The following is a 72,089-nucleotide window of genomic DNA, read 5'->3' as shown; positions in this document are numbered from 1 at the left end:
CAAAAAGTAAATACGCTGCAACTAATAAGCATGCGTTAATACATACGCTAAACCATTGTCTCGTAGTATCTGCAGGAAAAAGAGAGACATAGTTATGGGAACAAACGCCCCCCAAATGAAATTGGTGGGGTAAACCAGTGTTGCGTTGTTATGTTGTTTTTTCATACATAATGCTCCTCTATGGTGCGTGAATCTTAGTAGTACTCAGTGTTTCGCCGTGCATGTTTAAAAACGAAAAACATAATGCTGCTGGTTCAAGTGTCGCATTTGCGTAACCTTTGAAAACATACACCACATGACTTTAAAAACATACATGACACACAACGCATCCAGTATGTACTGAGATCGTAATCACATACTTATATGTAAGGAAAATTGTGCCCCATGGTCTTGAAGGGGTGAGGGTTCTTGTATTCTAAATCTGAAAAAAAGGTATTCCATTTGTTTTTTTAGATTTTCCTTCTACACCCTGCGTGCCATAGGTGCCTAGCGCACACCAGCATTCAATTTTAATGTTTGGCATTACTCATTTTCGCCTGGACCCCTGCTTGCCACTGGTGTCTCCCCTTAGATGCACATAAGGCAAACAGTTACATCTATATGTTGTTATCCTGATTTAAATATTATGTTATGATGGTGTGGTCTGATTTTGGAATGGATACACTATTGTTGTTATTTATTTGGGATAGCCTCCTTAAATTACATTGTCTGTATTATAATTCAAAATGAAAAAATACCACATTTCACTAAATGTTTTTCTTATTTGTTTGTTTTTGGGTACAGAAGCGACATCGCCCACAGTACTGACAGATAGAAGGCCAGCACAAAGTAACAGGACCACCACAACACATGTGTTCTCCTCTCTTCTGCTTGTGCCACTAAGTGCCAACTGACAGAGCTTGAAGATGGCCCCAAAGAAAGGTGCTGCCAAGAAAGTCGCCAGTGAGGAGAAGAAGCAGATCGCCACCACTAGCTTGCTGCTCTCCTCTTTTTTTTAATATATTTTTTTATTTTAACAGTAAGACAAGAGCAGGCAATACAGATATCAGGTGTTTCGCAGTAAAATACAGAACAGGGCCAGGCGGGGGAAATATACAAACAATAATCACTGTAAGAAGTAAAAGGCCCATCACGGGTACACATAACGGAAATAGGAAATAAGCAATCTATTAAGCAATCAAAGCAATCCCACCCGCGTGACCTCGTCCACAATGTTACAGGATAATTAAGCCAGCGAAGACACCCGGACAATAAAGGATTCGTGAAAAATAAACAGCCCATCTCTCGTAGAAGGAAAAAAAAAGGACAAAAGGGGCATAGAACAAAAGAAGGCAAAATAAAAAACCCCACCCCTAACCCCCCACCCTGCACCCCTGCAATGGCTACGGCCTAACCCCACTAGCAGCGTGCCTGTCGCCCCAGAACTACCCTAAAGGAAGGGAAAAGAGAAAGCGGAGGAGGAGAAAGCAAACACACTCCCGGTCTCCCGTACCCCCCGCCAACAACGACCACCCCGAGACATGGTAAAATCAATATTTAGCAATTATACAACCCAGTCAGGGGAGGATAAACAACAACCACCCAATTCTCGTCACAATATAGGCACAACCCCGGCATCGCTAAAAGCTATTTTATCGGAACCCAGCGATAAAGTTCAGCCCTGGCCAGTACGGTCCGTCATAAGAGTCTTTGCCACTCGAGCCGCCATTTTGAAGGAAAAGGCAAAGCGTCCACAAAAGTTCTTGTCAGCACAGGAGGATCGAATACAGGATAAAAGTTCACGGCTCGAACGAGGAAAGGTGTCCAAAAACAGCGAGTATCCTAAACCATCACCAAGGAACTCGTAGCCACATGGAAGACTGTCTATAGATGCGTTAGGCGGCAGCAGGATCAGGCAAGAGACGCTAGCGAGAAGCACGGGCTGGCTTGTTGGTAATAGGGGACCGTCAAGGTTCATGAACTCTGGGTTATGCACGGGGACCTCGACCTCTGATGTGCAATGCACCGCTGGTACCATCTCTAGCTGGAAACCAATCGAGGTGTCGTCCTCAGGTTCCAGGATACCGTCCACTTTCACCATCAGTGTCCGGAACACAGCGACTGTGTGCGAATGGAGCGCCCCAATGGCGGCCACAACGGCCTGCAGCGATGGCGCGCCTTCCGTCCGCTCCATCCCCTCTCAATAGGCGACAGAGCCGGACTTGAACCCCGGAGGCCGGCTGCTCCGGAGTCGCAGGCCACGCAAATCTGATATCAAGTAATGGGCGCTCCTCATCTTACAGAACACACCTTCGCCGTCAGAGAGGGCCCCAGCCCGTCGACCCCGGGAGGGCAGCAAGGTCTCCGGGCACCGGACCCCCACTACAGCAGCCGGCGTGGCACGCTGGTGTGTCCTCGGTGTAGATCGTTCAAAGGATCGTCACAAAAAATCAACAATTCAGGCACTCTTCGGGGAGACCGGGTTCAGTCCAGGTCTCACGGCCGATGTTGTTCAACTCTGACCCGGATAGTCTAGAAATCGAGGCCCCGGCTTCCACACGTTGTTAGGCCGAGAATGGAAACACGGCGTATCTTCGTCAGCCGATGAGGTAGAAATCTTGGGATTGCACCTTTAGAAGCAGTAGACCTTCATAAACAAGGAAATCAGGTGTAAGGTCAGAAATGAAGACAGGATAATCGAGCTGCTGGCGGAGGTCAGCGGAGCCGGGAGTTTACGCGGCCATCTTGATTCGTAGCGTAGCTCCTCCCGCTCTCCTCTTTTTTCAGGAAACTTCCTGTGCCTGCTACACTGTCTTATAGTCAGCAAGCAGGTAGCTGGACTCCCACATCAACGATGGCACCACCCCAACTTAAGCCAAGCCCTTGTATATCAGCAAGTCAGCCACTGCAATAATGGCGATGAGCAGTGAGACTGAACTGGATTCGCCTCAGCCACAAACTAGTACCCAATCATCGCAGGACACTGAGCAAAGTGGACAACAGGAGCCGCAGCCAGCAAAGGATCGTCATAAAGTACGAGCAGAACATGAGTTTGAGCTTCCAGCTGAGACCCATGAACCTCTTTTGGAACTATTGTTGTGTTCCAATGGCACAACAATAGAAAAAAATGCAAGCTACTATTATAGGCATTTTTAAGCAGAGGGAGCCCTATGAGCACAACCATGCAGTGGCACCTTTGTACAATGGGAAGCCGGCTAAAATGTTAGCACTGGACCTCATCTCTTCTTCTTTTGTGGTAGGAGCAGGATTTTTAGAAATTGTGGTGGCCATCTGCCCAAAATTGAAGGCTCCCAGCCAGACCTACTTTGCCAGAGTTGCTGCTACAGCACCCCATCATAATGTAATGCATTTGGTTGGAAAAGCTTTAGAACAGAGGGCTGTGCACACAATCCACCTGACAACAGACTTGTGAACCAGGTGTCAAACAACTGATTTCATGTGTATCACTACACACTGGATCTCTTTTGTGGGGGTCGGGCAACAGCTATTTGCGGGTCTCAGCACTGACAAATCCTCTGCGATGCAACAGTAGCGATGTTCACCATGAGGAAATCTCATAAAACTGCAAACATCTTGGGCGACTTTAACAGCAAGGTTTTTGAATGGATCCGGCCCGGAGGTCTCAGAATTGGATTTGTTGCCACAATGTCAGTAATGTAGTCAAGGCCATGTCAGATGGTGGCTGTTTCAGAGTCATGTGTTTGGCACATTGCAATAACCTAATTGTGCAGGGCGTTGTCAAAAAAGAAGACACAGCAACAAACTGACCATCTGCAGAAGAATCTTCACTCATTTCAGTCATTCTCTTAAAGCCTCAAAGCAGCTGAGGATCATTCAGTGTGCTAATCGAGTCCCAGTTAAAGCCGTCATACAGGAGGTACCAACTTGTTGGAACTCAACCTATTACATGTTACAACATCTGTTTGAACAGTACAGACTGCTAAACAACTATGTCCTTCAAAGAGGAGAGGATGCAACTGGGAAAAGCATGACCATGGAGGTAGATCAATGGGCCCTAGTCAAATGCCAGACAGAGATGGTTCTTTCTTTTGAAAGTTTTCACATGGAAAATCAGCAAGGAGGGCAGTATGAGGAGCCAAGATATCCTATTGTTGCATCTTCTACAGGCCCTGTTAAAAAGCTGTTGCAAAGGTCCTTTGCTGTGAACAGAGAAGCACATGAGTTACTTGAGAGCTTAATCCTTTGCTTGTCTGTTAATCCAAGGATGTAAAGAGAGATTGTGTCATCACAATAGTACTAATCTGTGACACAATATCTGATCCATGGTATAAAAAAATACTGTCCACTTTTATCCCTCTTTCAGAAGTGGGTGTTTCATTATGCAAGGCATGGGTTGTTGATTAAACAAGATACCCGAAAGAAGAATGGCTGGTAGTTGGAGTCCCAGACAGACGTTCTTGCATACAGGCTTCAACCTCCAGAGAGGGTTGTGATGTTGTCTCACAGCAGCCAACACCCGCAACAAGAACTTAGGCAACAATAACAACAGCACCAGAAGAATCACACCCGACCTTTATAATTGCTTGGTTTCAAGTGGTAGGGCATACGTCAAGTGCAGAGGCAAAGGCAAAATAGGTCGAGCAAGTGGCATCATCAATAACCATCAAGAGGATCATCCAAGGCATTCTGAATGACCCAAAAGAGGTCTGTTGATATGGGAAGATCTGTCAATGGCCGGTAATAAAATATCTGTCTTGTCCGGTGGTCAGTGTGCTGCTGAGCATGTGTTCAGTGCAACTGGCAGAGTTGTCACAGTTATAAGGACCAGTCTCTCGGCTCAAACATAGGGAGATTGACCATGATTAAAAATGAATCAACACTTCATCGCAAACAATTATACTGGTCCTGGTTCCTGGTGGGGGAGGAGGATGAGGGTGACTGACCTGGCTCAAGTGACATGGCTGACCATCTTATCAGAGAACTATCTAAGTTTGAAGAAAAACTCGACTCCCTGACTGAGCAGGCCACCATAGGACCATCAGATTATTGTCAGATTATTGTCGAACTGCTTTGTCAAATAAAAAGAAATGGATATAGATAAAAAAAATTGTATATTTGGGGTCTGAATTGTGCAGCCCCCACCATTTATTCACATGTATGGCCAGATTGAAGTTGGTAGTGAAGAAGCCTGCCAAGTTCCTTCAAGGAAATTAGAGACAATGCCTGCCTAATTCTTAAGCATATCTTTCTTTTTTACATACCCTAGCAGGGCTGCCCTGGTAAAGATCATTGGATCATTTAATATACAAGTGTGCCAATGTATTGTTCCATGGGAAAAGAGGAGATACAATTTGACAATTGTGTACCACCTTGCTTGGATTGAAACGGGCTACTATTGCACTAATGAGTGATATATTATTGCTTGAGTCTGAGTGTTGATTGATGATTCAAGTGGTGGCAAAATATGTGCATGTTCAACTAATTTATAAACTTGATTTCAATGATTTGCAATATTTGGGGCCGATGGGTGAGGATGCATGAAGGTGATTAGGACTTTCACACTTAGCTAGATATACTTCTGTGGTCCACTCATTGAGGTACTTTGTTCTGGTTCTTCAGAGACCAGGCCAGTCAGTTTAGTTAACAAATATAAATCTACACAAAACGCTCAAATTCTTTTGCCCTTCTTGTTCATCAACAGCGGTGTACTACAGGTCTATCTATTTCAATCTCATTCGGGTCTGGAGTCTGACCGATTTGGTACTCCGAGTCAGGACTCCGAGCGGAACTACCTCAACAGTCAGAAGAGGGAGGTTATCTATTTAACAGGGAAACCAACATTAATTTATTTGAAAAGTTTTATAAAATGCAAACATGACCCAACAGGGTATCAGAGTGCTATACAGCATCGCCTGCTTGTTAGGCTAGAGCGGTAAGGGTTAATTGAAATCAATGTAACAACAAAAAAGACAGATTACAGACAAAGGCAGATCAAAATCAGTGTGTAGCGCAAAAGGTAGCTTGTAACGAAGGACAGGTAGAACATACGTTTTGAGCAGTATTTCAAATTGTATCTGAGGTTACTGAGCTATTGATTCACAAGTAACCCTGGGTGTAGTTCGCGTAGTAGCGCTACGCGTAGCTACGCGAAGTGTACTTTGCACTACACGAGCTACGCGTAGCTACGCGAACTGCATAGTGCACTGTGCAAAATGCTGTTCGCACTGATTGCACAGTGCCGGATGCTTGTCCGAACTGTGAAATCAGTGAAAACCGCATCTTGTAGAGTGCAAGCGGCCGTTTTCTACCGCTCGAGTAGATTTCTACTCGAGCAACAGCTTTCTCAATGTGGACTGGTAGTTTACGCGACCACACGCAATGAGAAACCTGAACTCCCCATGTTGAGAATCTCGCCGGAGGTTTATTATCCACGCTCGCGATCTGCAACTTGATGTTGCTGATCGCGAACGAGGAAAAAGTCTCGTCAGGATGTCATTTTGCTCGCTCGCGGTCACCAACTTGACGTTGAGGACAGCGAGCAAGCAAAAAATTACCACTATGCTATGCTACGCATGTTTGCACTGTGCTCGCGAAGTAGCACAAACTTGGCAAACTACCCTAGCGTAGCGTAGTACTTCGCCCAGGGTTACTCACAAGTCTATGCATCATCGAGCCTAAGATTACTAATACTGACTCGGTGGGTACCAGAGCAATGTACAACGACGTCTGCTGGTTGAACTTTAGCAGGCTGAAATCCATAGAAAACTATGCAAAAACATTAAAAGCACAACAACCAAATGGATATGAACATCAGCATATTGAACACTAAGCAGATTGCATAGAGTTAGGAGAGGACAAGGATGAAGGGCCATTTCAAAGGTTTAAGAAGTTACAGAACTATTGTTTCCATTAGCTATTCATGAGCAGGCATTTGACTTATTTTTTAAGAGAGGAGGACAAAGGGATAGTTCTGATTTCTGGCAGGAGAGCAGTCCATATTCTTGGCACAAGACCAGTGAAATTACAGTTGTAAGTTCTCTTCTTTTTGAACGTAGGGTATTTCAGCAGTACATTGTTTGTACTTCTTAGAGCCCGATTCCCACCCAATAGCTCTAGTTTATTGGCTAGGTAAGCGGGCATGTTATGGTTTAAAGCATTGTGAATCAAGCAAGCTATCTTATATTTGATTCTTGAGTCAATTGACAGCCAATTAAGTTGGCGTAGATCAGGTGTGATGAGGTCATGCTTTATTGAGCCAATGATGAGTCTGGCAGCGGAGTTCAGAGTGGCTCTTAAAGGTGCCAAGTTGGATTTGGGGAGTCCAGCCAAGGTAGCAATTCTGTATTCTAAGTGGGAAATTACCAGGGACTGGACAGCTTGTTGCAGGTCAGAGGATGGCAGGAACTTTTTCATTTTCCTTAGTGTGCAGAGTTGGTAAATGGCTCCTCTTGTTGTAGCACTGATGAGATCCTGCATATTTAGGCCTAGTGATCTAGTATAGTTAACTACATGTGGGGTGTAGTTAAGGGCTGTAAGCTGTTTGAGCCAGTCCGGAATGGGTGCCATATGATTCTGTGTGGTTAACAAGAGGAATTCTGTTTTGAGTGAATTTAGCAAAAGGTGGTTGTGCGATAACCATTGTTGGGTTTTAAAGAGTGCAAGGTTGAAAGTAGCAATGTATTCGGGAGAGTACATTTTCATATACAGGCGGGTATCATCCAAATACATATGGTAATGAATGTTAGATTGTTTCAGGATTTCGGTGAGGGGCTACAGATAAAGGTTGAAGAGAGTAGGCGATTGAGCGGATCCTACTAGGACTCCAATTAAGACAGGAAAACTGTTGGAAAGGTCATTGTTTACTTTGAATTTTTAGGTTCTCCCTTTTAAGAAAGGAGATAAGCCAATTTAATTCTGTACCTGATAACCCCATCCTTGTTTCAAGTAGGTCAATTCACTTGTTGAGTTTGATGGTATCAAATGCTGAGGAGAGATCCAATAGTATAAGCAGGCACGGTTCATTCTGGTCTAGAAGTCTTAGGGCAGCCTCTACAATGTGAGTTACTGCACTTTCTGTTCTGTGACTCCATCTGAAGCCAGGCTGGAATTGGTTGTGGAGTTGAAAATGATCAATGTGATTACAGAGTTGAGAATTAACATATTTCTTGAGAGGTTTGGATAGAGTCAGGATAGTAGAAATAGGTCTGTAATTGTTAGGCTCAGATAAATCTGCCTTAGGGTTCTTTGGTATAGTGATGACTTGCCCCATCTTGAGGCAATCTGGAATGAGGACTTGCGGGAGGGATTCATGTACAATCTTTGACCAGAGTAGGAAAATGGATCAGGTAAGCTCTTCAAAGACTTTGGTGGGCAGAGGATCATTGAGGTGATTTGATGGTTTTAAAGTGGTTAATATGCTAAGCAACTCAAGAACATCCGGAAGTCTGAAGATATTCCACAAAGCATCATTTTTTGGAGTAATGGCCGCCAGAGAAATCATAGGAGAGCTCAACCCTGGTAAACCAGAGATTGGGGAGTAGAGAGCTTGATTCAGTAAGTTTGGTAAGAAGAGTTGCAGATCTAATTTGATCTTTCTTGTTTTTTCAATGAAATGGGTTGAGAACTCCTCACTGCTTGGGCACGAGGGCCTCATTTATGAGAAGTGTTGCATTGCTGTGTGAAAAATACAGCAAAATTAGTTGTATGGTGGGCCAACCACCCTGAGAACAAAGACAGTGACTGAGTCAGATGCAGCGTACACTCAACTCTGCTTTGCCTCCCCCTTTTGCAGCCTGCGTTTCTGGCAAACACTCATATGTAGAGGGTGGCAGGCCATAAGCCAGAGCAAGCCTGAGCAGTACTCAGAAAAGTCTGCATCCCCAGGGAAGTGCAGCGGGAGCAGGGGAGGGGGCGTTCCAGCGTGCCGCTGCTTCATAGCCTCACCCGGTCCCGAGTCAAAAACACACCACCAGCTCTTGCCAAGTCACAGAGCAAAGGAGGCGTTCTGAATCACTCACCCTGTCCGCAACCAAAAGCGTCTCCAGCGGCATCTAATCCTACATCCGACAGCGTCCGCATCCGGATTTTGTTTTGAGAGCTGCATAGACCCCCACCTGCACCAGCAGTCGTGGGCAGCGAAGATAGCCACAGCGAGGACGTCTTCATGGCAACAGGCACCCACTCGACCTCAGCAAGGGATCCATAAATGTTTTCGCGAGAGAGTGATTAAAGCAGCAGTTTGGCTGGTGTGGGTTAGCACAGGATGTTCGCAGATTTTGATCCTGAAATCCCAGAGCTAAGCCTTGTAGCTCTGTCTAGGCGGCCATCTTCTTCAGGACCGTAATGATTACTCTAAGAAGTCTACTCAGCCTGTGGACTAGAGAGAGGCACGTTTATTTTGGAAATCCTGAGTAATTTTTTCTGGCTCAAATGTCAAACTCCTCTATTATGTGGTTGTGATTGGGGACCCGCTAATTGGAGAGAGATATGTGTGATGTCACATGCAAGAGCAGACTTGCCGGCAGCAGGCCAAAGGCAAGCCGTCTGCACCTGTCCGCACACCGGTCACGCACAGCCATGTGTCGAGTTGGGAGAAAACTTCTAATGGGCCAGGAGAACAACTCCTGGCATTAGGTAAGCCTGGGGTTTATGAAACTAACTCCACTGTTCCCCTTACCCCAATAACAATCTCTAAAGAAAAAGGGGGAATAATACCCTTAAATGTAGTCTATTAAATGTTAGATCCCTTGTGAAACATCACATGGAGGTTCACCTCTTACTGCAATTGCATGATATGAACGCTGTTTTTTTGACAGAAACTTGGACATGAACAGATTCAGAGGTTGAATTGGGGATAGCCTGTCCACCAGGCTACAAGACTTTCCGGCTGAAGAGGAGGTGGAGTAGGAGTGATTTTTAAAGAAAAATGGCACTTTGGTCTAATTGATATTGATAAAGTAGAGGATATAGAACTTATGGGGTTCTCATTAAAAGACAATAAGGGCCAAATACTCACAGGAATTGTGTGCTAAAGGCTCCCAGCCCAGTTAGCCTTCAACAACAGTCACTGATTGATGTCTTCAATAAAACGTCGCTCACTGATTCTAGATTTATTACCCTTGGGGTCTGACTCTAAATTACCTCCTTCAATCTTGTGAGAACCTAGACCTTAAACAACTGGTGTCAGAACCACTGCATCAGGGAGGGCACATATTAGAACTAATATTCTCAGCTAAAAACCTCACAGTAATGGAAAGCATTCTACCTCCTTGCTGGACAGACCACTATCTAATAAAATTCTCAATATTAAATCCCAGCGTGGCCCAGCATACAACCAATGTGAAAACTAATCGCCTTGACAGGGAATGGAAAAAATGTTTGAGAATATTGAAAGATAACCCTGTGTTAAATACGGAATGCCCTTTTGATATAAAGAAATTAGTGGACGAGAACTATTTAGAACTTAGCAAGCAGATGAGAACCACCTTAGGTCATATTATCCTGATAAAAGAATTTAAAAACCCACACTGACTGTCAGCACCTTGGTATAATGTTGAGTTAAAAAACCTAAAAATGGGCCGTAAAAAGGCAGAAAGGAAGTGTGGGAACTTTTATGCGGAAAAGCTCTGAAATTAGCCATGTGTAATTAGAAAATTTAGATTTCCAAAGCAAAAGCAGAACGCTACGCTACCACTATTTTGGCTACACCCAACAGCGCTAGAAGCTTATTCAGAATAATAAATCATCTCTCCAAACCAAAGTGCTTTAAAACCAAGGTCACCACCACAGAAGACCTGTGTGATAGTCTAGGTGTATTTATTAGGAGCAAATCAGTAAAATCATTGATGGTCTGTAAACTACCACCATAGATCCATCATTGTGGCCTGACCAGACAGGATTGGTTAAAATGCCATCATTGGACCAGAGGAATGATAAGACTGACAAGGATCAGAAAAAGACTCTGAAATTCCAGACACTCTGACAGAGGATAGTTTTAATAAATAAGCCTTGTTCGTGTCTTCAGGGTCCAGTCGAGATCCATTACCTCACAGAGTGTGGAAAGAATTGAAGGAGGAACTCTTTCCACAGCTTTAGCAGATTTGCTGCCAATCCCTGAAGAGTGGAAGAGTACCATCCCTCTGAAAACAGGCTATAGTTATGCAACAAGAAACCAACCAAAGACCCTTCGTTCCCTAATAACTACAGACCAATATCCCTTTTAACGTATCCTGTGAAAATAGCAGAACGTAACCAATCATATATAAGAAAAGCAGTTTCATTTTTGACCAGGACATGGACGAAAACAGTCCTACTAACAGCCATGGATGAACTTAGAATGCGAGCAGACTAAGGACATTTGGTCATGCTGATCCTACTGGACCAGTCTCCCGCATTCGATACGGTCAACCATAGAACGCTCATGAATAGGCTCACTGCAATTAGAGTGGGAGGCATGGTAGGAAAGTGGCTCCAGTCCTACCTGTACAACAGACAACAGGCTGTGGCCCTACCTCCCTTAGAAACTGAATTCAGAAATATTAAACCCTGTATTCCTCAGGGATAAGCAATCAGCCCCATACAATTCAATATTTATATGAGCCAACTGATCTCAATCACAAAGTCATATAAAGGCAACCTAGTTAATTATGTAGATGACACACAACTCATTCTGTCTCTGGAAGGAAATCAATCACTGTCACTCGATATCTTTCACAAATGTATGCAAAAGACTGCAGCATGGCTTAGTGATAACTCCCTGCAGCCTAATGGTGATAAGACGGAGATCATATGTTGCTCTCAATGTAAATTCCACTCCCCCTCCCATCTAATGTCTGGCCCATTCGCTCAGAGAAGCCCCCCCTACACCATCGGAGACAGTTCAAAATGTGGGTGTAGTTTTTGATAACAAACTCAGCCTAGAATCCCAAGTGAACGAAACAGCTGAAACCTGTTTTATCCTCATCAGAGCCTTACAAAGAAACTCCCAATGCTCCCAAGCTCAGCCAGAGCCCTAATAGTAAGAAGTGTAATCCTGAGCTGATTACACTATTGTAACACCCTGCTACTAGAAGCCCCAAATTTCCTAATTAAGAGACTGCAGAGAGTTCAAATGATTGCTACAAAGCTGGCCGTAAACAGACATCGTCGGTCATGTGCCTACCTGTCTCTAAGGGAGCTCCCATAGCTCCTCTGACATTGCAAATTCAGTTTAAATCACTCTGCATTGTGTTTAAGGCATTACACAACCTTGGGCCAACCCCCCTAAAAAACAAATGTCAATAGTTTGCCCGACAAGAAGCTTACAATCATAATGAGCTAACCTGGCAAGCAGGTCCAGATTTAAAACAATTAGATTTATAGGAAGAGTATTGAGTACTGAGGCAGCTCGACTTTGGAATTAGCTCCCGTTAACCCTAGGACAGACAGAAAAACTATTACAGTTCAGAAAGAGACTTAAAACTTGGCTCTTCCCAAAGGAGTAAAACAGGTCGCATAATGATACCCAACAATTACTTCTCCATCCAGGAATATGTGTCGGTAGTCATAGCCACGTAATACAGTGCCAGGATACCTGTGGTATGACAGTGCACTTTATGAATATATGTAATATAACATGTACGCACTTGGCTAAATGTTATGAAAGTTGTGAGATTGTTCAGCAATGTACATGCAGCTACTTTCCTGGGATTGGTTGTAAAATTGCTCTCACTTCTCAGTTTATCGTGCATGAGTCATAATAAATAATTGCAACAGATTATGCTCTGCCTCTTGGTCAACTCCTTATGAAGCTTACCTTCTGTCCTTATCTTAACTCTACAATATTGTCTGTTTTACAACCCACAGGCCTTCTCTTCTCCTGCACAAAAGGCAAAAGCTCCAGAGCACTCCTGTTTACCTTACTGGACCAGTTCAGCCAGGCACCCAAGACACACTTTCTGAGAAAAATGCATATGCACTGCTCAATTTGACATTTATATAGAGCATAGCTTTTCTATTAACAATCAATTTTTAGAAGAGTGGGTTTTCACTCCTCCGTATTTTGCATTTTTGAAACCTAGATGATAGAGCATTTAGATGTATAATAACTTGGGTCACTGGGGCTAAGAAACTGTTGGCAATGCATTTCCTTGAACTGTCATTCCTTCTTTATCTTCCAAACTTGATTTGATGATTATGTGCTGCTCATCACCCTGATGAATATTGTTGTTGTGTAGTGTTTGTATTTGTCACACCTTTCCCCAACTAGCCATTCATCAAACCACTAAATCTCTCCTCTAAACATGGAAACATTGGCTCATACTCAATTGTCATATTTAATTTACTTAATAGGTCTCAAGTAAAATACACTACTTGTGCCCACGACCTGTAAATTAAATGCTACTAGAGGACCTGCAGCACTAATTATGCCACCCACTTAAGTAGCCACTTATTTATGTCTCAGGTCTGCCACTGCAGAGCCTGTGTGTGCAGTTCACACTGCCATACTGACTTATTATTTTAAACCCTTTGCCAAGCCATAAACTCCTCTTTTATTACATATAAGATACCTCTAATGTAGGCCCTAGGTGGCCCATAGGGCAGGGTGCTGTGTAATCAAAAGGTAGGATATTAACGTTTGTGTCTTGCATGTACTGGTAGTGGAAAAAACCTAAATTCATGTTTTACTACTGGAAGGACTATCCCTATCATAGGCTAACATTGGGAATTTCTTACTGTAATTTTAAGCTATAATTTATGATTGAAAGGAGTAGCACTGTCATGTTTAATTTCATTGGAATGGTAATGATAAAGCCTCTTTGCTGGCAAAGTTTGATTTAACATGACTATTTTGGAAATGCCACTTTTTAGAAAGATGGAATGTCCCTGCTCCTAAAGCTCTGTGTGCCTACAGCCTACACACCTAGGGTGGGTGACAGTTGGATTTTGCGCATTCCTTCTACAAAGTTACACACAAAGGTAGGGTATATGTGACTAAGTGCCCAATCAACCTATATCATGATGGCTCATCCTGGGCATGATGGGAGACAGGAGCTGACACATTCACCTGTCCCCACATAAAGGGTTATTTATCACCCTGTGGTGAGTCTGGAGCCATGGCTGGGAAGGGAAGACCTCTATGCACGTCAAGGTCACTCTTAGAAGTCACCTCCAATTCCAAGGCACAACTGGGTAAGCATACTGTGTCTCTGACCCCACCAAATCAGACACTTCTGGACCTGTAAAGAAACTTTGCCATGAAGATGGACTGCGGTGCTGCTACAAAACTGCCACTCTGCTGGACTGCTGCTCTGATGGAACTGCTTTTTTGATGTGATGCCTTGCTGCCCTCTATCCTTGCTGAAGAAAACTGGAATCTTGCTTGAACCCAGTGTAATATCCAAGGACATGTTGGCTTGCCTCCTGTTTTGAGACTCAGGAATATCAAAGTCTAACCTACTGCCTCTGTGCCTGGTCCACTGGACGTGGATCCATGAGCCTGCTCCAGTGGATCTGATTCACCCTCTGCTGTGTGTGGCAGAATCAAGACATTGCTGCAATTACAGAAAAGAAACTGGCACATCACACTCGGAACCAGTGCATTGCATCCAGAACCGACGCATCTGAACAGCCACATCGCTCCAGTGTGAGACAATTGATGCATCCCCTCAACTGCATAGAGAAACCCAGTGCATTGACTTCAGAACCAACACATCTCAACTTTGGTGTTTCGTCTTCAGGAACAGTGCAACACCATTGTTGCTTTGGGAAAATTGATGCATCACCTCGACTGCAGGGATCAACACCAACATATCGCTCGGCTGCGCCCCCTTCTTGCTGTTGTTATCAGGATCTCTGTACTTTGTTCAGCTGGCCTTGCTTGACTCCTGTATCTGGGCCGTACTCCATCGTGGCCAGTCTGAACTCTTGACTTTGACCCGGTCCAGAGCGACCAGATAATCCCCGAAGGTGCTTATTGCTTCTAAGCATTATTTTTATGGTTAATATTCAGAAATTCATATCTCGACTTCTACGTATTTGATTTTTGTCATTTTGATTTTGTTTAATTTATAAAATCATAATCTGTTTTTCTAGGCTTGTATTCAGTCTTTTAGTGATGCTTTCACTGTGTCACTGTTTGAAGTTTTACATATTTTGGTTCCTGCTTGGACAGGGTGCATACACCTGCCAACCAGAAACCCAGTTTTCAACAATCATCACTGTGTTGTTCTTCTATCCTGAGTCCACTTCTCTTGAGTTGAGGGTTTTGTGAGTTTAGTTTTGAATGTTTTAATACATTAATTAAATACTAGCTCCATTTGAAGTTACTACAGATAGTTTTAATATCAGGTGTTTGTGTCATGGTGATAGTCTGGTCGCAGACTTGGATAAGTTATGATATAAATAACCCACTAACTCTGCGTTTTCTTTCAACCTAGTTGCCTGTGATGGATAACCCTTCTGATTTATCCTGCAGTTGGAGTGCATGTAGGTGGAAGTGGGTCCTCACTTGTAATGTCTTCCCCAACAGCTCATTAGCCTGCTACTACTACCACCACTGTTAAGAAGGCACTTTGGGAAAGTTTTCAATATGGTTTTGGAAGATTGAAAGAGGTAGCAGCGATTGCTTCATCTATACAGGTAGGAGAACTAAGAAGTGAGGTGAGATTCCTTGGGCAGGGCGGTGACGAATGATGATGGGTGGGATATCTGCCTCGCTTAACAAATGCATTATACTTAATCGGTCAATAAGCAAGCAAATCAGTCTTGAGCCTGTGCCTCATGGGAACAGGGCGGCCCAAACTGCCAAGCCATGTCTTCCCTGGACTGGAAAGAAACATCCTAGTACCGGTTTCGGGGTAACACCCCTTTTCAGACACTCACTCCCAGTCACAGGTTTGGGTTGTATCCATCAATGTTCTTTAGCTCACTTTGCCACCCCAGTTCAGACCCATCTATATGCAAATCATTCTTCATTCTGTGCCTCATGGGAGCAGTCCAGACTAAACTGCCAAGCCAGGTCTTCCTGGACTTGAAACAAGGATTCTGGGACCGGATTTGGGGTAACACCTCTCATCAGTAAGGCTAGCTTGAATCCATCATCGTTCTGTAGCTCACTTCGTCACCCCAGGTCAGACCAAGCTATATGCAAATCAGTCTTCACCCTGTGCCACATGGGAACAGTCCAACCTGAACTGCCAAGCCAGGACTTCACCCTGTGCCTCATTGGAACAGTCCAGACTGAACTGCCAAGCCAGGTCTTCCCTGGACCGAGTGGAACAGGGAATGCCCAGACGTGGTTCCTGTGCTCTGTATGCCACTGGAGTCAAGCTAGCCTGGCTGATGAGGGTTGATGCCCCAAAACCAGTACCAGGATGCTTGTTTCAAGTCTAGGGAGGACCTAGCCTGGCACTTTGGGCTGGACTGTTCCCATGGGGATCAGGGTCAAGACTGATTTGCGTAAAAGTTTTTAAAATGTTTTAAAAAAGACAAAAAACTTAAAATACACAGACTGAAAGACACACACCGTTATAAAACAAGTGAATGAGGGTGGATTGGTGGGATAGGGGAAGGATTGTCATAGATAAAAACAGATTCAAAAATAGGCATAGCACCATGCACAGAACAGCAGAGATAGCAGGTAAAACATAATGGCCACGCCCATGTGCATTGCATGGTGCCGTTCGCGATGATTGTTTAACATGCAATGCACTACCAGTGTGAAAAAACTGTGTAAAGAACCGGAGGAGTATTTTACACCCATTGGGAGAGTTCTGCAGATTCATGTTAAGTTTTTTGGTAACTCTGCAGAATCCCAAGGAGCAATTCACCCCGAGTTCTGCTCAGGCCTACTAAAAGTAAGAAAAAATAATGTAAATAGTTATGGTGAATGCAGTGCTGATAATGGTGATGGTGGTGGTAATCGGAGTGGTGGTAACAATTGTAAAAGTAACTGTGGTGATGTCAGGTGTGTTAAAGGCATTGGTAATGGTGGTGGAAGAAATAATAATGGTGATGGTACTAATGGAAATGAATGGAATTTGGCCACAATTGTAGTGTAGTTCCTATATTCCCAATAGGCTCTGCGCATTGGAATAATATCTTCAATAGTATAGACGTAGGACAGAGGTTAACTAGGTCTTCTACTGACGATATTAGACTTAAGTTTTGTGTGCCAGCTAGCTCAGAGTTCACTAGAAACTTTCTCGAATAGGCGAGGAGGAGTTTAACCTCCCTGGATAGACAAGAAGGGATTTAGTTTCTGACAACCATAGAACATGACAACTTTGCTCTCCCTAATCAAGAGTATATCTCCAGAGTCGTGTGAAAACAAAAGACAGCTATTTTACTCAGTCAATACGTGCATACTTAGTTCCACCAGTTCGTAGAGAAAGAAGAGATGGGCGTGTTCAATAAAAGATGTTATTTATTGATCAGTCTCTTTTTCTCATACAAGAGAAATGAATCGCTACAGTAGCAATACTTAAGGTTAAGTAAAGTGCATACAGTAAAAGCAGGATTATAAAATAATACTGTAAAAGCATTGATATGGTTTCTTAGCCATATGATACTTTAAAATGGATAAAAGATATACATACATATATACATTGACTAATCGTACTCAACTGGTGCTTCTAACTACGCCTACCCCGGTGTACCTGACCTGAACCTAATACATGGGAGGGAGTAAGTAAGTAGCAGTTTAAGTTAAGTTTGTTTTGCCAAGAATCTGACTCAAGAATTCTCTGTAAGGGGTTAGTCAGTTCAGTACCTGGGATTTAGAAGGCAGGAGGGCGGGTATCTCTCTCTCAGGACTCGATATCCCAGTTACCCGCAAAGGTAAGCCGGAAACGCCGGAGGATGGATTTCTCGGCAGGAGAAAAGGCAGCGTCTCTCTCAGCGCGTCAAAAGGGAGGGGCAGCGTCCGTGGGCTTCCTGCATCAGCTGGGCTCTCCGGCAAGTAGCGCTGCTCCAAGCTCATCACCACTGTGTCTTTGCTTAGGGCAGCGTCAGTATATTTATACCTGAAAGGTGCCGAGTTTGACGTAAGGATGGACATAAGACGTCAGTAAGAATGTCATAAGGACTGGTCGTTCTTACATTCCTTTTAGGAGTTCTCGAGCGAAATCAAAACAATAGCTGCGGGGGATTTACCAGGTCTGCTGATGGTTTGGTTTGTTTTGAGAACTCGGTGTGCGTTCTAGGGGGCTGGAGGAATAGTGCTTGCTTAATGTGACAGCATGCTCTATGACCTAATCTGAAAACGGGTTTCTGTGCCGTTGTATGGATACTAGTGAATTAATAACTGGACAAGGGTCAGAAATAGGAGTATCAATATAGGTACCTAGATAAACACACTACACCCACTCCACGATTTTATGTACATATTTACTAACCTAAGCAATAGTAAACATAACTAATAATGCATGTGTATACCGAACCACCCCAAAATACATTTTTGCATTTGAAAAATGGCGTATGCGAAATACACGAAATGAGTATAGGTACTGTATGCATTCAAGCAGTATAATCATTCAAAAAGGAGATTCACATTTTATATCAGCATGAATGATTTGTGAAATTACACATGAAATGGCTCTTAATACAGAAAAAAAAATTGAGACCATCTCATCACATATAAATACAATTACTTGCATATAAGCTAGAGGTTGAGGTAAAGTTTTGTTTCTACAGTTCCTAAGAATAGAAGCTCTGTTCTCTAAGAATAGTTTTACTTAAAGCAGAAGATAAGTGCCAAAAAGGTAAATAATTTGGATCTGGAAAAACTTTTCGCTTTGCAGGGGAGAAGAGAAACAATAGTTTATAGTCACTTTGTTTTCAAAAACCGAAGGCCAAAGTCAGAGTTCAGGGAACGCTGTGTGCAACTTTGTTTAAAGTCATTCTCTCTGTTCTGGTGAAAACATCATTTCAGACAGACTCTCAAAAAAACAGTCTACAGCTTCTGGTGAAAGTTCGACCAAGTTGGAAAATGTCGCTACCATGCAGTCATGCGCATGTTTGCTTTCAGTGATGTTTAGACCAGTACTGCTTACAGAAGGCTGTACCTGGCTGATGCTGCTCTCATCCTGTACTTCACTACCCTTCAATCGTAGTGGTGAAGTCTCCACGAATGCCGTCATCAGGATAGGTAGCCGCTGGGGACAGCACAATGCATGAGCCTTTACTGGACCCAACAAAGTATCTGCATCCAATGGTACTTCTGATTGTAGTGTAGGACAGGTGTCCAACATGCATTCTTCGCCGCATAGCATGCATCTTAATACAGGTAAGACACAATTCTGCCATATGGGTCTGAACGAAAGAAACCAGGTCATATTTAGATCTCTTAGCTGGGCTAATCCAAGGACTTTAGTTATGCGGTCCCGGTAGCGTATAGCTAGGATCGTTTCTTCCATTGTTGCTGAAGTCTTGTCTGGGACAGTCCCGAAAAAACAGTCTTAAATACACTCGCGATACCATTTGTATCAGAAATATTTAAGATTTCGTTTAGCATTTCTGCGAAGTGTAGGGGGCAATTTGTTGATAGCAATGCATGTATCTCTCCCGTTGTCCTTGCAACTTGGAGATCATACGTTTCTTTTGATGACGTCAAATGGGTTGGCGTCTGTAGGAGCACAGTCTTCCTTCTGCTTAAAGTATCAATTCAAATAGAAGAGATATTCAAACTTGGCCACATTTTTCCCTCCCTGTCTGGAGTGTCATTTGGAAACAATACTCGCTCACAGCAAATGACCATGGAAGTCACGCTTACTAGATAAGGTTTTCCTGGCAGCAAGCCACAACATCTGTGATCTACAATTAGAATGTAACTCCCGTTAGAAAGTCTTCTAAAGAATGGTTCTATTCGTGCTGCAGGTGTGCCGAGCTGGTGGCATGAAAGGTTATTTGAAGTCCCCTCGCAGGCCCCATGTAAACTTATGCCCTGACACAGAAGTATACCACTTAGTGATTTTTCACAATTGTTACCACTAAGAAATACACTCTGTCCCTTATCACTGCAACATGTGTGTGTATAAGGTAAGTTCCATGTTGACTTAATGAATCCTTTACCCAACCTTTCATACTGGCCTGCCTGTATATATTTTTGACAGTATTGAAACTGGAAAGTTGTTATCGGAATAGTTATTATCCCATGTACTATCCATTCAATGACAGGTCGCTCTGACATTGTCAATGGTAATCTCTCAAGTTTTTCAATGCTCAGAACTGTATACTCTGCACCCTTTTGTGCCAAACTGATTTGTGTATCAGTAAGGTTAAAGATACTGAATAATGACGTTGTGTTGATTAAACGCCAAGGCACATAGCCTGAACGTAGATTTTGTAACGCCCAGCCAAGCTGTACAATAGAACGCAATTGGGACTGACCGTCTTGTAACATCAGTAAGTCTTGTTCTATTATATCGATTGCAGATGATACAATACTGTCCAGTGAATATATTCTGGAAGACAGAGTCATTAACCCATTGTCCACAACAGAAAGCGATTTTTCCAAATTAACACGGTCAATTTCCCGTATTTTCTCTGCTGTTTCAATTTGAGTTACTTTCCAAGCTTCATTGTAAGCTGCATATATAGAGGCGGCTATGAAACGTTTTTGACGCTGTTTGCGTGGTCCCATAATGAAATCACGCAAGTCAGCACCTTCTTTAAGTAAAGTCAAGTGTTGCTTAATTTCTGCCAGTGTGGATGTTTGTAGCCATTCGAGGCAGAGTTTCCCTACACTGTAAGTAGTTACAATCCCTGGATGTTGTCTCTGGGAGTATCTAGGGTCTGGCCTGGTCAATGTGAACCCCTGTTTTTTGTTCAGGAATCTATCTTGACAGTTATTTGTGTCTGTGGGCCAGATCAACCATTTCTTCCAATCAGGATGTGTTCTGTTTTGGTATAAAATACGGGATACGTCTATCTCAACATCTGTAGTGCTATTACTGTCGTGTGTTGGTTTTGGAATAGACGGTTTGTTTAAGTCTTTAATTTTGGCTAGGCCAAGACAGGATGTCTGTTGAATTGTGTCATTCAAAAATATAATTTGTTCTGGGATCATGCAGGCTCTAAATAATGATTCTAAACCTTGCACTTGCCAATCTCTTGTACCCCAGATTGTCTTAGTTTCAATATTTTTGTTCCAAAAATCATAACCAAATGTTTTCATTTTTTCAAAAAATGTCTCTGAATAGACCAATTTTGTGTTTGTAAGCATGGTTTTCATTCCTGTCTTATTTAACATTCTAAAATAAAACGTTTCTGCTTTACTTGTGTTAAACCCTGAGAAGTATGAAAATCTATCATAAAATGTTTTTGAACTGCCTTTTGGTGGAGTAGCACAATGTTCCCATTGGTTGTAATTTAAAACATTTCTAGGTTGAGCAGATTTATGCAGAAAATGGTTACCATAGTGGTTATAACAATACATCTGGTCATAATTAGATGAACCTTGTAAATAATCATGTCCTGTAAATTTAGCTGACATCACTAGATCTGACATCATATCATTAATACTTTTAAAGTCCCAATCATCAGAGAAAGTGCTTGGTTTTACAAAGTCACTCAATGAAATCTTGAATTGATGAGGATACTTCAGGAGCTCAACCGGACCATAGATTTCGTAATCAGTTTTGTCCCACGCTACCCCACCGGGTATAGGGTTGGCTGTGAAGTTTACTGAAGAAAGTTCTCTTTTCTCGATGTGTGAAGACTTGTGTGGTTTCAGGACCAAGTTGATATTCTGACTTGCTGTGTCCATTATAACATATTTTCCCTCAATGAAATGTCCCAAGCATAGTACCATGATGAGCCAAAGTATGAGGATGAATACTCCTAGTGCCACCCAAAGTTCAATCCATGGAGAAATCAGATAAGTTTCTTTTAGTTGTTGAATGAGTTCCTTTGCTTTGTTTTTAAAAGATTTTTTTGTCGGCTGTTCTCCATGCTCACTTGGATCTTCAGAAAAATCATCGAAGTTGATGAAGTAGCCTGATGCTGTTCTGTCAATTGTTTCAATTGCTTCTGGATTCTTTTTTGCTTTTTGAATTTTCTTTGTTTCATTAGCATAGTCTGTGGTTACATCATTGTAGACTGGTGTTTCTTGATTTAAGATTTTAATTTGGGTTTCAAGAGGTTTAAGTTCCATGGCTTTGTTGCATAGTCCTTGTTGTTTCACTGTAGGTTTATCAATTGTGATTAGTCTCTCAGTTTGAACCTCTGTATGTGTAGCAAACTTTGGTGTTCTACTACTTCTTGGGGTCCACTTGGCCTACTACTTGTTATCGGCCACATGATTGTGGTTTAACCAGGTCGATGGATAAAACTCGGTTCTCTTTTTTACCAGCAAGGGGCGGTAATACCACTGATCTTGTCCCGTTGACAGGCAAGATAGGTACTGCTTTTCTGTAAGAAGGTCCAAATTCCTTCTTTACCGCGATCTTCTCTCTGACCAGATCCCCGATTTTTGGAATCCAGACAGGCCTTGCTGGGACAGGTGGTTTATCTTCAGTGGCTGTTGGCTGTTGCTTCAACTTTATGTTGCTCAGGTCTTTTCTCTTTTCGTTTAAGTCCTGTAAAATAGCCAAACGATCTTTGATATCAAAGCATTTTTCTTTAACCACTGAAGTTTGACTGTCGAGGTCATGGATTAACATTCTAGTCCCAAATAATAGTTCGTACGGACTGAGACCTTTCAGAGAATTTCTTGGTAGATTGTTAAGACTACGTTGGACACTTATTAAATGTTTGACCCACCCAGCTCCCGAACCTAATACCTTTGCCGTTATAGATTGCTTTATGTCACGGTTTTTTCTTTCCACAATTCCGTTTCCCTCAGGATGAAAGGGACAAGAGTACCGCAATGCAATGCCCATGCTGTTCATGGCCTCTTTGTAAGCTCGAGAGCTAAACGCAGGACCCTGGTCAGAATGTAGCATGCCAATTGTGTATGTGCCGATATAGACTCGCAAATCTTTTCATAACAGTTCAGACGTCAGCCGAGAGCTGGGGTCTACATTTTAAGTGATGATAGTCTCTATATGTTAATTTTGCGCATTAATCCTACTGTGTTTTATATATTTATTGTTTAATCCCGTCTTGAGCGAACCGCCATGGTAAAACACCATCTCGGTCGCCACTGCGATCTCTGTTGCAGTTTGGACAGTTTTTTGCAAATATGTGATGTTGCAGGCTCATTCCTGGCCACCAGTATGTGGATTGCAATTCTTCCAGAGAATCTTTTAGTTTGAGGTGTCTAAGACCCTCACCCATATGTGCGTCTGCTATTAACAAGCATCTCCTGTTCGTGTTTGGAATTACTCTATCCCCCACTCCAGGTATTTGAGCAAAAGGAACGGAGTTCGCATCGATTATGTATGTATAATTGAGTGGATAGTTGATGGGTAGCGCTGAGCAGTCGCCTTTTGATGACGTTTTTACCGCCAGTATTGTTTCCCCGTCAATGTATTTTCCTGAACGCTTTTTTGTAGCTACGGGAGCCGATTTAGTTGCTTCCGCTGTGGCTGTCTTACCCAATAAATTCCCTGCAGCGTGAACGCCATCACGCTGATGACTCAATGAATGTATCACGTGAGTCTTTGGTAGTTCTTTCTGTAAAAGAACTACTTGTTCCCAAAGCGATTTTTGCTTTATTGTGGCATCTGTGTCATCTTTGTAACCGGTTTGAACCCATTTCTGCAAGTCTTCGTTGTATGATTTGACGCAGTAATACGAATCGCACACTATTAGTGTCGGGAATTCGCGATCGGCATTATCTAGCGCCATTTTTAACGCTATTATTTCAGTCTGTTGTTCTGAATTATTTTCCTCTGAGTGTGCTTTTGTAAACAGTGGTCTCAATTTACTCCCTTGCCACACGTCTTTTACAATCTCGCATGTGGCGTTGTAGGCTTGTTTTCCCCAAACTGAGGGTTCTGCATAACTGTTTGTGTATATTACACAGGCGTAAAGCTGTATGGGCAGAATGTCGCTAGGCAGAGGATATTCTCTTTCATATTCTAAATTTTTTAATTTTTTCATTTCCGGGTCAAAATAGTATTTTACTCTGTCTGTAGCAAGAGAATCTTACCATTGTATCCATTTTGGATTTAGTGCCATAGCAGGTAGATTACATGGGCTTGTTAATGCCTCAAAGGCTGATTCTGCTGTTCTGACTGTAATCCGTCTGCCGTCAGCTTGGTATCTTTCTCTTGCTACAGCTGTTTGAACCGCATGAACAATGTTTTCCTTAATGCTGAATGTTTTTTCAGCTTCTGTGTACAAATGAGATTTATATGCTATTGGTACCGTTTCTCCCTCGTTAGAGGTTAGGTATGTGAATCCGCATCTTCCTGGGATGACCCGAATCACAAGGTTGAGTGTGTTGTCGCGTGTTTGCAGTTTTGTTTTAACTAACATGTCTGTTTGTAAAGATCTCAAAATTTCTGTGTGTTCTTGAGTCCAATTGATTCTTTTAAAATCTGGTTTTATTAAGTCATAGAGAGGTTTAACCCTCTCCGCGTAATTTATAATGTAAGTTCTTCCGAAATTAAGGAAACCTAGTATTGATTGTAAGTTTTTCAGCGTTCTTGGTGCTTGGATTATAGCACATTTTTCCAGGAAATTGTCTGCCAGGCTTTTGCCTTCACTTGATAATTCATATCCTAAAAATAGGACAGTCAGATGGGCAATTCTTGACTTCTTGAAGTTGAATTTGTAACCCTCTGCTGCGAACCCAAGTATTATGGTGTTCACTCTTTTCAAGTGAGTATCCAAGTCATCATCTGTTAGATAGATGTCATCGACATAAGATAATGCCTCGTCATCATACATTTGTAGTAACTCTGTTACTCTCGCTGAGAATAATCCTGGGCTGTTCTTGAACCCCTGGGGCGAACGACAGAAATTTCCATGCGAGCCATTTATTGAGAACGCGGTCAAATATCTGCTTTCAGGTGCTATATTTTGACAAAAGAATCCATTAGAGATGTCTAATGTTGTTTTGTATTTTTTGCGCACTATGCTATTCATTAGTGCTGCACTGTGTGAGTTTTGTACTGCAAAAGTTTTGCAACATGAGTTAAGGTGTCTGTAGTCCAAAACTAGACGATATGAATCATCTGGTTTGGAGACAGGAAACAAAGGATTGTTCATTTGTGAGGTGCATGTTTCAATCACCCCCTGGTATTCAAGTTGATCTAAGATCTCCCTGACCTGTTTTTTAGCTTCTTGCTTAATTGGGTACTGCCTTTGTGCAGTTGGTTGAGATTTTAACTGGATTTTGTGAGGAGGTGAGTCCTCATCCCATCCTACGTGGTTTTTATATAATGCAGGAGCTTGGGCTACTGCCCACTTTCTTGCAAGTGTATATTTTTTATGTATTGGAATGTGATTTGAGAAGGCAGGCATAATCATTTCTTCGCCATGTGGGCACTCCCTGACAAACTCTGGTGGCCAGTCTTTTTCAGCTAAAAGGATGTCATAGCCTTTGGAGAGGTTATCCCAAAATAGACCCCTTATTTTCCTAGTCTTATCTCCCTCTATACGTAAAGTTATTTCATATATTTTATGAGGTTTGCTAACTCTGGTATCTGCAGTTTCCACCTGAATGTACTCATTCGTGTCCACTGTCTCCAGATGATTCATCAGGATCTTGCGAGCTATGCTCACTTCTGCTGCGCTGTCTAGCATTGTCTGAGCCCACTCTCCGTTTTTCAGCTGTGTCCTCAGGATCCTCGGCATGTTTGATTACTTTAATACTGGCTACCTTCTTCTTTGGAAATTGTAACTTTTTATTTTGATGAGCAGGTTCCTTGTCTTTGGACTTGACGTGCTCTTCCCTGTGTTCTGACCGTCCTCTTCTTTCCGATTTCTGCGAGGAAGTCTGAAAAGATCGAGATGGACGTGTATCAATATCTTGGTATCTATCAGGTTTCTTCAAATTATCCCTATTTCTAAGGTTGTATTTTTTCTCAGAGGGCTCCCTCTGGGGAGACTTGTGTCCTTGGTCTGGAGATCTTTCTCTCCGCCGAGGAGACCTTCCTCTGGACTGGAATTTCTTCTCTTTGGGAATGGATTGTTTATTTCCATCCCAGTTCTTTTTTGGAGTGTTTAGATTATTTTTAATAAATACCTTTTCCGGATTTTCAGTTAGTTGGGGTTTCACTGGTTTCCCACCCAAACTATCTCTTCCTAGTTCTTCATAGGATTTTTCTATGATTCTGGCAAGTTCAAAAGGTTGTTCTGCTATATCTGTTTCTTTCAATCTTTGGCGGATCGCCACAGTTGCTGCTTCCCCCTTTATGTTGGCTAGTAATATTGCCGAGACCTGCTTGAAGTCTTTCAGTAATTTCATACCCAGAGTTAAAGCAGGTTCTGAACCGTATTCATTTTGAATCTGTTTTAGCACCTCTGGTATTACCGCCATGGACGGAACACCATGTGTTTTTGTGTAAATGGAAGCAAAGACTGTACCCCAAGTGTCACAGTCCTCCACATGTGGAGCAATCCCCATTGGAAGACAGATAGTCAGAATTCTGTGTTTCTCAGTAGGGGTAGTATCCGGAAATACTGCCTCTATTTGACTGATTTTCTGTGCTAACCAGAATGGAATTTGTTCCCTTTTAATGGGTACTTTACCTAGACAGGACTGTATGTTCTGTGGTGTGATTTTATTTGTGCTCCCCTGATGAGGGGTCGGCTGTGGAATTTTAATAGCTGTTTGGACTGTTGAAGTCCGCATTACATATTGCACTAATTGTCTGTGTATTTTAATCAGTTGTTTTAACTGTGCTAAAAGTTCTGGTATTGACATTTTTTCAATATCTGGATGTGGTGTGTAGCTGGCTAGAACCGGCCACGTTGCTCCTGGTCTACCTAGTGGGCCGAGCCTGGTGATGTGATCATTATGTTTTAGGGCGCCTTTAAACCAGAGCAGGTGCTCTTGGTATTTGAGTGGTATTTCCACCTCCTCGAAAGGAGTGTACTCATCCGGTGGTTCCTCTATTTTGTAATAGTGGAACTCCTTTGTTACAGCGTTTGCTGCTGGAAAGTTTATCCATGAATAGAATACCTCTGTCTGCCGATATTCATGTGCCTCAATTACAAATATGACAGTACCACCTCTTGATGTAAGTCCATTTTCTATAAGTTTCAAAGTTATAGTTTTTCTTATGCTGACCGGGATGAGTATTGCCTCCGGGTCTTGCTGTAGGAGACTTGTGTAGGAGTTGAGCTGCTAATCTAGCTGTCTCCCTATCTCCTTCACCGTCTGACATTTTACTGACAGGAAGGTTTTTTGTTGCAGATCAGGTTTCCACTGAAACAAAGATTGGATGCACAATGTTTTGGAACAGTGTATCCTTCAACGTTGAATAAACCAAAAAACTATACATAGGAGTCTCCTCCTACTAAGTTTGGCGGATTTTAACCTTTGACCAACTCCAGACGTTTTTGGAGTTTTATGGGAGAAAGGGTCTGTGTGGAAAAGCACGACTGTGTTACTCTAATGCCTTGCGTTAGTTTTATTGCCTTACCAAACCGTTGGGCGCCATGTAGTGTAGTTCCTATATTCCCAATAGGCTCTGCGCATTGGAATAATATCTTCAATAGTATAGACGTAGGACAGAGGTTAACTAGGTCTTCTACTGACGATATTAGACTTAAGTTTTGTGTGCCAGCTAGCTCAGAGTTCACTAGAAACTTTCTCGAATAGGCGAGGAGGAGTTTAACCTCCCTGGATAGACAAGAAGGGATTTAGTTTCTGACAACCATAGAACATGACAACTTTGCTCTCCCTAATCAAGAGTATATCTCCAGAGTCGTGTGAAAACAAAAGACAGCTATTTTACTCAGTCAATACGTGCATACTTAGTTCCACCAGTTCGTAGAGAAAGAAGAGATGGGCGTGTTCAATAAAAGATGTTATTTATTGATCAGTCTCTTTTTCTCATACAAGAGAAATGAATCGCTACAGTAGCAATACTTAAGGTTAAGTAAAGTGCATACAGTAAAAGCAGGATTATAAAATAATACTGTAAAAGCATTGATATGGTTTCTTAGCCATATGATACTTTAAAATGGATAAAAGATATACATACATATATACATTGACTAATCGTATTCAACTGGTGCTTCTAACTACGCCTACCCCGGTGTACCTGACCTGAACCTAATACATGGGAGGGAGTAAGTAAGTAGCAGTTTAAGTTAAGTTTGTTTTGCCAAGAATCTGACTCAAGAATTCTCTGTAAGGGGTTAGTCAGTTCAGTACCTGGGATTTAGAAGGCAGGAGGGCTGGTATCTCTCTCTCAGGACTCGATATCCCAGTTACCCGCGAAGGTAAGCCGGAAACGCCGGAGGCTGGATTTCTTGGCAGGAGAAAAGGCAGCGTCTCTCTCAGCGCGTCAAAAGGGAGGGGCAGCGTCCGTGGGCTTCGTGCATCAGCTGGGCTCTCCGGCAAGTAGCGCTGCTCCAAGCTCATCACCACCGTGTCTTTGCTTAGGGCAGCGTCAGTATATATAGCGCTGAAAGGTGCCGAGTTTGACGTAAGGATGGACATAAGACGTCAGTAAGAATGTCATAAGGACTGGTCGTTCTTACATTCCTTTTAGGAGTTCTCAAGCGAAATCAAAACAATAGCTGCGGGGGATTTCCCAGGTCTGCTGATGTTTTGGTTTGTTTTGAGAACTCGTCGTGCGTTCTAGGGGGCTGGAGGAATAGTGCTTGCTTAATGTGACAGCATGCGCTATGACCTAATCTGAAAACGGGTTTCTGTGCCGTTGTATGGATACTAGTGAATTAATAACCGAACAAGGGTCAGAAATAGGAGTATCAATATAGGTACCTAGATAAACACACTACACAATGTGTTAATAGAAGTCGTGGTAGTAGTGAGTGTTACAGTACATTGTAAATGTCTAAATAGACTATGCGTTGAAACTGTATATTCTTTTGATGAAGATTACAATGTAGTGGGGCTGCTGGGGGTTCTAATTATCAAATGATTAGTCTGGCAAGCATGTCAGAGGAGCCGCTGGGCACAGGAGGGACAAAACAAGACCAAAGATAGCTGTGCTACAGTGAAGTAGTGACAAAGAAGTCTAGGTATGGAGGAAGCAAACTCTGAACGTCAACCAGAGATGGAATCTTGTGAGATGTCAGTGTTATCTACAATGTAGTTTTCAGGCTAACTCAAAGCAATTATGTGGCCATCTCAAAGTCAGACTTCCATTCATTCAAGGCCTGACAAGAGTTTTTTTAAATGCTCATGCAGTGAAAAAAGTAAACAAAAAAGGATTGGTTTCTGAAAACAATAACTTGCATGCATAATTTAATGTTTGGTGAAAGTATTTGCTTATCACATATTTGTCTCTAATATAGTGCAATGGAACCACTTCGGGAGATGTGCAATGACACACCAAATAAACAAAAGCATCAGGTGAGAGATCTGTATGCCTCTGGGCTAAGTCAAGATGTAATTGACAAAACCTCAAAGGAATGGCTAAATGGAGCCTACCCAAATAAGTCAGCCGCTGAAGGGGGTTGTACCAAAGTCAACAGGAAACAATAGGTCTCGGAGACACCTGCAACGTCTAGCAAACAGCATCAGCAGCATTTTTAATTTAATTGGCACAAAATATGAACAACGTTGCTTTGTTTGCAAAACAAAACAGATTGTTTGTTCTATGGCAACACATGAAAGGGGAACATAGGAAAACACGATGAAATCAAAGACACACACTGAATTGCATCTAGCAAAACAAATCCACACTTTTTTATATGGGTGGGACATATTTGTAATCTTGTGCTGTACCAAGACCAGGTCTACACCAAATAAGTACTTCAAGCCACGACATCGGGAGCACTAATAATATGCGAGTGCAGTATGCACAATCACTTAAACACGCTATCAATGGAAAAATAAATCTATATTTAGAGGCAGGCAAAACTACTTCTTTTCAGGCTAGAAAACACATTTTTAAACATTCACATTTTGCCACAGTCCAAATAGTGTGATTATCTATTGAAATTACAGTGCAAATCAGTAATTTACAGTAAATAATTTGTTTGCAGAAAATTGAAAAGAATACAAATAAAAAATAATCACTTTGAAATTAAATGGTGAATGGAAACTTTGATTTCACTTCACATGCCACCACGCAATGCTAATAAAACTCATATGCCTTTGAGATGAAGCAAGCACAACATTAAAATGTAAGTGTTACTAAATAGTTTCAGAGTTGAATAAAGTAAGTAGAAGAGTTTTGTGACAACGTTTACCAATTTGACAGAGAAGTCAATGAGATTAACAACACCACTAAAACAGCTGTAGGATAGCTAGGACTGAACAGCATTATAGAGACAAGAAGCAGAAATTATAGAGGTCAACCTAACAATAACTTCGATTTTGTGCCATAAACTTGGAATTGTTTATCTTTGAATGTGCCAGATATACCTCGGAAATTTGTAGAATACGATTTATTTAAAGTGGCTTTTTTTAGCAATATAAAAACATGGGCAATAGAGAATGAAAATATACAATGTTACAAAGTTTGAAGCACCCACAGCCACATCATGACGAGGAAATTAGGACGATCCAGAGGGAGCCTACTGTTTGCAAATTGTGAATACCTAGCAGTTTCCAACATTAAAATAGTATGTTGCCCTCACATAGCATAGCAATCTGATTACATTTGGAAACTGAAAGTTTTTTTACCACCATTTTCATAATTACATTATTTTACTTTAGGAGCCTCTAACAAGTTTAATGGAAAATCACTTGATCGTGAGCAAAATTACCATGTAGAACCAAAAATCCTTTGTTTTTGTATGAGAGATTTTAATGCAAAAATCATTAATAAATTGTGTGAAGACACCTATGAGCTGATTTGAGTTTGAAAGTAGGGTACTCTGTAGCAGTGGAATAGGACATTGTTACCTCATCCCAAGAGACCTCCACCCATCAAATCTAGAGTTTTTCACCAACCCTGCAGATAGCTCTTAAAATTAAGAGGAATTGTTATCATGGCGGTTCATCTCCATGTTGTAAAAGTTTGGCGAACTGCTCCATCAAACAGGGCAGCTACCTGTCAAACTTTTACACAGTTTTTCTTTTTTTTAAACAAACTCCCAAAGGCAGGAGGGGCCATTGTTTTTTATTTACTCTCTCTCACTGTCAGATTTTACCTGGCATTGATTGATAGCAAAGAAAAGCCAATTAATCGCCCAATCAAAATTGGGCGTGCAGTCTAATGGCTATCATTCGATACCCATACTCTTTTAGGCCATTGGAGGAATACAGCAGTGAAAGACCCAGAGTAGGTTCCATCATTTACATACTTTTAGTTTTCCCATGTTTAAATCGGGCAGCGGATCATGAATTTGGCAGATGGGGGCTCCATGGCTACTTGTTTCACTTTTTGTGGAAGATAGAGCTGGTACCAGGTTGTCTTTGTTTTTTTCAATGTGATCCTTCAGGGGGAAATTGGTGTCCAAGGTGAATCCGAGTGACTTGGCATTAGGTGAAAGTTGGGGTTTGAAGCTGTCAATGTTTATGTCATTGTAACAGGTTTGTACTGTTTCTCGTTTACTGTTTTTGTTATATAACAGGAAATCTGTCTTAGTGGGGTAGAGCTTCATGTGTCACAACCCCCTCATGCGCCCTTTGTGTAGTAGGTGTATCACGCAGATCTCATGTTTTAATACCCCTGTGGTATTTAATGGCACACTATGATACTATGACCAATGTTCCCCAAAGCCCATGATTCCATTGTGCTTGAGCCTCTGCTAGTGTCCCCCTCCCCAGGGAACCTGTTAACCAATAGATTGCTTTCAACCACAAACCAATAGAGTACTTTACACCCGCTGGTGCTGGGGCCTTGGTGTTGTTTTCCATTATGCACCTTCAAGTAAAAATTATACATTTGTTTCCTGTTATTTGGTTCTGACCGTCTAGTTGCACCTGCCCTTCCTGTAGGGTTTAAAGCTTGCGTACAAGTGTTTTCTTCAAGGATTCAAGAATCTTCCAGACAGTCATGTGCCCCATGTGTCACAAGTGATCTAGCTACATCCTTTGAGCCTTCGAGAGGGTGTATAAAACCAGCCTAACCCTGAGTCATAGCTTGACCTCGCTCCCTGCAGAACATGTTTCACCCTTCCCAATCCCCTCTTGAAATATTGGCATTAGAATTGTGAATGCGCAAGGACTAGAGTCTTTAGCTCTGTGTTTCTCTTATGAACCGTAGCTCCAAGTGAAAGCACTTCAGAGAGTTTGATATATGTATGAAGCCTGTACCCAGATCTGTGTCTCGAATTTAATTCATGGGAGCAGGTCACGCTCCAAAACTGTGATTTTTGGTATTTCTGCTGTCATGCCTTGCTGCTGATGAAACCTGTAAGTGTATGTTACTGAAGTCAAAGCATGGTCACTGTATATAGAGGCTTGCTTGTGTACTGATGGTACATGCCTCATCTTGTTATTTCAAGTGCATTGCATCATCGCAAAACCAAAGGTTCTGGTCCAATGCGCATCTGCCTCGCAGACACAGAAGGTCCCTGGAGTGAAAAATCCTGTTACGCAGTACTGCACTGCTGCTGAGCAGATCCACTACCCCAAGTCTCTCTTTTCTTATTTTATCCTAACTCCCCTTTTCCTCAGGGAACAGTGTGTGATCTAAGGTTTCCGTTCCTTGACATATGCTGTCCTCAGGAGGGATAGGAGTTCCAGTATTAGCTCCATTATCATCTCTGCGGTTGGGACCAGGCAAGTACATGATATCATGTAGAGAGCTTGAGAAGAAAGATGCAGCAAACAGTTTTTACTGTTAAGCAGGGCATTTCAAATTCTACTTGGTGGTGTGAACTGGCATGTGGAAATTCATATAAACAGGTTCTCCTGGAGAGTGATGGGATGGTCTGGTATAGTTGGCAAGACGAAAGGTTATGTGGATGGCATGAAAGATCAGGAATAGATCTTCACAGAAAGGAAGTAAACTGAAGATGAGCAGAAAAGAACAGGGATCCAAAGAGGGTAAAGATGGTATATCATTTAAGAAGAAGAAATTTGACCAATAAAAGGAAACATATAATAATAATAGCTTTAATATTGTGTCACTGTATATCACTTCATCCCATACAGCAGTCATTTCTAAGTGTGATAAATAACAGTGGTCACAAATACCAAATGTATTGGTACTCCATTTACTGACTTCCAAAATATGGACAGCAGAGTTTGTCTTACAAGACGTCTGACTTCTGATCTTCAGATTACAGACCTAAGCAGTGAGTGTTAACTTATTGGGACCATCAGAAACAACATTCTTTAATATGAATCTCATCCAAATGATTTGGGGTGAGTTTTGGGCTTGATGAAGGATGACAACATGGATAAGTAACTGCACTATAAAAGGGACCAGAAAAGCTTGTTCATGGGGCCGGTTTGAGGACGAAAGGTCTTCATGACAAGCAAGAGCTACAGAAATGCATTTACATATTTCTATTTAATAAAACCCTCTCTTTGTATTGAGGATTTGTGAGATTGCTCAAATTAACTGATGTTGATTTCACAAAATAGACCTCTTGAGCCCTCCCCAAAGTCAGCTTAATGGTGAGTCCCAAGCAAAGATTGGTGACGTTTTGAGATATTCTTTTTTCACAAAGGTATGTTATACACCTTCGCAATGCCTGCCGTCATTCCCCATTACACTGACTTTAATAGCACAGTATATGGTCTCAAGGAAGATGTTTAGGTAACTAAGATGCTTTCAAACATTTGATTTTTAAGTGTCAGAGAAAATGTAGGCTTCTGTTGGCTGCCTAGGTCCCAGCCTGAACCCCCAGTGGAAAATGTCCTTAATGAGAAAAGCTGTCATCTACAAAACATAATAATGACTTTTTTTCCATAGACAACATAGCCCCAATTTATATTTATTTTAGTAATATCGTCAGTGAAGTACACAATGGACCCAAACAATTTAATGTAAAAAAACTAGTAGATTAAGAACTAGGAAACATGGTTTATATTACTACAGCATGGGTACTCCCAAACATTTGCCCAAGGCCACAAAGTATGGTTTGTTGTGTTCCCGAGGGCCGCACTGATGCCAGCAGGGTGGCCGGAGGGGGTCTGGATGGGTCATGGATTCTTTAGTGAGGTTCAAAAACATGTTAAGTAAACAGGTAAGCATTTTTTTGCAGGTTAATAAATGCTTGCTCATTTAACATCTTTTTCTAAATATTAGTGCTAGCAAATAAACAGCAGCTGGTGCTGCTGTTCACCAAGGGGGCCTCATTTAAATGTCCAAAGGGCCGCAAGCGGCTCCAGGGCCGTACTTTAAGTATCACTGTGCTACAGGCTGCCAGTTTGAATGGGTAAGAATTTAAAAGGGCCATTTAAGCCCTAGTGCAAAAATGTAGTGTACCCATGACTTGGCCTTATTGTTACAATCTGCAGTTATGGTGTGTGCTCCCATTTTAGGTACTCGCCCTGGCATTTTCCCATGTTGTTCTCACATTCACCACAAGTAAAAAGTCAGTGAAAATGTGAGCAAATAGAATTTGCACTCAACTCTAAAGCAGCACTGTTGCAGATGAAGGTGCAAAGTCCACTTGTGCCAATCTTATCATCAAATTAATTGTATATATGGGGTCATGAATCTGCTTTTAAGAACCATATACAGTAGTTGAAGTGAGGGGGGGGTCCAAAGGGCACTACGTGGCCACACTTTTCAAATCTTATCAAAACAGTTCCCCAACTTTTTGTGAAAAGACAACCATCCCCGGATGGCTAATTACAAGAACTGAAATGCTTCAGGCGAAGTGTAAAGCAGAGAGTCTGCTGTGCTGTGAAACCTAGGGACAGTACTAATGGTTGATTCTCTTGAGCAAGGCAGAATTACTTTAATATTTATATTTTATCCTTGTTACTAGGAAAACCCAATCTATGGAATAAAGTTAACATTATATTCCACACAGACACAGTAACTGAGATCGACACAATGCACTCCAAAAAAGTGAGCGATATATTATCAGTGATATATTGTATAACACACTTCATATACAAATATATAAGAATACAGGACAATTTCAACACTGTACATCATTACATACATAGATACATACCATGTAGTCACATAGACCAACATTTAACATGTACAATACACTTCGGAAAGGAAAGGAAAAAGTTTTTTTGTTAGGCATCTATAGTAGCTTAGCATATTAATTAGCACATATAGCTTTTATATGTGAAGTGCTAGTGCCGAATAGCTGTTCAGTATGTCGATGTTTTGACCCTTATTTAAAGAGTGTAAATGAGAAACATCTCCACAGGTCTTCCTCAGGACTAGGGATAAGAGAGACTATGTGGCGTCCTTGTGCTTGCCAAAGTTACACTGATGGCTCATAAATGTTTCCGTGAGTCCTCCCAGTTACTGGTGCAGCAAGTCAGAGTGAATCAGAACTCGTGTAGAACTTCTAAGGAGGGTAACTATGATTGTCGATTCCTTGTCTCACTCAAAATCAAAAAGATTCCTGGCAAAATCGAATTTCTTAAACAGATGGCACGTCCGCATCTGTCTGTAAGGCCTCCATTAAGCTGGCCAGAATGTGAATCCCTATTGGCCTTCCCATCGGATTGGCCACCCTGCAAACGCTACCATCCTTTGAGGCCTTGGCGCACCATGAAGGTACCTGTTGGATTGCCCACACATTTTAATTTAGCAAAAAAGGAGATGGCTGCAACATGACGCCTGGCTGCTGCTGCAGAGCGCCCCTCCTCCCTCATGGCCCTTAAATATGTAACCAACGATACACTTTTGCTCCCAATGTTCCACCAAATAGTAGCAGTATGCCCAAAACACCCCTTCATACGCCTTCATGGTCCTGGGTGCTATGCTAGCTGCCACAAGGTCAGATAACTGGGGGCACTAAGCTGCCAAAGTTGCTCTGGGACAGGCGTTGGCATTCCCGCTGCTTCTGGGTGGTAGGATCCGGAAGCCTGCATCTTAAAATGAGATAAGGCATCAGCTAGCTTATTGAGCATCCCGGCACATGCTTAGCCCTAAACAGCGTATTCATTTTCATGCATTGCAGTATAATTTCCTTCAGTAGCCACAATATCATGTTGCAATTCGCCGTCTGGGTATTAATGCACTCTACTACTGCCATATTGTCGTACCAGAATACCACACTTTGGTTTCTCAATTGTTCAGGCCAGACTGACAGCGACACTAGGATGGGGAATAGCTCCAGAAAACTTATGTTGGTCGTTAGCCCAGCCTCTTCCCACCAGGTTGGCCTTGCTGCACCACCCAGGCTGAACCCAGGATGGCACCAAACCCCTCGCTCCCGGATGCATCCGTCATTAGCCCCGTCTCAGGACTAGACCCTGGGGGGCTGGGCCACACAACTCCCCCATTGAAGTAGCACAGGAATGCCTGCCATATTTGCATGTCCTGTTTGACCTAGCTGGAGAGCCTGGTGTGGTGGTGTTTCTTCTGCAGTCCTGACATTGCCTGTGCGATCGTGCATGAGAAAGGGCGTGCAAAATTCAACTGACCCACCACTAGTTGCAATTGGTGTAGTGTGACCTTCTCTTTTCCCAGACAAAGCTGTAATGCATTTACAAATGCCTCCACCTTACCCTCTGGCAATCGTGACACCCCTTGTACTGAATCCCGTTCTTTTCCCAGAAATTCTAATGTTGTGCTGGGTCTCACCGTTTTGTCCCTTGCTAGTGGTACCTCCAGTTCCTGCATAAGTGCACAAAACTGTAGCAATGCCACCCTGCAGGTGCTCGAGTCTGGTGGGCCTAGGAACAAGAAATAATCCAGGTAATGAAACACCTTCCTGTGACCCGTTGTTTGCTAGAAGACCCACTCCAGAAAGGTACTAAACTTCTCAAAGTGCGCATGTGACACCAAGCAACCCATGGGCATGCACTTGTCTAGATAATACTCCCCTCTGAATTGAAAACCTAACAAATGGAACTCCAAAGGGTGGACTGGCAGCAAACGGAAGGCAGATTCAATGTCAGATTTAGCCAACAAAGCGCCCGGCCCCAGATCCCTGAGAATCTCCACTGCTTGGTCGAAAGAGGAGTACTTGACGCTGCATTAGGTACCGTCAAAGGCATCCTTCAGGACTGTCCCCTGGATCTGGGAGATTATGAATCAACCTGTACTCTCTCGCTTCTTTTTTGGGAACCACCCTTAATGGGGAACAGACAAAATTGTGCATTGTTGGGTCCTTGAATGGGCCTGCCACCCTCCTCAGTCTCACCTCTTTCTCAATTTTAGAAGCTGCCACCCCCTCATTGTCCGTAATTGATACTTGGTTCCTGCAGTATGACACTCCGGTGTACCCAGGTGCAGGGATCCTGAAACCCTCTATGAAACCCTCACTAAGCATTTTTGCCACGTCTGAATAGTGGTATTTGTTAAGCCAGGGTACCATGGCACTCATTATCACGGGGGATGCAGCCTTGGTAAGGGACACGCTTTCAGTCCTGATTCTTGCCCCCTTTCTCTCTTGTTCTCTTAAAGCACTTCGATTCAGGGTGGGAGGAATTGCTGCAGAAAGCACATGCATGTTTAAATCTACATGTTCCTGCCAGCCTGTTACATGTTTGTTTGTTAAAATCCCAACAGGCCCCCTTATTCTTTCCCCCACCCCCTGTCTGTCCCTGTGGGCTTGAGTGAAAGGACTGCCCCCGAAATGTTTCTTGCGAGTTTCCCCGTGCGCTTTTATGTGGGACCTGAAAGTGATTCAGGTGAATGATCATGCCCTGCTGGTTCCAACATAAGGTGGAATCAGATGCCTTAGCTCTCCTAAACTCCTTGTTATAGCCTTTCCACCCTTGACCCCCATATTTATCACGCAAGTGATCCTGTTCTGGTAACATGCCATCTCAGAACCACGCTCCGGAAAACGCTTGGACATAACTGCCATATAAGTTGAAAAACCCCTTATCCAGTTTACCAGGTTTTCCTCTACACTGTACTTTAACGGTATGTTTGACCATTCCCTGGGATGAGTCCATTCCTTGTTTCTCTTGGCCTCCTCCCTTTCAGCTTCGTCTATCAACAAGAAAAATATATTAACATATGCACTCTTCCAAATCTTCTCCCCAAGTGTTCCCTAGATGACCGTACTTCTCCCAAACCCAGGGGTGGTAGGGACTTTGGATTACCTGTAGGAGTTGTATCTGATGGCTTAGATGCTCCTGGATCCATGGGTGGGAGCATAGGTGGAGAAACACCGCTATCCCCCACAGGGGTGGCACACCCTGGGGCTCCACCCCCTGATGGTACTGCCGGCCCTCCACTTGGCTTAGCCTTGTTGAGCTCCGCTATTATTTTCCTGGCCTTCTCTGTTGCATCCCCTTTACTCCCAGACATTCCCGCAGCAGGAGACCAGTTAGCCACTTTCTCCAACCATGGGAGTAATGCCCCAAATTGGCCACCATCTCTGGTTAGGCTGAGTTGGCTGCATCAGGTACTACCCCCTGAAGGACAGGAGCGGGTTGTGGTAATGTATTATTAGGGGGCATAACTGGTGCCAGTGGTGGTATAGGTACCAGCACACTTGGTATCATGGGTGCGGGTGCTGCTGGGTGAGGGGGAGCCCTCCCGGGGACTGCCCATGGCTCCTCCTCCTGATCATGACCCTCTGCTCCACTCTTCCCCTTCTTGGCTCTCTTTCTTTTGGCCAATGGGGGTGAGTAATTCTTGGGGGGAACTATTGGGTGCCTGGGCCTGCTCCCTGATGCCCCATCAAGCCCCTCAGTCCTCTCCCGCAGTTCCGTTATTGCTTGGCCCATCACTGCCATTTCCCGCAACATTTTATTCAAATATGCCTCCATGCGAGAGGGCAGCTCACCCCACTTTGCCTTAGGGGCCCTTATCTAAGTTGCACACGCCCCCAAGCCTCAATTCAACCTCAACGGTCAACTCACAGACCCCCGGTCTGGGACACCCATGCCCTTACCTGGCGGTTGCAGCAGCTACCAGCCAGCCCAGCACCCACACCATCAGAGCCACTTCCCACCAGCTAATCTAGCGGGGCAGGTGAGTAAAAGCTCCAACCCGCGTGGCTCCTGGAGGTGATGGAAATGTGACTTGCTGGTGCTGCCCCCCAACGAGTCCCGCCGACATTGCTTTGTCCGTGCAGCAGCCAACCGGTGTCTGGGCTCCTCCTCTCCTGTATCTTTCCCGTGCCACCTGCAGCACAAATCGGGAAGGAAAAGGGGAGAAAAACAAGCGCGTCCCAGCTCCCCTTCGAGCACTATGCACCCACCCTACCAGCGTCAAACAACCTTTCCTGATTGCTGTGCCTGTATTCCATGGGATGCCACTAATGCTCCGATGCTGTGTGATTCAGTCACTTCCCGGTATAACTTGATTGATAAATGCCTGCCGCAGAAGCGGGATTCGCAAAAAAAACACTGCCCCCCTATGCGAAGTAAAAAAATGTCCCCACACGCTCTTAATGCACTTACTGCATTATGAATTCACCACTGGAGCATGCCATTAAAGTAAAAGGGGAACAGCAAAACACACAAGATGATGGACGGAATGTTGCACAATGGCAAAACATTCACCCCCAGTCACAGATCTGGGTTAAATCCATCGTTATTTTGCTCTCCAAGCCACCCATGAGGCACAGGGTCAGACTGATTTTCATATGGCCATGTCTAAACTGGGGTGGCTGAGTGAGCTAAAGAATGGTGATGGATTAAACCCAGATCAGTTGACTGGGGATGAGTGTGATTTGCTCAAATGCTCCGTCCATCATCCCCTTTTGTATCGCTTCATTAAACTAAAGGGGGGCACGCATTACCAATACACGCATGCAGTTTCCTCCAAGCGTCATTGGGCACACCGCGGACTCCTTGCTTTCTTCCCGCTGCCGCTCCCCTGCCGCTTCTTCTCCTGCTAAGCCGCTACCAGTCATTGTAACACGTCAACGTCCATCTGTAGCGGGAGATAAAAATCAAAACAATTTGCTCCTTTCCCACGCGCCAATCTTTTGCTCATAACCCAACCTCGGCAACCTGAAAGAGAAAAAAGTAAAGTTAGCGGGCCTCCCAATGGCCCAACCCAGGCAACCGGCATGGTGTTCAGCGAAAGGCAGCATGGCGAAGAGAAAGCCTCTCTGCCCCGCTCCCCTTTTAAAGCAGTAACTGGGGCAGGACCACTTTAGACCGGTCTGCCCCTGCATTGCGACGACGCCACCTGACCCGGAAGCACTAGGAAGTACTACAGGGCCAGGGCGCAATGCACGCTGAATGGGTGACCCCTTTAGGATGTTGGGTGCCTTGTCACTATTGAGCGCGGCGGACCCTCCCCCCAAACTACCGGCGACCGGTGTGACAGCCATAATGGCGGCAGGCTCGATGCCGAGCCCGCCTGTTCAAGTGTGTGCTATTTAAAGACAGCAAAAAAAATTGCACTACATACTGTTTGCAAAAAATCTATATTTTGTAAACGCGTTTTTATCTGAAATGTCTTCACACACTTTGTAGAGGGCAATCCTGTAGTCTGTGTAATGCAAGTTTAAACTAATTACTTAAATGTTCATAGTGCTTTCTGTCACAGGCTGGGACTTCATAGTGAGAAACATACACAAGTCCCTATTCTCCACTGCTCCAACCCGAATTCAATTCTTGGGCTCTCTGATTCCACAACCAGACCTCTACAGTGCATTAACTAATAGAGGTTTCATAATGTACGATAGTTCATTTGCCACTCCTTAACTTAACTTGCACATATTCTTGATTTGTGCTATCTGTTATGGTTTATGTAGTTATCAGAAGATGAAAGAATGAAAAAGTCACGGAATATATTTTTACCTATGCCTGTGACCCTACTCCATGCTCCGTCAAACCCTCCCCCATTGCGCTCAGCATCACAGTTTCCTTTTTTTAGTGCACTTTGACCTCTGTGTAGCACTAAACATACAGAAGTCACTATTCTCCACTGCACTAACCAGAATTCAAATCTTGTGGCACTCTGGTGCAGTGCATTACATAACAGAGGTTTTCATAATGTACCTAAGAGCACTCCTCACTGATTAACATAACTTGCATTTGATTTTCATCTAATATGTGACTTATTTTATATGTTGTTACCTGAAGGAGAATGACCGATTTTGATTTACAAAATAATTCGTTTTTTTAGGCACCCCTTCGATCACACCCCTATACTCACTCACGCAGCACTCTTTACGTGCAGCATCACAGTTCCCATGTATTTCTTAGGGAACTTAGGGTGACCAACCGTCCGTAAAATGGACCTCACATCTGTTGTCCGTGAGGATCCCTTTTACGGACGCCTTTTGTCCGTAATAATGGCCTTGGAGGGAGCTGCACTGCTCCCCTGTGAGAGGCCTCACCCCCCCCCCCCCCTGATGGGGCCGCCTCGCACTCCTCCTAGAGCACAAGAGCAGTCCCACCCCGCCCATTGTCATTCTGTATGGGGCTGATGATTGCCACATACAGATTGTCAATGGGGCAGTCTGGGCTGTTGTGGTAGCCTCCTCCTGCCTCAGTGTACAGCAGGGCATTTTGTAAGAAAGATAAAAGGTTAAACGCCCATGCTGCAACATGAGACTACAGTTAACATAAAGAAGCCTGTGAAACAAGTACAAATCTATATTATATTCAACAAAGCCATGGTTGTTGCTTTTTTATTTTAAGCAACTAACATCCATTGACAAAGCCAATAGTCCTGGCTTGTTGTTGGTGTAATGATACTTGCTGTATTATATATCTGGATGCAATGACCAAAACAGCATAATACCAATCGGGCGGAACACTATGCTAAGCACAGATTTTTAGCCTAGGTGTTTTAAGCCATGCCCTTAATTACATCGAACACCGCCTTTGAAGAGACCCCCCAGTTTTTTTTACCCCACTAAAAGTCCTGGAAACACCATCATGTCACAGTCACCTCACGTCCTGGCCGTTTGCATCATGCATGACTCATGACTTCTACGTTTTCAGATTGCCTATGTGCAGGGGCATTGTATCCCTCAACCACCGCACCCCTTGCTTTCAGAACTGTAGCAAGGGTGAAGTTCTTGATGGGCCTCTTCAGCTCATAATGTGAAAAGGTGGGTTAGTAAATAAGTGAAGGAATGGGTGAATGGCTAAATGGATTAGTGAAAGGATGAATGAAAGGGTGAATGGATGGATAATGAAAAAGGATGACTCGATGAGAGAAAAGGTAAATAGATGGCTGTATGGGTGGGAGGGTAGATAGGTGAGTGAATGGGTGGATGGATGAGTGAAAGTATGTATGGATTGGTGAATGAGTGAAAGAGTGAATGTAAGGATTGATGAGTGAGTGAAATGGGGTAGACAGATAAAATGATGGATAGATGAGTGAAGAAGTGAAAGGGTGGATGAATGAGAGAACGGATGGATGGATGGATGGATGGATGAATGAAAGGATAGGTAGATGGGTGGGTGGATGGATGGATGGATAAGAGAAAGGGTGATGGAGAGAGAAAGAGAGGATGAATGACTAAAAGGGTGAATGGGCGGCAGGACAAGTGACTGGGTGGATGATTGAGTAAGTGAAAGAATGTCTGGATGGGTGAAAGGGTAAATGGCTGGATGGATGAGTGAATAGAGGGATGGGTGGAAGAGTGGATGGATGAGTGTAAGGATGGATGGGGTGAAAGGATAGATGGATTAATACAGGACGGATGAGTGACAGGGTGGATGGAGGGATGGATGAGTGAAATGATGTATGGAAGGATACATGGTGGATAGGTTGGCAAATGGTTGAATATGTTTGGATATAGATGGGCACACAGGTGGAAGGACAGAATGAATGGTGAATGACTGAATGATAGATGAAAGAATTGCACCTTGTAGCACCCATTATATTAAGTAACATATACTTTCACATTTATGTGATTCATTGTCTCTATATAATGTGTGTGTGTGATGTATTGCACTCCGACACCCTGCCCTACATACTTGGGAGGAGTAACACTATAAAAGAAATTAAATACACATGAGAGACAGTCTATGTGAAGACGAGGGGGCCGGACTGGCCGGATCGGGGAATCGGGTGTTTCACTTGGAGGCTCGAGAGGGGTGTTTACAGGGGCGGCTGGTGACATTTGAAAGTGGTGGGGCGTAAACTAATTTGCATATTGCAGCGAGCGTAGCGAGCGAGCGCAGCGAGCGAGCCCGAACCACCTTGCATCCATCCATACATCATTCATGCATCCACCCATCCATCCATCCACCCACCCACCCATCCATCCACCAATTCTGCATTCATCCTGCATCCATCATTCATTCATGCATCCACCCATCCATCCAGCATCCATCATTCATTCATGCATTCACCCATCCATCCATCCTGCATCCATCATTCATTCATGCATCCACCCATCCACCCATCCATCCTGCATCCATCTTTCATTCATGCATCCACCCATCCATCCATCCACCCATCCATCCTGCATCCATCCATCCATCCATCATTCATTCATGCATCCATCCACCCATCCATCCACCCATCCATCCATCCATCCATCATCCATCCTGCATCCATTCCTGCATCCATTCATGTGTCCACCCATCCATCCACCCATCCTGCATCCATCATTCATGCACCCATCCATCCATCCACCCTGCATCCATCATTCATTCATCCACCCATCCATCCACCCATCCATCCATCATTCATTCATGCATCCATCCATCCACCCACCCATCCATCCACCCATCCATCATCCATTCCTGCATCCATTCCTGCATCCATTCATGCATCCACCCATCCATCCATCCATCCATCCTGCATCCATCATTCATTCATGCACCCATCCATCCACCCTGCATCCATCCTGCATCCATCATTCATTCAGCCACCCATCCTGCATCCATCATTCATTCATGCATCCACCCATCCATTCATCCACCCATCATTCATCCTGCATCCATTCATGTGTCCACCCATCCATCCACCCATCCTGCATCCATCATTCATTCATCCATCCATCCACCCATCCATCCTGCATCCATCATTCATTCATGCACCCATCCATCCATCCACCCATCCATCCTGCATCCATCATTCATTCATCCACCCATCCATCCACCCATCCAGCATCCATCATTCATTCATTCATGCATCCATCCATCCACCCATCCATCCACCCATCCATCATCCATCCTGCATCCATTCCTGCATCCACCCATCCATCCATCCATCCATCCATCATTCATTCATGCACCCATCCATCCACCCTGCATCCATCCTGCATCCATCATCCATCCATCCACCCATCCTGCATCCATCATTCATTCATGCACCCATCCATCCACCCTGCATCCATCCTGCATCCATCATTCATTCATCTACCCATCCACCCATCCTGCATCCATCCTGCATCCATCATTCATTCATGCATCCACCCATCCATTCACCCATCATTCATCCTGCATCCATTCATGCATCCACCCATCCTGCATCCATCATTCATGTATTTTTATGACCATATAACTTAGCACACAGCTTGTCAGTGTTTAATACCAGTCTCGAACCTTGTACTCCAGCACCAATGATACATGATTAATATTAATTGTTTTTAAAAACATGTATTTATTCAACACCAATTTCACACCTTAGTCGGAACATCATTTTTATTTGTTTTTTAAAATATCTATTTATTTAACACCAAAGTAAGTCATGTATACATTTTTATGGTTCGATAAGAGGCTCAAACCTGGTTTCCCAGCACCAAAGTCGGCCGTGCTATCCGTCAGGGGTTATGTAACCGGGCTATGTAGTGACCAGCCAATCCTGCGCCAGGATTGGCTGCGGGGGCACCATGACTCCTCGCCCAGTCGCCCTGTGTAACCCGGGGGCTGCGGCCCGCCCCCTGGTCCTCTCTCTAAGGGGGAATTCACAAGAAAACGATCTGCGCATGCGCGGGCATGTTTGTGCCCAAAAATACACTTGCGCAGCTGCAGCAGCCCGATCCTTCCCCCCCCCCCCCCCTTGCGCACTCCGGGAAGGTCGGGTGTCTCCCGGTTTCCCGGCCGGCAGATAGCGCGATTTTTTAAAATAATTGTGTTTGGCTTCTAGTGACGACGTGGTGGGTCCATGGGGCTTAGTGGGGCTTCGCCCCTACGCCCCAATGGACGCACCGCGCCTGGGTGTTAAGTTACTGGGGGCTGGCACTGCAAAGTTCCTTCTATATCCAGAAGTTTTCAATCATCAACAAAAGCGGCCTCACTTATATCCAGGTGTGGTTCACCATTGTCTGGTGACTAATGTACCTGCTGGAGCGAGATGCGAGTTTTAAATCGTCTAAGGTAGCAAGCTGAGGGCATACTGAAAAACCGTGAAGTGCACGATTGACTCAACCTAATATACATTTATTTTGACCTGTACTTAAGTGGTTGTCTATTTACTTTCTTATACTATTGCGCGACCTCCTCTGATGTGTTTGTAAAACGTACCTTTTGTCCCGAAGTGTTGTCCTGAATTTTGACCTCCTGTCCTGAGTTTTTGTCCTGAATTTTGACCCTTTGCCTGAATATTTACACTCACCGTCCTGAATTTGCACCAATGCTAGTTGGTCCCCCTAAGTGCACTACGACCACTGACCCTATATACCTAAAATAATCATACAACAGGACATTTTTCCGTGCTGCTTGCTACAAAATAAATTGTTGTTCTTAAATTCCCTGCTGACATTTTTTTTCAACTATGAAGGGGTGATGTTACAGAAAAGTAAATTGATCGTCCGAATAAGAAACACGAAGACCGAGGATGTAAGGCACAGAGCCATTATCTTCTACACAATGTTTTCTGAAAATGTTCTCTCTTATGAAGAATGAATTCAACATTTGAGGTGAAGATAACGAATGCGCATCAGGTGTGAGGTATCTTCACAAACTCAAATCGCCTGCTGCAAGCTTCGCAATAGAGTTCGCAGCAGGTTTCATTCGTGCACCGCGTCCAACCCCGCGCCAGCCAATCAAACCGGCTGACGTTGCCATCTTAAAATTCAAAGAGATGGCTCGATAAAACCAGTCTCATTATGCATTAATGTGTATCTCCTGAGAAAGTATGTTTTCTGAAAGAAATGCCCAAGATGTCCTGCGCTTTGTTTATCTGTACTTTTAAACTCCCTTTTAAGTAGTACCCCAGTACCGAGCAAACACGGCTTTTTCCTTAACCTATTGTTTTTTCACGTTTTGCAGACGAATGCCTTTACTTTTGATGTAGGTTGGCTTTCTACTTTTTTTAATTTCAGAAAGCGCATAATGGTTACGCTTTAGTGAATGCGACAAGATGTATGATAATGTTTCCATCTACCTCGATAACCGGGTGAGAGGCATGCCGACAACCGTTCGAAATCATTCTCGACTCTAAGAAGGATTTCAGCATTCGCCTCATGAATAAACTCTCGGATAAATTCTTAGGATCAGATCACAAAACATTTTTTGCTGACCCCACTTCATGTCTTTGGTGGTAATGTAAATTAAGGCAGAGTTTGCTTCAAACGCCTTTTACCACCGTATTATCGAAACATGATTCTGGAGGTGGCAATGTCTGAGAAGAAAATGTGTGTGCATTATTCCAGTGATGATGCGTTCTATTGTTTTTTTCTGCTGTTTTTTTTTTTGCCTTAGTGCAAACAGATTGTGCTATGTTGTAATGCAGTTTCTGTTTTGTATTCTATGATTTGTCCTTTTGTGTATTAATTGTGTTGTTTGGTGACTTTTTGTGTGTCTTTTTCTGTTATGTTATTTACATTACATACGTCAATAAATGCTTCTACTAAATGTAAAAAGTGAAAAGCAACCATGTACAACTGTCGAAGGAGGCAATAAAGCCGTGCTTTCGATCTTCAACTACTTAATACACCAGTCATTCCAAAACTATAGCAGACAGGGAGACCAACTGGCATGGGTGCAAATTCAGGACAGTGAGTGTAAAAATTCAGGACAAAGGGTCAAAATCCAGGACAAAAATTCAGGACAGGAGGTCAAAATTCAGGACAAAAGGTACGTTTTACAGACACATCAGAGAAGGTTGCACAAAAGTATATAAGTAAGTAAATAGACAACTACTAAAGTACAAGTGACAATCAGTTAATATTAGGTTGAGAAAATTGTGTACTTCATGGTTTGTCAGTATGCCATGCAGCTTTAAGCAAATGTGCAGGTCTTTTTGTGGTAACAAAACAGCCCCTACCTTTTCAGCTCCCAAAGAAAATGCCTGATGCCCGGTCCAGCCATTCTGGCCTTGATACCACACTCCAATGGCGCCCCTCACCTTCACATAGACCCTCTCTCAAGTGTATTAAATTTCTTCTATAGTGCTACTCATCCCAAGTATGTGGGGCAGAGTGTTGGAGTGCGTTACAACACAGACATATTGAATAGAAACAATCACTCATATAAATGTGAAAGTCAATGTATAGGAAATGTTGCTTAAGATAATGGGGCTTACAATGTGTAATCATACTTTCATTCATCATTCAGCCTTTCACCATTCATTCTGTCTTCCATCTGTGTGCCCATCCATGTCCACATTCATCATTTATTAACCTATCCATTGCGTATCCTTCCATCCATCATTTCACTCATCCATCCCTCAATCCTCCCTTTTACTCATTTATCATCCATCCATCCACCCTTTCACCCTATCCATCCGTACACTCATCCATCCACTCTTCCACCCATCCATCCATTCACGCATCCATCCAGCCATTTATCTGTCCAGCCATCCGTTCACTTACTCATTCATCCATCCAGTCAGTCATCCTTCCACCCATTCACCTGTTCAGTCATCCATTTACCCATCCCCCTTTCTCTTTCAATTCCCTTTTCACTTAGCCATCATCCTTCCATTCTCCCACCCATCCATCTACTCATGAATCCATCCATTGAACCTATCATTCATCCATCCTTTAACTCATTCATCCATCCTTTCTCTCACCCATCCACCCTTTCAGTCCTTCACTCATCTATCCATCCATTTGTCCATCTACCCACCCTTTCACTCACTCATCCAGCCTTACATCCACCTTTCACTCATATGTCCATCATTTCACCCTTTCACTTATCAATTCATCATTCCACCCTTTCACTTATCAATTCATCAATCTATCCATCATTTCACTCATCCATCCACCCATTCACTCGCCTGTTATCCACCTTTTCACTCATTCATCCATCATTTCATTCATCTATCCAGCCATCCATCCACCCATCCCTTCACATTCTTACTCACTTGCCTTTTCACATTAATTATAAGACCCATCAAGAACTCCACCCTCGCTGTAGTTCCTAAAGGAAGGGGTCGGGTGGGGCAGGATCCACTATGCCCCTGCACATAGGCAATCTGAAAAAGTGGAAGGCATGAGTCTTGCGTGTTGCACAGTGCCTGGACGTGGGGTGACTGTGACATGGTGTTGTTTCCAGAGCTTTAAGTGGGATGTAAAAATAGGGGGGGTCTCTCCAAAAGGGTGTTTAATGTAATAAAATGTGTGGCTTAAAACATAGAAGCTAAAAATCTGTGCTTAATATAATATGCCACCAGACTGGTATTTTTGTTGCTTCTGTCATTGCATCCAGATATATAATGCAACAAGTAAAGTTACACTTAGAACAAGTAATATTACACCTACAACAAGCCAGAACTATTGGCTTTGTCAATGGTTGTTAGTTGTATAAAATAAAAAAGCAGCAACCATGGCTGCTATATTACTATAACTATAATCCCTTCTTTTGAACTTCTTTCACCGCCTTCCTTTGGTTAGCTGAATTATTTATCACCTAGCAGCAGCATGGGCGTTTTGCACTTCCGTGTGACAGAATGCCCTGCCCTTGACTGAGGTTGGAGGAGGCCACCACATGCTGTATTAACCCAGACTGACATATTGTCTTTCTGTGTGGCAATAAGCCCCACACAGAATGACAATGGGTGGAGTGGGGCTGCTCTTGCTCTCAGAGGAGTGCGAGGCGGCCCCATTAGGGAGCTGCAGCCTTTTGCAGGGGAACAGCTCTTTTCCCCTGCAATGCCTAAAATTATGGACAAAAGCGTCCGTATAAAGGATCCTCACGGACAATGGACGTGAGGTTCAATTTACGGACTGTCTGTGAAATTTACGGACGGTTGGTCACACTAAAGCAGAGACTGAGCTAAATCTTAGGGACAGATTTACAAGCCCCTTTCACCACTTTTGTGTCATTTTTAACATAGGAAAAGTGACGTAAAATTGGTGCAAGGGCCTTGTAAATCTACCCCTTAGTGCTCACAGTACACACTTCATGTCTTTGTGCTCCCTCTATTTGAGTACTTTCTGTGGCCCGCCCCATACTTTCCTACCTTAATTTCCACCCAATTCTTTTGTATCACCTAGCCAACCTATGCCTACTTCTCTTCTCACATTTACTGCAACTATCCTTCCACCTGCCTACCTTATTCCTATATTCTTTTTTTTTTTATTGGGGTTTTGAGTAATCAGATATAATGCATAATATCATCAGCAACAGTACCATACAAAACAGTAGCACAGGGTCAAATGTAGGTAAATTCAACTTAGCGAGTCCTTAATAGCGATTTTTACCGAATCGCTATTAAGGACTCGCTAAAGTGATTGTAGGTAGGAATCGCTAAAATATTAGCGATTCCTTAAAATTCCTTAACCCCTTCGGGGCTGATGACGAGTGGCCGTAACCTGCCCTACGCTGATGACGAGCTGAGCTCGTCACGTAACGCGGGTTTAGTAAAATCGCAGCGCGCAGCGGGAAAACTGCTAGCGCGCATGCGGTTAATAACGAATCGCAAATTGAGATTCATTAATAAGAAATACCTACCCATTCATTGCTATGGGCTAGGACGCCCATAGGAATGAATGGGAAGATATTCACTTGTTGCGATTCAGTTTTAAGGAATCGGAAATAGCGGGAGCTATTTCAAGGGTGCCAGGGTGTCCGAAGGACACCCAGTTGCACCCCTCAAATGTGCATGTGCGCATATGTGTCGCACATAAATTGCCTAAGGGCATGGATGTGTGCCACATGGCACTATTAAAAAAGCAAAAAAGTGCTTTTTTAAAGGAAATCTCTACTTACCACCACCTTGAAGTTTGTTATTGCTACTTACGTTACATTTAAGGAATCAGTATTTTCGATTCCTTAAATGCAAGAGCAAAATAAGGAATTTTGCGATTCCTTATTTTGCAAGTAGTTTTAAACTCACCTACATTGCTCTCAGCCAAATACCGGTCGGTAATGCAGAAATTCTGTGAATTTCTGTGTTACCACTCGGTAATTGGCCACCTACATCTGGCCCACAGTTTCTAAACATGTGGCAACAATTACAAATCATGAAGCGCTGCATGTGATTGTAACAATAAAGAATCGGATATTGTCATGCTGTTGTACTATACATCATGAGGTACACTTAAAACAACCTGTGGGGGCTCATCTATCGACACTGAACGTAAATGTTGCAAAAAGAGTTCCCATATATCAGTAGGTCTGGATGAGGAGGGGCGTTCCTCCGCATAGAGGATGAGACGGTCACGGCAGCACGCCAAGTCTTGGAGCCAACACATAGTTGTTGGAGCTGACCTGCTCTACCAAGTCATTGCCACCCTCCTCTTCACCATCAGGAGAGCCACCCTCAAACACTTGTCCAAAGAGCCCTTCACAGTAGGCGCCAGTACTAGCGACCAGATATGTGGAGAGCATGGTAACTGTATGTTAATCATTGTGGACAGTATTTGCAGCACTCCTGCCCAGAATTGAGCCACCTTGGGTCATGCCCACGATGAATGCCAAAAGTCGGCATATGTGCACCACACCGATTGCATAGACCGTCGTCTCGAAGACCATATTTATTTAGCCGCCTTGGAGTATAATATACTTGGTGTAGGTACTTATAATGGATAATTCTTAAGTTACAGTTCGAGGTCAGGGTGCCTGTAAGCTGTCAGCAACACTCCCAGTGACAGTGGTAGGTCCAAATGTAAGTATTCCATATGTCCAGACTGCGGTTAAGGGGCTGCGGTCGTTCCTCCCTGGCTGCACGATACAGTTTGGTAAGTAAATGGTGTTGTGTGGAGCTAAGAAAGAGACCCTGGAAGGTATTCAAGGTAGCAGGTTCTGTGGGGAAGGTATTCCGTGTTTGCAATGCTTTCTTTAGTCTGAATACAAGGAAATTAAACAGTGGTGTGTTGTGCTGCATAAAGTCTAGTTTGTCAGCCGACATGAAGGAGCCCCCCAGGAAAAGATCCTGCATTTTAACCATACCCACTTGATGGAAAATGCAATGCACCCCCTTTTCATGTGTTACCGATATGTCTGCCTGAAAATCAATAGGTAAAAGAGGGGAATACAGAGGTAATTTACCAGCTAGACGGTGAAGTGCATGCCAGGCCTTGACAGTGGTGTCAATCATATTAATTTCTGTTTGGGGGGTCTCCCTCCCAGTGTGCGTCAGTATGGAGCCCAGCAGGGCAGGATGGGCGTCACAGTCTTCTGTCGCTACATGCGCTATGAATTCATGCTCACCAATCCAGTAGTTGGCATGTTGGGCTTGTGTGCAGAGGTAGTACAGGCAGGGGTTGGGCACACTGAAGCCCCAAGTTTATAATCCATGATGAGCGTTTGCCATGACACCCGAGCCTGTTTGCCTCCCCAAACCAGTTTTAGGAGCTGTGCACGCAAAGTCTTAAAGAAATGTTGAGTGAGCGGAATTGGTATATTACTAAAAAGATACAAGAACTGTGGCAGAATGACCATTTTTATGAGTGCGATGCTATCAGCCAGAGACAGTGGAAGACGCACCCATCTATCGACCTGCTGTTCTAATTTGGAGTAGGCGGGTCCATAATTTGCTCGTATCACTGTGTCTGGATCTCTATGTACCCAGACCCCCTAGATATTTCACGGGGTCCGAGGACCAATCAAGTGGTTATTCCAGGTCATGGGGTGTAGTGCACTCTGTAAGTAGGACCACTACTGATTAGGACCATTTTTTTTGCAGCCCAGAGAACCAACCAAAATGGCTGAATTCCCGTAGCACGGGTGCCATGAAAATGTGGGGTTCACCTAAAAATAATAGCATGTCGTCTGCATACATGGAAATACTGACTGGGCGGTGAGCGAAACACAGTGCAGCGGCACAATATCGCTGGCAGATGACGCAGGCAAGGGGCTCTAGAGATAAAGCGAACAAAAGAGGTGAAAGGGGACAACCCTGCCTCGCACCCCATGTAATACAAAAGGGGTCGGAAGTGCTGCCCTCACATGCCATAGGCTTGGTATATAATAAAGTTATCCACTGCAGAAATATTGGGGGAAAGCCCATGCGACGAAGAATACCAAACAAATAGCTCCACTCAATAGAATCAAATGCTTTAGTAGCATCAAGCATAACAGCCGCCACTGGCAGTCTCGGTTCTAGTATGTGGAAGGTAGCAAAGATAGCGCGCAAATTTTGAGAAGTGGATCGAGTAGGCATAAAACCCGGGAGGACCCGTTTTTGTATCAACGGCTGTAACCTGGTGGCCAGTATTTTAGCCAGGATCTTGGCGTCTATGTTTATAAGGAAGAGAGGCTGGTAGGAGTCGCAACTCTGTGCAGGTTTATCTTTTTTGAGAAGAGGGATTATTAGAGCCTCGCTCAGAGTAGACGGTAGTGTGCCAGAGTCGAAGGCTTCAGGATACATTTCTAATAAGTGTGGCGTTATCCCCTCCGCATACTCCTTATAAAATTTGCCAGGGAAACCGTCTGATCCCGGAGCCTTGTTGTTCGGGAGGGACTTAATAATTGCACAGAGTTCTTCTTCTGTGATCGGCTAGCCGAGGTACTGTGGCTGCCTGTCCGATAACCAGGCTATTGCTATGTCAGATAAATAGTCATATAGGTCATCAGTGTCAGTTTCCCCTTGCAAAGTGTAGAGTGCTTCGTAAGTGAGCCTAAATTGTTCAAGTATCTCTGGGGTGGTGTAATGGTCTTTTCCGGAGGTGTCAGTTATCTTGGATATAACTTGGCGTGCCATACGCTCTTTGATTTTCCTGGCTAAGTGTCTACCAGGTCGTCTACCGTCCCCAAAAGCCCGGGCCACATATCATCGGGAAAGGTATTTAGCCTCCCTCTCTGCCATGTCAATGTATTCTATTGTGGATTCCCTAATGGCTGTTAGCGTTTGGGTGCAAGGAAGGGTCTCGCTCCAGCGCATGCAATTTGTCCTCTAGTTTGGAAAGCTGTCCCTGCAAGTCTCGTAAAATGCCGGCAGATGTGCTGATGCACTTTCCCTGGATGGTGACCTTGAAGGCCTCCCAGAGGGTTGATGTGCTGTCCACGGAACCCCTGTTGTCCTCAAATATTGTGTAATGGCATCCCGAATGGCCGTGGCATAGAGAGGGTCAAGGAGAGCGTCCGTGCGGAGTCGCAAAGTGTAACCGCACCGGGTGGTGCAGGAAAAGTGCAGAGACATCATTACTGGGTTGTGATCGGACAGAGTGCGTGGCAACCCTGTTGTGTTGGATACCCACTCACCTGCTGACTCGCTCAGAAGCCAATAATCTCCACTCACCTGCTGACTCGCTCAGAAGCCAATAATCTAGCCGGGACCAACTGTTATGTGCGGAGGAGACGTGTGCCCTCCCGCGTCCCTGGGTGTCACTGTGTCCAGACATCTAACAGTCCCAGTACATCCATACCATCCTTTATAGACCGTGCCGCCCTAGGTGAATGACCCCCTGTGCCGCTCATCTTATCTTTCTCCAGGTCAAGATGTGTGTTGAACTCCCCGCCCCACAAAATCACCACGTCAGGCCAGGCTCGTAGTTTAGAGACGACTCATGCAAAGAAGCCCAGGTCATTTGTATTCAGGCCGTAAGTGTTGACAATGGTGATAAGATTGCCAGCTAGGTTCCCATGTACCATAGTACATCGTCCAACATCATCCGTATAGGTGTGAATGTCTGTGGAGGGCAGCTGTTTCTTGATTAATATGAGGACACCACAGGAGTAAGAAGAGTAGGATGACGCCATGCAATGTCCCACCCACTGAGCTCCCACTCGGCCATCAGAATGGGGCTTGAGATGTGTCTCTTGCAAGAGGGCAATAGCAACTTCATGTCTCTCCAGATATGCCAAAACCTGTCTGATCTTCTTCGGTGTACTCAGCCCCCGTTCATTCCAAGTTAGACAGTTAATTGAAGTGTGATCAGGATGTAGTGCAGAAATAGAACATAGCATGAGCATGACAATGCAGTGCAGTGCACAATCACAAATATAGCATTCATAAGGTTAAGTAACCAGCTGGCCATGAAACAAAATCCCTGAACACCCCCTCCCCATCTCACCCCCCACCCACTTCAGCAACCGCACCACGCTAAAGCCATCCCAACCCACCCGAAATGCACCTTGAGAAACAGCCCAGGTAAAGAAGAGCGTGGAACACCCATAGGAGAGCGCAGGACCACAACAACACTCCAGATGTGTAGAGAGGGGGCCGAGCTTTGTCAATAAGGTTGCCTGGCAAGTGATACTCAATAATGTCAAAAAATAGGGAAGAAACCCCTCCTGTTAGGACACAAGTATACAATAGGTGGAGTAAAAGCAATACAGTAGGATTAGAGATCATGAACACCACCCATCCAATCATGTCAGCTGATCACCACAGCGATCGGGAGAGAAAGAACAATATGGAATAAACAGACATTGTCTAGTCAATGTAATGCACATTGAGGTTATGAGATGGAGTCTCCACTCACAAATCCTGAGACCCGAATCAAGTGGTCGCTGCTGTATGTTAGGAGTTGCCATCGTTGCCCCCTGCCGCAGTTGAGGAGCGGCTATGTCCAGTCAAAGATTTTGCAAAATCCATGGCCGCTTTGGGAGTGTTGAAGATCCGGTGTCTACCACAATCACAAATATAGCATTCACAATGTTAAGTAACCAGTTGACTATGAAACAAAATCCCCCAACACCCCCCTCCCCACCTAACCCCCACCCACTTTAGCAATCCCAACACGCTAAAGCCATCCCAATCCACCCGAAATGCACCTTGAGAAATAGCCCAAGGTAAAGAACAGCGGGGAACACCCATAGGAGGGCGCAGGACCGCAACAGCACTCCCGGTGTGTGGGGAGGAGGCCGCGCTTTGTCCAAAAGGTTGCCTGGTAAGTGATACTCAATAATGTCAAGGGAAGAAACCCCTCATGTTAGGACACAAGTATACAATAGGTGGAGTAAAAGCAATACAGTAGGATTAGAGATCATGAACACCACCCAACCAATCATGTCAGCTGATCAGCACAGCATCGGGAGAGACAGAACAATATGGAATAAACAGACATTGTCTAGTCAATGTAATGCACATTGAGGTTATGAGACGGAGGTCCCCACTCATGAATCCTGAGACCGGCATCAAGTGGTGGCCGCTGCATCTGTGGAGTAGCCATCGTCGCCGCCTGCCGCAGTTGAGGAGCATATGTATAATAGTGGTCCCAGTGTGTTATTGACTTCGGGATGAGGAGAAAAGATTCTTAGAGAACACAACGCATGAAACCACATCAAAGGAGGAAAAAAAAAATAATAACACAATGTTTCACCAATGTTGTTTAATCACATTGGGACAACACATTTTGTGAACAAATTTGCAAAAAGACCTAAATCAGGTATCACATTAAAATGTGCGGTGTCAAAGGAAAGGGGAGGGGGAAGAATTGTTAGGTGGTGGATGGAGGGAAAGGTTGAGTGAAAGTGACATAAAATCACAAACAGTTTTGTTATGTATACATCATATACCAGAAAGTCAAAGTCAACAGTTGTGGTACATATTTGCCATATAACACTGTAGGACAGTGAAGGATGCCTCAAGACCATTAATATATATTGTAAATAAAAAAGGAGCTAATAAACATCCATGTCTGACCGCACCTGAGCATTTAAAATGATCAGTATTATTCCCATCCTGAGTAAATCTAATTAAAGTGGAGGTGTTAGAGTGTAAGGTCATTAACACATTAATTATCGCCATATCAACCACAAGGTCCCCAAGCAAATTTCCATAGCTTACTGCAGTTCACCCAATGAAAAGCCGCAGTTAGGTCCATAAAACCCAGTAACATCGCACCAGGGTTGGCTAATGGGTATTTTGCAATTAAAAGATAAAGGTTAAGACACTGGTCGGTGGTAGATTTTCCAACCATGATCCCATATTGCACCTCTGAAATTATTGGATTGGAATCCGCCCAATCTGACAGCCTATTGAGAAGGACCCGACCAAGAACTTTCACTGTGGCATCTGTGAGGGATATAGGACGATGACAATGTAGAATGTCTCTGTCTCACTTCTTGAAGATCGGGACAATAATGACAGTAGACCAAGAAGTGGGGATAAATGATGCTGCTGGCACATTTAAGACCCTAACTAGGAGTGGAGCCCATACCTCTGGATTATGACAAAAAAATCAGGGGAATCCCATCGGGTTGTGAAGCCTTATTCTGGGATAATCCTTTACTTCCAATACTGACCCCAGCCAGGGTAAAAATGATGGGTTCAGACCTATGGATGGGAATTGGATCCTGTATGTGTGACTCACTTGGACCGTGATTGAAAACTGCCTCAAAGTGATCCTTCCATATATCTGGCGGAATGTTGTGACTTAATGCCAGTTTATCCAGATCTGAAAAGCAGGGGTTATTGATGACCCTCCAGAAACTGGTACAGTCCCATTGTTTGCATGCCTTTGCTAGATCTTCCCAAGCTAATTTGTGTAGTAGTTGCTTCTCCTTCTTGACTATCCACTTATAGATACCGCGGTTGGCTGCCACCAGGGCTCGATCATGCGAGATGTGTTTCAAGGCCATCTTCAAGTCGCTAAGAGTCTGGGAGCACTCGCTGTCAAACCATCTTGGGGCTGCCACACAAGGGGAGGCTGACGGGATCGTTAGCAGACTGTCAGCTGATTGTGCGAGGGCAGTAAATGCCTGAAAGTTTCTTCCCCAGAGGCTTGCGGGTCTACACAGGTCACATTCTCCAGCTGACTATTACTGAACAAAGATCAATTAAAAGCAGTTGCATCAACTTGTGACCACCTTAAACCTCTTTCTTGGTCAGTGACAGAAATCTTGGTCCCAGTTATTCTGCGCATTGCACACTGACCCCCTGAACCTTCAAGAGCCAGGGTCAACGAGTTGTGGTCACTATATGGGCTGTGTTGGATATAAAATAGAGATATAACCCTCCTCAAGGAAGATGACACAGAATAAAATCAATAATTGTTGAACAACCCCAGCCTTTATAGGTCGGGGCACTGGAAAATCAGAAGGAATAGCGAGCAAATCCAGTGTATGTATTAAACCATGGGTGTTAAGGATGGCATTTAATTCCTGCCCTTCCGTGGTATGTTCCATGTGCAGTCCCTCACAAATAGTACAGGTAGACCAATGTCGGCAATTAACTGCTAAATTAGGGCAAAGATGACAATTAAAATTTCCAACTAAGATTAGTTGAGCCTACGACAAACCTTCTCTCTGTAGTTGCTCAGGACACCCTCTTATCTGTGGAATACTTGCCGACCCATGGTGTTGCCATCTTGCGTTATAAAAATTAATTAAACAAATCTATACAATTTGCTTGTTAATGTGTACCCTTGAGCAACTAAGGAATCCCATGCCATGGGCTTCATAGTGCGCGAGAATCCTGAGGTCAATAAATATAACTTGCCCCCCCCCCCCTTGCTCGCCCAGTTCTAGAACCCTCTGCCAGGCGAAGAAACGTTTTGTATCCCTCGAGAAAGAAAGTGTTTTCAGTCTCCCAAGTTTCCTGAATGCGAATTAAAATAAAATGCCTAATGAATTCGAGCCACTGCGCATCTGAGAGTTTTGCATCTAATCGTGCCATGTTCCAAGAGATAATATTTAAGTTAGCCCCACTAACCCATGTCTGGGTATATTTGCGCAGCAGAAAAGGCCATCCCCTATGTTGCCAGTCCCCCTGCTACTTTGACATCTGAGGCTAGGATGGGAGCCTATGTTTCCACCTGGGTTTCTCTCACCATTCACAGGGCTCTCAATAGACATTTCACTATCTTCGCCCATACCCATGCCCTTTCACTGTCAGTCTAACTCATTAAGGTCCCTCAAGGGAGGAAAACAGTTAAGTGACATCGATAATCCCTCTTGGAAGGAAACACACTCTTCAGGATTAATGTGGTGGCCGGAGGGTGTACGGCTAGTGAGGGGCCTGTAAAAAAAAAACAGTGATAATAGCTTTATACCTGAGTCAAAACAAAATGGGTGAGAAGTGTGATGTAAGATCTTGTGGGCCAGTTCCGAAATTCTAAGCATAGTTACCACACATTCACAATCAAATATTTTCCTAGAAGTTCTAATTAGTTGGACAGTGGACTCATACCTCGGGGTGCTAAGGCCTGGTACCCCTGCCAAAACCACAGTGTAAGGGCAGCAGGCTGAAGGAAGGTCTAATACTGGTATGCCATTGCTGTTTAGGGCAGATAAGCTGTCTGCAGTTGCTGCTTGTTACTGTAATGAGAGACACCGTTGATTCAGTGATTCAGGGCCAGGCCACTTAGAGGGATGATTGGTGGTCAGGATGGGGGGACAGAGCCCTACACCAAGGACCCTGATGCTCTAAAGGAGACTATGGGGGTCTGGGCAGCAGGAGGGGCCCCTGGGAGAAAGTTTGTAGTTGGGGCTACTTGTAATTTCAGGAAGCTGTCTGAGAGGCCTGTTTGAGGAAAATCAACGCTTTTTCAACACCACCAAGTGTAACATTGGATTCTGTCAAAACTTTAATGGTTTCATTACAAAATTTAGATAACAAGCCAGACAAAACTTCCACAATATTTTGCTTTAAGAGGCCCCAAAATTCTTCAGTACCCTTCAAGTCAATACTAAACACACCCGCCCCAGTCTTCACAGTCTCTATTTTTTTATTTACTCTCCACAGCTTCTTGGGTGGAGGGGGACCATTCAAATCTGCATTTAGATGGGAGGCATTAAGACCCCTGTTGCAGATGTTATGCTCAGGGGTATCATTACTCAAGCTAGGGCCAGAAAGGACCGAACCCTCCTGTGGTTGACCCATAAACCATTCAATGAATTATCCAATAATTTATCAGTTACTGAGCACAGGGGCTCACTCGGTATGGGAATCAAAGCTCCACCTATGTTCAAGGAAAGGCGCCTCTCCGCCCTGTCTATTTCTTGTGTAATTGCACCCACGGCTTTTGCAAGGAAGGAGTCAATGGTACCGTGTTTGGGGCCCTTGGGTGAGCACACAGGTGCTGCTTTCCTCTACCCCATTTTGGCCTCATTCAGCTTAAAAAACCTCATGCTTCCAGAAGGATGAAGCAAAATCAATGTCACAGATGGTGAACAGGTACTCACATGAGGGTATCTGTTGTCCTTGAGTAACAAGTCAGCAGTGTCCAGTTCCTTGGTATCAGCACAGCTGTATTGTGGTGTCGAGGGCCAAGATCTAAGGGCCGTCAGGTCAGGGGGCCAAGAGACCAGGCCTAGCCCAGCCAAGCACACTGGCGTTGTTGGCAGAGAGGCAGCTGTTAGGAAGGCTGGGGGTTGGATTCTCCTACTCCCGCAGTGGCGATCACAGGCACCTGCTCTGCGGGAGCCCCGAACTGCTAAAGAAGCGCCTTCTGGCGTACAAGCGTCGTTGGCAGCATGGCAGCCGCAAGGAAGGCTGGGAGTTGAAGTCTCCTACTCCCCCAGTGGCGATGACGGGCTAATGTTGAAATGAAGGCTATTTTTGATTTTTGATTTTACTAAAATAAATGAGGGCCTTACTGTTAAGCATTTTGCATCATGTTTGCGTGGCTTTTCCCTCGCACACCCAATGCAAAATCCTTGTTGGGACTTTACAAAACAAGGCAAATGGCTATTGGGGTTGCCTTGTAAAAAAAAAAAAAAAAAAAAAGTAACCTAGCAGATTATGCTACATTGCCCTACTTTGCCTAATTACACGTTTTGTAAAGCTCATACCTATCACTCCTCACGGTATCCAGGAACTAGGGGCCATTAGAGAGATTAAATGAATTATTCCCTAGAGTTACATGATGCTGAGTTGAGCTGCCGTCGGCTGTGGGGATCAAACCATTAACCCCGAGTAAACTGCTCTGACCGCTGTACCACACCTCTCCACGCATCAGGGAGGCATTTCATGGGTGGTGCATGGGCATTCCCGTGCATCCACCCTTGTTTTTGACAGAACTCTTTTTCTATAAAGGCTTGCAGATATAGATTGCAACAAATTCCAGTGCCTGCTGAGGTCAGCATACCAAGGAGAAATATCTATTTTTTTTAGGAAAAAGCCTAGAAGAGTAGATTTTATGCAGGTAGGGGTTCCTTCCTGTACTAAAACTATCCTGCCCATAAGACAGACACTCTTGCATTATGGCACAAGGGTGCCTGCATTTGCTCAAGGCAGCAAAGACTGGAGACAGCAGAACTGCACCATTTCTTTGATGATACGGTGCAGTTCTGCTCTCCGCAGGTGACGCAGCACAGCAACTTTGCTCGCTGTATTGCACCACTGTACTGCTTTTATACTCTGTCACACACATTTCACAAATGCTCGCAACCACCCATTGATAAATTAAGTGCTTTTTAACTTTTACACATTGCCATACACATCTCACAGATGCACACACCCACTCACTGATGTAGATCCATTCTTCTGCCTTCTATGTAGGACACAGTGTTTCAGAAGGAAGGCTTTGGACAGGTTTCAGACAGTCAAACGATATGCTATCTCATTGGATTACTGCTGTCCGGGCTCTAACTCTAGTTAGAGAGGACAGCTGCGAGACAGGATAAGATAGTAAGACAGCATCTGAGAGAGAAGAAAATGGAGCAGAACCTGGAAATGATTTTTTAATTGGCGGAGTTTCATCTTATGTCTTGTTTTCCAGTGATTCTGAGGAAAATGCTCGTGGCAGTTGTGATGTTCCCTCTCAAGCACAATATTTGCGGCGGGCGGACAGTAGTAGGTTTGACAAATCTAGAGAGCAGCCTCATGTGGCAGCAATCACAGATGAAGTGCTCTCTTGGCAGCCCCCCAATTTAGTGCAGAACCAAATGCTGGGATGGTCTACAGTCAAAACAGAATTTGTTCTGTCGATTAACTATATCCATCTCTTTTTGGATGTTGACTTCCTTGAGGAAATTGTTGTACACCAAATAAATGTGTGCACTGAATGGTTTCTGAGGGAGAATGAAGCCACTCTTGAGTCTCATTCTAAGGCATACTAGTGAACTTCCACTTCACTGTGGAGTTGAAGAAATTTCTGGGACTCATAAATAATTGGGGAAAGTGATGCAGATTACAAGTTCTCCGAACCAGTGGTGGAGGCATGGTGATGGTCGGGGATCGTCGCACGACTGGTCCGGTTGCCATATTACAACTATGTCAGTTGAACCTCCATGGCATCTCTGCAACCGACACGGATCCGCGATACCTGGAGGTGGTGCAGTGGTCTAGGGCCACAATATGCCTGGCAGGGCCGCTGCAGCCCTCCAAGCATATTACGAGTTTACCTCACCACCAGGATTTCATGGTGGTATTCACACCATGAAATTCTGGTGTTGAGGAAACAAAGGGGGCCCTACAGGGTCCCATTTTGCCTCTGGGACCCTTGGGTGCAAGCAGCGGGGACCTTGGAGGGCCCCCCTGTGTGCATGCATCACCTTTCCTCAACAGCATGGACTTAACAGTCCATGCCGTGCAGGAACGGGCTTGGCGTTCCCATTGCGTTCCAATTGCAGTGCCTTTTTCAAAGCCACCGTTGTTGGAATGCCAAAGGCCAGCCTGCCAGACCAGGAGAAAACTCCTGATCTGTCGGGTGAGCGGTAGTCGAGTTTGGTGGTGCTGCAGTGGGACAGTGGCATGCCATCTCGCTCCTGTACCACCAAACTCGTAATCAGGCCCTACATATTTAAGAAGCACTAAAAATCAGAGAGCATTGCACTGCACCCCAATTGGCTGCTCACAGTCATTTTCTGATAAGCGGCATATGTCCGCGCTCACTTAAGTCCATGATGAGAGCTCTTCTCCTTCACGGTTTGGGTTCAGTTAGAAGAAGCTCACAAGCCTGCAAGTATAATTACATAAAAGTATATGTGTGCAGCCGAGAAGAATAAACAGGTAGTTCAGCCATGCAATGCGAGTCGTGAAACTCGCACATGGTATAAAAAGATATCACCCATCTATTCCAGTTGGCAACACACAACGTGCAATTTGTTTACAGCCAGACCACCATTGGAAGACCAATGTCTTTTCTTGACTTTCAGTTGACCATCATTAAAATCCTTTCTGTTGCAGAAGCAGTAGCCTCCCCGTCATCTGTAGTGGAGCACGTGGCAAGGCTGTAGTTCTGCACTTTGACAACAACATTTCTGCAACAACAAGAAAGACTTGACCATATGGTTATTGAAGAGTCTGCTCTAAGCAAGGAATGGAGTGAAGACTTGTTACTGTCTCCAGTGCCCATCTCAGATAGACCTATCTTTTCCAACTTGCTCTACACTTTACCATATAAAAGTAAAGATTGTGAAATTGACTGATTTAGAGCTATCCTTTCAAATTGTTTTATCTGGTTGAGAATATCTTGAACTTGCTTATAGCCAGCTGAACACCTTTATCCACAATCAGAACAAGATAGATGTTCTGTTAGCAGAATGACAGTTGCATTACAGTCACTGCACTACACATAATGGTGGATGGATCAGAGACCATGTTGTCACAGAGTACCCTGTGCTGCAAAACTTAAAGCCTTTAGTCATTTTTGAACAGGGAACTTAGGACAGTCTTCTTTAGCATATTTACCGTAGTTTCAAAGGTAGATATGCTCTCTCAGTTCAGGGAATCTCGGACTCGAGGTAACCTTGACACTCCTCAACTTGCATCCACAGACTTTACAGAGTTGGATTTAACACAGCGAGTATGTTAAAGGATGATGAAAGGTATGTTTTCTTTAGCATCAGGAGGCTGCAACATAAGGTTTTAGTAAATGTTCACATGACACTTATGGTATTAGTCACAACTTTAAATAAGACAGACACATGAGTAGGTAAGAATAGCTCTGGCTACGTGTGCTTTCATAGGGATAGCACATAAGTAGAAAGCAGATAGTCAAGGTAATTGAAATACACATGCTGTCAAGTCATCTTCATCAAAGAACTCGAACTCATCAGCACCACACTCACTCCGATACTTATAGACTCCCTCACTCAACTAACCAGATGATTCCAAATCATACACAACTCAGCAACCAGGATCAACTGAATCTCTCACCATGCACACACATCACCCAGCACCACAAAGAACGTAATTGATTACTCATCCAAAAGTGAGCTCTCTTTAGATTCCTCATACATTCATTTAAAGTCTTATACAACAATCGACCAGCATATTTCAACTATCACCTCAGATTTTACAAACCTTCCAGACACCTCCACTCAGCTGGACACTTACTTGCACACATCCCATGCATATGCAACAACAGAACAGACAGCAGTACCTTCTACCTTGCTCTGAAATTCTGGAACGATCGGCCCCTACACATCTGCACTGCCTCTTATTTTCTTATATTTTGTAAGACGCTGATGACTTAGTGTAAGAAAGTCATCCCTTTTTGTTCTGATCACCCTAAGGTTTGACTGAAGCTGGTGGGTACTGACTTTGAAAATGACCTGGGCTCTGCTGACCAAGCCCAGTTCCAGTTATCTCCCCTCTAAAGGTATATGGTACTTTGTATATAATCCTAATTGTCCAAGCCAACCTACCTGTTAGTCACAAGTATATGGCAGGGCATGTAGGTTTAGATACTCCAGTTGGCCTAATGAACTTAAGGGAACACTGCTGTGGTGTTTAGTGTCATTTTAAAGCCAGGTCTTCCTTATATGCTAGTTTTAAAGTAAAACTGTGTCCAAATTCGACTTTGGAATTACAAGTACTTCCAAACTCCCAAAATATCTTATGTTATGTTATGTTACTGGGGGTTTTGTAAAGCGCTCAGCTGCTCAAAGAGCGTCCCGGCGCTATAGATCCTCACACAAACACCAGCAACTAACAACATACAGCCAAGCGGCACCAAAAACCAGAGACAGCCTACAGAGCAAAGAGATAGGTTTTAAGTCCCTTTCTAAAAGCAAACAAACTGGAGCAGGTTCGCAGTGTCAGGGGCAGAGTGTTCCAGAGACGAGGGGCAAGGTAGCTAAAGGAGCGGCCTCCACAGCGCACACGTCGCACTGACGGCACAATGGCATTGGCCTTGGCAGCCGACCTCAAGGGTCTAGATGGTAGATAGAAGTTGACCCTTTTCTGCAAGTAACCAGCGCCGAAATTGTTGAGCGCCTTAAAGGCTATAGTTAAAGCCTTAAAAGCGATGCGCTTTCGGATCGGCAGCCAGTGCAGAGTCACAAGAAGATTGCTCGCCCTGACTCGTCTAGTGAGGCCAAAGATTGCCCTGGCTGCTGAATTTTGGACTATCTGCAGACGGGTCAACAGATATTCAGGAAGACCCAGGTAAAGGATGTTAGCATAGTCCAGGCGTGATCCTATCAGGGCCTGGACCGTGATCTTCTTGTGCTCCAAAGATAGATAGGGCAAAAACTTTCTTAACATCCTTAATATGGCAAAACACTTCCCCGTCAGGCTGGCCACCTGGGCCGTGAAGGAAAGAGTGTTATCAACCAACATGCCCAGGTTCTTAGCTGTAACAGAATCGCTTGCCGGGGGGAACATGTTTGCAGGCCACCAGTGCCTCCATCTTAAGTCTGCAGGGCAGCCAAAAAACAGTATCTCGGATTTTCCGAGTTGCATTTGAGGCCGCTTTTCCCGAACCATTCAAACACAAACTCTAAACATTTCCGGATGGCTACTCCGTCGAAATCACAGCCCCTGTCACAAGTGAACAGGAGCTGCGTATCGTCCGCATAGGACATGACCTGAGCCCCTAACTCCTCCACCCGAGCCGCCAAAGGTGACATAAAGATGTTAAAAAGGGAGGGGCTGAGTATGGAGCCTTGCGGGACTCCAACCTCAAGCTGCGGCATAGGGGCGGCAAATGGGGGGGCCCAGATCGTTTGTCTGCGGTCGGCCAGAAAAGATTGAAACCATTCGAACACCGTTCCCCTCAGACCAATCTCCCAGAGTCTTGTCAGGAGCAGGTCATGGGGCACGGTGTCGAAAGCCGCCGACAGATCGAGCATGATGAGCAAGGCCTTTCCACCCCTGTCGAGAGTTTCCTTTACAGCCTCCGTCACCTCAAGCAACGCGGTTTCAGTACTCAGGTTAGATCTAAACCCCGACTGAGACTGATGTAATAAGGAATTAACCTCAAGAAAACTGGTTAAGGTGGAATGTGCATGCTTTTCCGCAATTTTGGCCAAGGCGGGCAACAAGGAGATTGGCCTATAGTTGGAGTGCAATTTGGCATCTGCATTCGACTTTTTAATAAGGGGGAGAACGAGGGCCTGCTTCCAAGATGAGGGAACTTTTCCCGAGCTCAAAGACATGTTAATCATAGGATTGATTATTACATAAAAGTCACCCTATGGTCTGCCCTAAGTGCCCCAAGGGTAGGGTACATTTTTATAAAAGGCAGGGACAATATTAAATATGTTTTTTTATGCCCTGTTAGGGAAAAACAGCCACATTCATTTTCCCCCACTTTAGTGCTGCTAGCCCTGTAGGCTAACATGGTAAGGCTTTAGTAAATTTAATAAAGTCTATCTTTACTTGGGAACTAGCTAGAAATCTTATTCAAAGTATCAAAATAATGGTACAATAAATCCAAGAACTTGCCATGGTCAAATTCATTATAACTATTACAGGATAGTAGCGTTAGAACTTACCATCCTGAAGTTTTCTAAAACAGCCTGTAGCAGCCTCTTCTGAATGCCTAGCCTTGGACAGCCTAAACCAACCTGCTCCCTTACTCGGTGTGAGGAGGCCTAGTGATGAAACAATACAGCCATTTGGTTGAAGGCATTTTACTTCATGGAGAAGCCAGGAGGGGAAGGGGGTGATAGATAAGTCTGGAGAAAAGTTGTCATAGGACCCAGGCCAGCCGCCTTTCCTTGATCCCAGCCAGAAGTGTAGCCCCCTAATTCGATTAGGAGAGGGACTGGAAGGGGAGTGTATGAGTTGTTATCACACCTCTAGGTTGGGTTACAAAGACACACAACGGGGAGAGATTTTCTCCATATTAATTCTAGGTTAAAAATATGCCACATTTTGCAGGAAGTAGTCGTAGCAGGGGAAGATAACTTTACCTCCATTAACTGGGGTTTCCCCCTCTCCTGCCAGTGCAGAATGAAGGACAAATATGGGAGAGCTTCACGAGTTTCTCAGATCACTGCCTGTATCAAAATGAAAAGAAGGACTGCCCTGTTTGTAACACAGAAGTCTTGCATTCAAAAGCACTGCACCTGCTGCACTCTCAAGGCTCCACAAAGGAAGGACTGTGCCTGTCTCAAAGGAAATGAAGTGGACTCCCTGATCAGCAATAGGTATAACAGAGCTGGACAAAGTCATCTGCAAGCTCAAAGAGAGAATGACCCCAGCTGACCAGTTGCAACTGGGTTTTTCCAGGACTGTGCAGGTGCAAAGTCAGAAGGTAAACATTTGACTAGGACCTGCCACTCAGCCTATCCGAACTTCGCTCCATCGCAGTTGGACTAAAACTTTGACTTTGCCCCACTCCAACATAACTAGATACCTGTGTGTGGCACTTTAAGCTTTTGGTGCTAGAATGCGCAATATTTTATTTAATCTTTTAAAAAATGTATATCTCAAGATCTCTACATAGGATATTCGATGTTTTGGTGCCATTTTAAAGATCATCAAAAACAACTTGACCCGGTTCTCTGTGGCAATATTTTTTTAGATTTTTGTAAAACCAAATTTCTCCCCTGTATAATTTGGGTAGCAAGTCACAAGTTTTTCTTGCCTATTCAATAAAAAGTCTTCATCCCAAAGAAACAAGAGACAGTCTTTCTGAATATTCAATCAGGCCGGAACCGACAAACTTTAAGTACATCAGTTCTCAGCACTCCAATTGTAGCAAGTGAAAAAAATGTGTGTTGGAGAAATGACCCCTCACGGGCGAACCACCATCGGGATACCTGGCAGGTACTCACCAGGAAAGCCCATTGTTATCATCATCGGTGGTCATGACTCCCAAAATAAATGTGTCCAAAAGAAAACGTGCAGTGAAAGAGTGCAAAATCTCAAAAAGTGAGTTAAGATTGATAGGTATACATGTTACTGCTGCTTTTATTTCTAACTTTGTGGAACCGATCAAGTTTAAAAAGCAAGGCTGGCTGCTACACATGCATACCATTACCATAAGCCAACATGTTTCATTGCCCAAAACACTTTAGGCAGTTTCTTCAGGGCCAAGAATTTTTGCCACTGCATCAGAGTTGGACACACCATTCATGTAGACTGTCAATAAAAAGTTACAATACACTGTTAGATTAACTCATATGTTTGCATGCCAAGTCAAAACACGACTGCACCCTTTAATTCCTTCAATATATCATATTTACCCTCACTCAGCCACGGCGTCTCCTACCAGCTGTAAGGTCAAATTAAAAAGCAAGAAGCCCCTTATGTGAGTCTCCTTCTCAGAATCAGCTCTCTTTTGTTCAGTCGGTGTCTGAATATAAACCCCATTGAGGTAGAAAAGTTAAACGTTATGCACAGCATACGATAACAATTGCAGACACAACTCTTCACATTCATTATTTTACTCTCTCCGTTCTCATACTCTCAATTCTTATGTAAAGTTAGTATATCTGACCACACGGTCCTTCCGGCAACATCACCTCCCACTATGGTGACCAAGGCTCCCACCCATCTCCTTACCGATCGGAGCCTCGCGGAGCGTATTGTCTCCACCTCTGTTCTCGTGGACTCGTCCCACGTACAATATCAAACGCGTAGAGTACCACGTGATTAACTGACGTTCTCGCATCATTGAAGGCGGCCATCTTGGATCGGGAAGCCTCCCAATCTTGAAACAGCCCAACTTTAACCGCATATTTCACAGAATCAGTTTCTCTTGACCTTGTCTTGGTGTATTCACATATTATTGCCTTGTATTTATATTCAATTAAGTCTAAAAATAATTGCCACAGAGAACCGGGTCAAGTTGTTTTTGATGATTATTTGAGTGGAGGGCGACCTTGGTTCCTAGTTTTTCCGTCTAAGCTCCTTGTTGATTGTAGCCATTTTAAAGATATAAATGTTCTCTATTGTTTTGAATTGGTACTGGATTGTTATTGTGCGGTGTCTTTTACTTATTTACTTTTTTTTAAGAACCTTCCTGTGCAAAAACAATCTCCTGAGCTTTTTCCCCTTTCTGTGTGTGCTGCAGAAAGCAGCACACATAAAAGGAGGAAAAAACAAGGAGAAATAAAGATATGTATCTTCATTACACCTCATCTGGGAGTTTGGCGCATTACAAGACCTACCGCTTCTGGTAAATCTGGGAATCGATCAAAAACCATGTAGGGTGCGTGGGAACACCCATAGAGCACACATGGAAACCCCTCCTTGGTGCGGAGTAATGCGAAGCTGCAATTTGTGCTGTGTTGCATTACTCGAGATTTATGAAGTCACTCAGGGCCATGCAAGGTGGCTTTATGTTGCTACATAAATCAAACTTTTAAGTTGTGTTACTCTTGCACCACATTGCATGGTGCAAGAGCGACGCAAATATGCCCTAATTATCCCCATGGCCAGAAGAATTAAGATGATGTATCGGTGTATTACTTTTATAAAGCTGCCATTATGACAAGAAGTCACAGAAAATGTTCCCACTACAACCTGGAACTAGGTTGAAAGCACAACATTTTAGAAAAATGGGTACCTATTAAAAAAACAAACAAAGCAGTGTAAAAAAATATTTATTTTGTACAGATATGCATTCTCCTGAAAGGTGGGAAGATTGTGATTTTAGCACAGCAAAACTTTCGCTGATGCCATTTTTAGGGAATAATCAGACACTTTTTTGCCAAGCACTTTTTTCATATTCTTCCAAAAATAACCAACATTTAGCTAAGATTTGGCTATTTTGGGGTGGAGTGGCCAACCTTGATGGTGGAGTAGACATGTGCTAAGACAGCTCCCGCCATTCTGCCATTCATAATCATCCTGTTCGTGACAGAGCACACCTTATCACACAAAAAAGTAGAGGACATACCTCTCCTCCCTCGATGTGTGCCTCGAGCCGAGGTCTGACCCTGTGGTGGCCCACAACCAATGGTGTCGAGGAGTGGAGGATGGAGATGAACGGCCATTTTAGGGAATTTGGCAGAGGACCTAGCTGTGGCGCAAAGTCTTGAAAGGTTGCCGTACATCGCAGCTCCCACGGGGGGGGGGCAATACCAGGCTCTGGTTGCAACGCTTACATCGGGTCCCCTGCCGGTGCTATGCAGGGATTGAAAGGTATGATCGCTGGCTGCAAAGGCTGGGGAAATAGCCGGGTTAATGCCTAAAGCTGGGGCATAAGCCGGACCTTGCGCCATGCCTCCGAGTCCCAGACGTTCTGTCAGTTGGTGGGCACACGACACGGGCCCATCTTTAAGATCGCACCAGGTGGCTGCAAAGGAATCCGGAGGATGGCCCCGATGATTATACATACAGCATGAGAAGACTACCAGGCAAATATGGGCGGAAAATTTGTTCCGCTCCCGGATTTTGCAAATGTTCCGCAATTCGCGAGTTGGTTAAATTCTTTTTCTTGTTTGCGCTTCAAAAATACAATCTCGCGCGCGCTGCATTGACTTACCATGATTCTGCATTCCCTGGTGAGTTTTCGTCCCTGTTCGCGTGCGCTGCGAGATTTTGGTAGCTGGCCGAGCAACGCCGTGATCGCGAACACGTCATTGCGACCCGAAACAGGAAAATGCGAACTCGAACATGTCATTGCGACCCGAAACAGGAAATTGCGAACGCGAACACGTCATTGCGACCCGAAACAGGAAAAAGGCATCACGAGCAGGCTGGTTAGGTGGAAACAACATGTTCGCGACCTTTGCGACCACATGCGCAAGTTCTCGTTCCCGAACTGGTAAAAAAATCTCGCGAACTTGCAAAAAAACAAATCGCAAGCTGACGGAATTTGGCAGATTTTTGCGAATCGTGATTACGAATATGCGCAAATTCGCATATTGCGAATTCGCAAATTCCGCACATGCTTACTACCAGGGAATGCGGATCCCACTCAATGAACACTGAAAAGCACTGCCTACAATCAATTGTCTTGGAGTGCGCATTGTGCTACCATGCCACGCTCAAACTGACAGCTTCTGGGGACCAGTGAAATGCGCTGTGAGGTGTGTGGCTGCGAGGCTGGGGGCGTCTTTCTCCTGTTATCTGCCTCACAAGGGCTGTAATAGCTGCGAGTGGGACGTGGGGCATCTCAGGCGGGGCATCAACATGAAAACGTCCTTTGTGACCCCGGATTACCTACCAGGAACCTCCCCATTGTATACACTGTATGGGAGAGGCCCATGATCCCCTCAGAGAGGGATTACACCCCCAAGGACATGAGCATCTACTATAAATGATCCGGTGAGTGCAAGTGGGGGATTTATCAGTGCAGCATCAGTTTTCTCGATTACCAACTGCAGGTACACAATATTATAGGTACTCAGTGAGGAACCTAGAAAGTGGTGAGCGGGCACTCATTGAGAACTGGAGCCGGAGGATAGCCAAGCCTAATTCAACTCTCGTGGCAAACTGAGTGGCGATCGCATAAATTAATCTGAACGTGTGCCCCAGCGCACAGACTTGCTTACACCCTCTACAAGGCAAAAACACAGCATTAAAAATGGTGAAAGACAAAGGCGGCAAGACAGTCTAGGCGAACAAAATTTCCAATTATGCCCAGCCATTCCTCCTGGATCAAGGGGCGCCGAGCTCCGGCTCTGGCCACTAATGCAGGACTCCAATAGACCCCTCTATATATCAAAGGTGCTTAAAGCCATACATACCAAGAGAGAGGAATTACAATTAAAATTTACTCAGTTGCCATAGAATAAAATCTATTTCGATGCGACCTGTGAAAAGTCTCGGATAGAGTCACCACTACTGAGCAGGCGGTGGACATGATCCAAAAGGAACTCCATACTCTAAGTGATACAGTTATTGGTCTGCAGAGAAATGTGAGATGCCTGGATGATTGGGCTGAATATGCAGAGGGGCGATCGGGAAAACAATCTCTGATTCGTGGAATTTCCTGAAAAAGCTGAGGGTCCATCTGCAGAGCTGTTCATTAAAGATTGGCTGACTCGCATACTGGCTCCAAGGAAACTATCCACATTTTTATTGGGAAGAGGGCGCACAGAGGATTGGTCCCTCCTCCGAGGCCAGAAGCACCTCCAAGGGCCCTCATAGCAAGGTTCCTCAATTTCCGGGACTGTGATCTTATCTTGCAGCTTACCCGAACCCATGGCCCGCTAACACATGAGGCCCATCAGATTTATATATATCCGGATTATACACAAAGAGTGCAGGAACAAAGACACTCCTTACTGGAGGGAAAGTGCGAGACCTGAATCTTACATACAGTCTCCTATTCCCCGCGAAGTTGAGAGTCGAATGTGGGGGCAAAACACTGTTCTTCCTTTCAGCAGGGGAAGCAAGTGACTGGTTGAACACAAGAGATCCTCAGGGGCCTGTTTGGTACCTTCTACGATGACACCTAAGAAATCTGGGACTCACAGGCAACCTAGGCACCATAGTCAGCATGCACAATTGTAATACTGAGCCAAGAGCCATAGCCCAAGCAGAATAAGAATTTGTCCGGATGGAACCTTACAGGCATTGGACGTCGTCCCAGACTCTAGACCCTCTTCCCCTGGAGATACGTATGCCTAGCAGAGGCACGAGGTGAAGACATGAGACATGAATTGGTAATTCCAACAGGCAACCCTTGATGGGTGACAATTGGTAAGACTGAACCGAGATGTTATGTTGGGAGGGAGGAGTAAGAAACGTATTCTATTATGGGACATATAGTTTAGCTGACATGCATGGAGGGGGTTTGCCCCCCAGAGACTGGTACCTGGTTAAGGAGTTAGAGCC

The sequence above is a fragment of the Lissotriton helveticus genome, chromosome 8 (genome assembly GCF_964261635.1).
Source record: "Lissotriton helveticus chromosome 8, aLisHel1.1, whole genome shotgun sequence".
NCBI classification, from domain to species: domain Eukaryota; kingdom Metazoa; phylum Chordata; class Amphibia; order Caudata; family Salamandridae; genus Lissotriton; species Lissotriton helveticus.
Note: the sequence above shows the minus strand (reverse complement) of the source record.